Below are 72,089 nucleotides of genomic sequence, written 5' to 3' on the forward strand. Positions count from 1 at the left end.
TGATGTAAAGAAATCTTAGTGAGCATTGCCTTTTTGAACTTACTTACTTCATAATAGAAGCCAGGGGATGAATGTAAGTGTGTTATCAGTGTGTTTGTGTTGTGAATGTGTGTGTATATGTGTGTGGTTTATGTGTGGCTTGTGTGTGTGGTGTGAGTGGACGTGTTCCATGATGTGTGCGTATGTATTTGCTCTTATGTGCACATGTGGGACATGTGTGAATGTTGTCTGTGTGGTACATATATGTGTGCCTGTCATCTGTGTTTGTGTGTATATGTGTGTATTTGGTGCGTGTGTTTAGTGTATGTGGAATATGTGTGTGTATGTGCAATAGATTATGTGAGTTTTGTGTGTGGCGTGTATGTGTGAGAAGGATTATTTATAAATATGTTTTTATGGAAAGAAAAGTCCCTCCAAATTTTATGCCCTTCAATCCAAACTCCTCTTTGCTTAAGGGTTATCTTTCTGAGGCACAAAGCTGAGTTTAGCTTATCCCTGCTCAAGAGGAAAAAAGAAAGGAAAATGTCACTTCCCGGGGCCTAGAGAGGGCGGCGGGGGTGGCCCCCTGGGCCTGGCCGGCGCGCCCCTTCCCGTGCTCCCGGCCCTCTCGCCGGGTCCCCTGAGCAGTCTCTGGGTGGCGGGGCACGCCCTGGTGCGTGGGCCTGGCTCTGGGGGGGACTCTCCGGTCCTCTCCCCCACGGACGAGCTTTGACTGTGGACAGGACTTTGGTCTCTCTCAGCCTAGCTTTCTCATCTAGACACAGAGAATGAGAATAGTACTTACTCTCCTTGAAGAATGAGGGTGTCACTGTGAAGATGGAATGAGTTAACCTATAGAATGGACTCAGAACAGTGTTGGGCCAGCAAATGAGAGCCTTGGAAGACTTAGTTATCTGCCTCAATGCATCCTGGCCTCCCTATGTACACGCTTTTACCTTTGGAATAACTTTTCCTCTCCTACACATGTGTGATACCTTCCTGGACCCTCAAATGCCATCACTGAAGTCAAGTATAAAACTTTCACTAAGGAAGCATATAGGTCAATGGTTTAGTGCTTGCATTAGTGATCAGAAAGATCCGGAGCAGCATACCCAGCCTCTGTCTTTTATCAGCTCCTTTTTAAAGGATGGCTTTGTCATCAGTAAATCAGATGTTCTACTAGGTCCTCCCTTTTCAGAGAATCAGCAGCCTTACACGAGTCTACGTACGGGAACATTGTAGGGGAGCAGTCCCCTCCACTTTGGGTGCCGATGACAATTTTTCTTCTGGATGTGTACACTCAATTATCCTCCTTGTGTTATTCTTACCGAGTGCATGTCTAGATTGTGTCCATTGTTTTTCTTCCCTCCTTTGCCTCGCATAGTGCTATGTTCATGATACCTCCTCTGAAACCATTTGTGGAATAAGCCAATAATAAGAAAGAAAGAGGAATCAGAAAGTGAATCACGAGTTTCTAGGGTCAGCCTAAAAGCTATTACTGTAAGAATATATAACGATATTGATAAACATTCAAAGAGCTGCCTTTAAAAGTTTCATAGCTCAAAGAGACCCTGAAACCTTTGGAAGGCAAAAAAGACTTTTAAGAACCTACTTTAATTTATTTTCATCCCCATTTCTTTTGTTGTCATGTGGTGAAGAAGGCTGGTTCTCAGGGTCATAGCAAATTGATTTTGTGCTGTGCACTTAAAAGAACTGAAGTGGGTTCTTCGAGTTTCGTTCACTGTTACTGCTCCTAAGGATTCTCATCCTGATCATTGATTTAATTTTTTTCTTACAGTAATAGCATTTTGATCTACAACAAAAAAATATTTTAGCAAAAATATTAGCCCTGTGGATAATTGTTAAGGCACTTTTTTGGGTGTTGTAAATATACGTGTAGAAATACCATAACTCATATGATTTTCAAACATCATTTTTGTGGAGCGCAACAAATATGGTATGTTTCTAGTATTTATGTTTTTAAATGCCTTTGAAGATCTTTTTATAATTTGTTATGCAAATGTTCATGATCTGTAGTAGTTAAAATGTGGATGGTAAGACGGAATATGTGTAAAATGTTATATTTTATCATTTATTGTTTACCTTAAAGAGAGTGTTTTAAAGCTATTTCTTAATTTTTCTTATAGTAGTTGAAAAGGGCTTTCAGGCTGCCTGTTCTAATGGTTTACAGGAGAATCCAACAATTGCCTTTGTAAATATCAGAGCTAGTACATAAACTCTAGAGGGACCCAATCTTCAGCAGCCTGAGTTGGTCACTGGGAGATTGATTTTATGAATTGGTATTCAAAGTGTTTCTTGCCTTAATAAAATGTAGCCTGAATGGGGTTCTATAATCCACCATTTTCTCAGATTTTTCAGCTGTTTTTTTCAGATAATATTCTGCTGGGAGGCTATGTCCAACCATCTTACAAAACAGTAATAAATGGACCGTTTGCCCTTTGCTGTGGTTTTAGTCAGCACCTTGGAGAGTAGAGGTTAAACCTTAAAAAAGGAAGTGATGGAAAATAAAAAAGGAAATTTCATAAGGTGATAAAAAATTATTCCAATTATAAGTGGGTGATGTATAAAAATACTCCATTGATGAAATGGCTTTCCTCACTGTGTGGAAATTAAAGAATCCTTGGACCCAAACCCCTTTAATACCCCCAAACAAGACTTCTGCCACAGCAGGAAGTCAATTATCTCCATGGCAACCAAAACAAATAGTGAATATTGCCTTAGCAGACAAGGTGGATAAAAGGTGCATCTAAAATTAATTTATGTCTTGGGATCAGACACTTGAGATGAGAGAACTGGTCCATAAAGTACCCAAGAGGAGCTATTAAAAGAGAAACAAAATAAGTCCCTTGTTGAGTTCCCCAGAGAGCTGTGGTTGAGGCGTGTAAATCCTTTTTGCTTTGCCTTTATGGGGGAAAGTTGTCAATATGTCCCCATTTACATGGCTGCTTTGATGATGGCCTCTGTAAATCTCAGGCTTGCCAAAGAATGTTTATTAAGAAGTGCCTTCAAGAGTGATCTCTTAATCCATCCTCTAGTACAGCAGGGATATTTTTTATTATTATTATATACATCAATTCTGAGATGCAGAGATGCCCCTAAAGATTAAAGTTCAGAGGATTTTGAGTCTATAAAAATCTTGCAGTATAAAAACAGGAAGAAAGAAAAAAGCTCTCCCACAAATACATAGAATTCTCAGAAGCAACCATGGAGCTGTAAATTTTTCATTACGTGCAGAAATTAAAATCACTAATTAAAGCACTGTTTGGAAAATAACTCCAAATATTAAAAGGAGCTTTTCAAGGGGAAAAGTCTCTCTGATTTTCTGCACCTGGAGATGTGGCTTTTGAGGTCAGGGGGACTCAAGCGGGCATTTCTTAACCTGCAGGAAGACAGCGGGATTGGAAGGCTGGACAGGATGCTGACCCCAAGCCCTCCCTGTGAGGGCAGAATGTTCTCCCCAGCCTGGAACCCCACACAGTGCTTAGCTGCACTCAGTTTCCTCTTTGTAGTAGGTTTCCCCCACCCCTCATCATTTTCCTGAGATCACAGTTTCCTCTTACATGCAACTTTCAGTCAATCTGAGAGTCCAGCTGTTTCTTCTTCCGGAGATTTCTTGCCAAGTTCCCTTCCTTTCTATCTACCCTTGAGTGTGTGGTTACCAAGTTGCTTCAGTTGTGTTGAACTCTTTGTGACCCTATGGACTGTAGCCTGCCAGGGTCCTTGTCTACGGGATTCTCCAGCAAGAATACCAGAGTGGGTTGCCATGCCCTCCTCCAGGGGATCATCCCGTCCCAGGGATCCAACCCACATCTGCATTGGCAGGCAGGGTCTTTATCATTAGCACCACCTACGAAGCCCATCCCCCCTTATTACTGCACAGCTGGGTGACTTTCATAGTCCCCTGATGTACTCTGGCGTCTTCTTGCCCTCCTCAGCCCTGTCTTTGCTATACACTGGTGGTATTTTTTTTTTTCCAGAAGATCATTTTAATTTTCACTTCTCTCTAAAAAATGTAATGACTTCCTGTTGCCTGTAGCATAAAATACAAATTCTTCTATGTGGCATTAATGGTTTCCCACCACTAAATGTAACCTGCATTCTAAAATATCTTCCCACTAATTGCTTCCACAAGCCCATCCTTCTCCTCATTGTCGTTTACCATAAATGCCTATGCTTCTCTTTACTTGTACAATTCTTGTTACTAACTGGAATAGCCTCCCCCATGAGCACTTACTTCCTCCTCCCCAACAAAAAGAGCACCTCTCCTGCATCACTTAAGAGCCAGCTTCTGTTTCACGTCTCTGAACACTTGCTAGCCCTAACCCTCATGGTCTCACTTCCCTTAGACCTCTGTACCTGTGGTAGGCAGAATAGCCTACAAAGATATCTATCTTCTAATTCCTGGAATCAGTGTTGGGTTAAACTATGGGGCAATAAAAATTTGGCAAGTGTAATTAAAGTTGTTGTTGCTTAGTCACATAGTTATGTCTGACTCTACTGCAACCCCATGGACTGTAGCCTGCCAGGCTCCTCTGTCCATGGAATTCTCCAGGCAAGGATACTGGAGTGGGTTGCCATTTCCTTTTCCAAGGGATCTTCATGACCCAGAGGTTGAACTCGTGTCTTCTGCATTGACAGATGAATTCTTTACCACTGAACCACCAGGGAAGCCATAATTAGAGTTACAGACCTTTAAAATAAGGAAGGAATTCTGTATTACCTAGGTGGCCTCAATCTTATCACACGAACCTTCTCTGGCTGTAATCAGAGAGATGGGGCAGGAGAGAAGGCAGTAAGATGCAGCAGAAGGAAAAGGCAGAGGGTCTAAGTGTGATGAGGACTTCATGCACTGTGCTGCCTTTGAGATATAGGGTCCCACCAGGAAAGACTAGAGAGAAGCTCCTAGGAGTGGAGTGGCCCTCAGTTGACAGCCAGCAAGAGAATGAAAGTTCAATACTTCAAGTGCTAGAAACTGAATTCCTCCAAAATTCCAGGTGAAATAGGAAGCACATTCTTTCCAGATATTAATGAGTTCAGCCTTCCAAGTACTTCCAGTTTTCATTCTAATCCCAAAGAAAGGGAATGCCAAAGAATGTTCAAACTACCGCACAATTGCACTCATCTCACACATTAGCTCAAAATTCTCCATTCCAGGCTTCAACAGTACGTGAACCGTGAACTTTCAGATGTTCAAGCTGGATTTAGAAAAGGCAGAGGAACCAGAGATCAAATTGCCAACATCCACTGGATCATAGAAAAAGCAAGAGAGTTCCAGGAAAACATCTATTTCTGCTTTATTGACTGCACCTAAGCTTTTGACTGTGTGGATCACAATAAACAGTGGAAAACTCTTCAAGAGATGGGAATACCAGATCACCTTACCTGCCTTCTGGGAAATTTGTATGCAGGTCAAGAAGCAACAGCTAGAACCAGATATGGGTCAACAGACTGGTTCCAAATTGGGAAAGGAGTATGTCAAAGTTGTTTATTGTCACCCTGCTTATTTAACGTATATGCAGAGTACATCATGTGAAATGACAGGATGGGTGAAGCACAAGCTGGAATCAAGATTGCCAGGAGAAATATCAATAATCTCAGACATGCAGATGACACCACCCTTACAGCAGAAAGTGAGGAAGAACTGAAGAGCCTCTTGATGAAAGTGAAAGAGGAGAGTGAAGAAGTTGACTTAAAACTCAACATTCAAAAAATTAAGATCAGGGAATCCAGTCCCATCACTTCATGGCAAATAGATGGGGAAACAATGGAAACAGTGAGAGACTTTATTTTCTTGGGCCCCAAATCACTGCAGACAGTGACTACAGCCATGAAATTAAAATACACTTGCTCCTTGGAAGAAATGTTATAACCAACCTGGACAGAATATTAAAAAGCAGCGACATTACTTCACCAATGAAGGTCCATCTAGTTAAAGCTATGGTTTTTCCAGTAGAAATGTATTAGTGAGAATTGGACCATAAAGAAAGCTGAGTGCTGAAGAATTGATGCTTTTGAACTGTGGTGTTGGAGAAGACTCTTCAGAGTCCCTTGGACAGTAAGGGCTGATGCTGAAACTGAAACTCCAATACTTTGGCCACCTGATGCGAAGAACTGACTCATTTGAAAAGACCCTGATGCTGGGAAAGACTGAAGGTGGGAGGAGGAGGGGATGACAGAGGATGAGACGGTTGGGTGGCATCACTGACTCGATGGGCATGAGTTTGAGCAAGCTCAGGAAGTTAGTGATGGACAGGGAAGCCTGGCGTGCTGCAGTCCATAAAGTTGCAGAGTCGGACATGACTGAGTGACTGAACTGAACTTCCAAGTACTAACCAGGCCTGACTCACCTTAGCTTCTGAGATGAGATGATATTGGACACATTCAGGGTTATATGACTGTAGACAGCCTATATAATGGGAGAAAATATTTGCAAATGATGCCACCAGCAAGAGGTTAATCTCCAGAATATACAAAAGTTCATACAGTACAGTATCAAAAAAAAAAAAAAATCAACCCAATCAAAAAATGGGCAGAAGACCTAAATAGATATTTCTCCAAAGAAGACATACAGATGGCCATTAGGCACAAAAGGATGCTCAACATCTCTAATTATTAGAGAAATGTAAACCAAAACTACAAACAGCAAATGCTGACAGGGTGTGGAGAGCAGGGAACCCTCCTAGACTGTTGTTTGGAATGTGAATTGGTACAGCCCCTATGGAGAATGGTATGGAGCTTCCTTAACAAACTAAACATCAGTTTAGTTCAGTTAGTTCAGTTGCTGAGTCATGTCTGACTCTTTGTGACCCCATGAACTGCAGCATGCCTCCCTGTTCATCACCAACTCCCTGAGCTTGCTCAAACTCATGTCCATTGAGTCGGTGATGCCATCCAACCATCTCATCCTCTGTCGTCCCCTTCTCCTCCTGCCTTCAATCTTCCTGAGCATCAGGGCCTTTTCAAATGAGTCACTTCTTCACATCAGGTGGCCAAAGTATTGGAGTTTCAGCTACAGCATCAGCCCTTCCAATGAATATTCAGGTAGACTGGTTGGATCTCCTTGTGGTCAGAGGAACTCTCAAGAGTCTTCTCCAACACCACAGTTCAAAAGCATCAATTCTTCAGCACTCAGCTTTCTTTATACTCCAACTCTCACATCCATACATGACTACTGCAAAAACCATAGCCTTGACTAGATGGATCTTTGTTGGCAAAGTAATGTCTCTGCTTTTTAATATGCTGTCTAGGTTGGTCATAACTTTTTTTCCAAGGAGCAAGCGTCTTTTAACTTCATGGCTGCAATCACCATCTGCTGTGATTTTGGAGCCAAAAAGAGTAAAGTCTGCCAGTGTTTCCACTGTTTCTCCATTTATTTGCCATGAAGTAATGGGGACCAGATGCCATGAGCTTCATTTTCTGAATGTTGAGTTTTAAGCCAACTTTTTCACTCTCCTCTTTCACTTTCATCAAGAGGCTCTTTAGTTCTTCCTTGCTTTCTGCCATAAGGATGGTGTCATCTGCATATCTGAGGTTATTGATATTTCTCCCAGCAATCTTGATTCCAGCTTGTGCTTCTTCCAGCCCAGTGTTTCCCGTGATGTACTCTGCATATAGGTTAAATAAGCAGGGTGATAATATACAGCCTTAACATACTTCTTTCCCTATTTGGAACCAGTCTGTTGTTCCATGTCCAGTTCTAACTGTTGCTTCCTGACCAGCATACAGATTTCTCAAGAGGCAGGTCAGGTGGTCTGGTATTCCCATGTCTTTCAAAAGTTTCCACAATTTGTTGTGATGCACACAATCAAAGGCCTTGGCATAGTCAATAAAACAGAAATATATGTTTTTATGGCACTCTCTTGCTTTTTTGATGATCCAAGAGATGTTGGCAATGTGATCTCTTGTTCCTTTCCCTTTTCTAAATCTAGTTTGAACATCTGGAAGTTCACGGTTCATGTACTTCTGAAGCCTGGATCGCAGCTATCATATGATCCTGTTATCCTACTGTAAGTATACATCTAGAGAAAACCATAATTTGAAAAGATACATGCATCCCAGTGTTCACTGAAATGCTATTTACAATAGCCAAGACATGGAAGCACCCTAAATATCCATTGATGAATGGATAAAGAAGATGTGGTATACATACAACTGAATATTACTCAGCCATAAAAATGAATGAAATAGTGCAATTTGCAGTAACCTGAATGGACCCAGAGCTTATCATATATTAAGTGAAGTAAGCTGAACAGCCTAGAGGAGGAAATGGCAACCAACTCCAGTATTCTTGCTGGAAAATCCCATGGACAGAGAGCCTGGTGGGCTACAGTCCTTGGGGTCACAAAGAGTTAGACATGATTGAGCGACTAACACACACACACACACACACACACACACACGCACACACAAGCCAAACAGTGGAAGACAAATATCATATGATATCACTTATATGTGGAATCTTCAGAAAATGAATGAACTTACATACAAAACAGAAATAAACCCATAGACAAAACAAACTTCTGGCTACCTAAAAGGAAGGGAGGATAGATGCATTAGGGGTGTGGGATTAACACTTACACACTACTGTATATAAAATAGATAACCAGCTAGAACATATACTCATCACTTACATCTGAGCTGGACTTTTTCTCCTCCTGTTGTTCCACAGAGCATAATAGAATCAGTGCTGTGGGGGTTTCAAGAAGACTGCAGCTTTTACTTCTTTGCAGTGCTCGGCCACAGTGAAGAAGCCCAGGATGAAAGAGCAAGTGGAGAGAGGCCCAGCCATCTGTCACTTCAGACTTTCCTACTAGGCCTCAGGTCATCAGGGTACCCTATTCCAGTCAAGCCACCAGCCTGCTGCAGACACAGAGTCCAAGTGAGATTGGAAGAACTGTGTGGTCAGCCCCCCAAAATCCCGAAATATGATAAATTATTCTTAACATGCTCAGCTTCATTTTTTGTCTTGTTTTGTTTTGGTAGCAATACATAGCTGATGCTAAAGGTTATCTTACATTTCTTTCATATTCCGCCTTAGCCTCCTTACAACCTAGCCAGCTCACCCTGTCCATTATAAACACTCAAGTGTTTTTCAGTGGAATTAGTACCTGCTTTTTCCTTGATCTTTTTACAAATTCAATTTATTTAATTTTATGTTTACTAAATTAGATTTTTTAGTTGGCTCTCTTAGAAGCCTGATCACATATTTGCAAGCTAGTTTCATAATTTGGATAAAAATATCTTTGGGGCTTCCCAGGTGGCTGAGTGGTAAAGAATCTGCCTGCAAATGCAGGAGACACAGGTTTGATCCCTGGTCCAGGAAGATCCACTGGAGGAGGAAATAGTGACCCACTCCAGCATTCTTCCCTGGGAAAACCCATGGACAGAGGAACCTGGTGGGCTACAGTCCATGGGTTGCAAAGAGTTGGACACAACTTAGCGACTGAACAACAACAAACTTACTTTTAAGCTGTGTAGACAGGATAAGGCAAGTAAGAAAGGTACCCCTGACTCTCATAATTGGATAAATGTGGGACTTGTATGTCTTTGATTTGTGCTGATTTTGTGCAAGTCATATAGTTTCCTGGGCATTGATTAACTTGTCTAAGTTGGGAGGTCTGGATTAGAGGCACTGTATAGTCTTTTCCAAGCATTCTGTTTACAGACCTGGCTTAGACAGTTGTGGCCATAGAGGCAAGAACTGCTGAGTTCATTCCAAGTTTAAAGCAGTTGTCAAAGAGGAGAAACTGTTTTCTCTGAGGTAGAAGACAAGACCCAGTGGTCACTGCTTTCATGGTATGTTTTGTCATTTGTTGGGAAGGAAATTAATTTCTGATCCTTGTCCAGCTCCCTTGGTCTATATCATAAAATACATCATAGTTGGCAGGTGGCTGGCAGCCTCAGCAGGGAGAACATGGAATCATTTTAAGAATGAATGGGCCTCTTTAATTCAACAATCACGTGTTTTCAGAAGACCATCGGAACATGTTTACTATCAACAATTTCCTCACTGGAAATACTTTCAAATCAGTTAGCACAGTGATCCACGATTTAGCAAATTTTTTATTTTTTAAATTAATTTTTATTGGAGTATAGTTGTTTTACAATGTTGTCTTAGTTTTTGCTGTAGAGCAAAGATAATCAACAGACAAACCATATGTCAAGGCCTTTATAAAATGTGTAAATTCTGCATAAAAAATAATTAGATTTTTCATTTTTCAATAAATAAAAAGAAAATTACAGTTGAGATTATACTCCAAGTACATTTAGTTAGATCTAATTAGAGTAATGATCATCTATCAATGTGAAATTAGGAACTTTCTTTTAGATTAACAACTTTATTTTTCCAAGCAAAAATACTATGTGACTTGATGCAAACCAATATTATCTAAAGAAATCAATTTACTAAAAAAAAAAAAAGAAAAAAGAAAGAATGAATGGGTCTTTTACACCTTGCAGTGTGGCAGTTTCTTTCATATTTGTGTTACAATAAGTATATGTTGCTGCAATGCTTGAAGATGCTGAAGTTTGTTCTATGGTTGGTCAGTAAGAGGAAGTAAAAAACTAGCTTTCTTAATCTAAACTAATTTAAATGATGTCTTATTCTTTCAATTCAGTTCAGTCACTCAGTTGTGTCTGACTCTTTGCGACCTTGCGTCTTATTCCTTAGGGAGAAAATTTATGAGTACAAATTTCTTTGTTGTTGGTATATGGTTTCTGCTCTCTATAGTAAGTGCATGCTGTTGATCACAATAGAGTGAAATGACCTCTCCCTCTGGATGGAATATCTAAGGCCCACTAACGGGGGGCGGGGCAGTAGCTGCTGGGTCACAAGCTATTCTTTCCACTCTCAGGTCTGAGGATTATACGAGCTGATGCCTCTAACCTCCTGCTCTCTCTGATTTTCATTTCATAGGCAGGAACCTGAAGCTTCCTTGCCCTCCTGGCAGTTCCCACCTCCATCTCCTGACTCTAGACCAGAGACCAGCAGTTTGAGATCAAGCAAACTTTCCCTCTAAGTCTAGTCCACCTTCTTGGAATTTATGCTTTATTCCTGAACTGGTAAGTAAAGATAAGACATCTTTCAAAGTTTCATAGCAATAGAGGCAAGAATACAAATACAAATACAAATTTTCTGTATCTCTAGCCTGCTTCAGGCACATCTTCGTGTCTGACACTTTGCGACCCCAAAAATCGTAGCATACCAGGCCTCCCTGTCCATCACCAACTTCCAGAGTTCACTCAAACTCACGTCCATAGAGTCGGTGATGCCATCCAGCCATCTCATCCTCTGTCATCCCCTTCTCCTCCTGCCCCCAATCCCTCCCAGCATCAGAGTCTTTTCCAATGAGTCAACTCTTCGTATGAGGTGGCCTAAGTACTGGAGTTTCAGCTTTAGCCTCGTTCCTTCCAAAGAAATCCCAGGGCTCTTCTCCTTCAGAATGGACTGGTTGGATCTCCTTGCAGTCCAAGGAACTCTCAGGAGTCTTCTCCAACACCACAGTTCAAAAGCATCAATTCTTTGGTGCTCAGCCTTCTTCACAGTCCAACTCTCACATCCATACATGACCACAGGAAAAACCATAGCCTAGACTAGACGGAACTTTGCTGGCAAAGTAATGTCTCTACTTTTGAATATGCTATCTAGGTTGGTCATAACTTTTCTTCCAAGGAGTAAGCATCTTTTAATTTCATGGCTGCAGTCACCATCTGCAGTGATTTTGGAGCCCCAAAAAATAAAGTCTGAGACTGTTTACCCATCTATTTCCCATGAAGTGATGGGACCAGATGCCATGGTCTTCGTTTTCTGAATGTTGAACTTTAAGCCAACTTTTTCACTCTCCCATTTCACTTTCATCAAGAGGCTTTTTAGTTCCTCTTCACTTTCTGCCATAAGGGTGGTGTCACCTGCATATCTGAGGTTCTTGATATTTCTTTTGGCACTCTTGATTCCAGCTTGTGTTTCTTCCAGTCCAGCGTTTCTCATGATGTACTCTGCATAGAAGTTAAATAAGCAGGGTGACAATATACAGCCTTGACGTACTCCTTTTCTTATTTGGAACCAGTCTGTTGTTCCATGTCCAGTTCTAACTGTTGCTTCCTGACCCGCATACAGATTTCTCAAGAGGCAGGTCAGGTGGTCTGGTATTCCCATCTCTTTCAGAATTTTCCACAGTTTCTTGTGATCCACACAGGCAAAGGCTTTGGCATAGTCAATAAAGCAGAAATAGATGTTTTTCTGGAACTCTCTTGCTTTTTCCATGATCCAGCGGACGTTGGCAATTTGATCTCTTGTTCCTCTGCCTTTTCTAAAATCAGCTTGAACATCTAGAAGTTTACAGTTCATGTATTGCTGAAGCCTGGCTTGGAGAATTTTGAGCATTACTTTACTAGCATGTGAGATGAATGCAATTGTGCCATAGTTTGAGCATTCTTTGGCACTGCCTTTCTTTGGGATTGGAATGAAAATGACCTTTTCCAGTCCTGTGGCCACTGCTGAGTTTTCCAAATTTGCTGGCATATTGAGTGCATCACTTTCACAGCATCATCTTTCAGGATTTGAAATAGCTCCACTGGAATTCCATCACCTTCACTAGCTTTGTTTGTAGTGATGCTTTCTAAGGCCCACTTGACTTCACATTCCAGGATGTCTGCCTTTAGATGAGTGATCACACCATCGTGATTATCTTGGTCATGAAGATCTTTTTTGTACAGTTCCTCTGTGTATTCTTGCCACCTCTTCTTAATATCTTCTGCTTCTGTTAGGTCCATACTATTTCTGTCCTTTATCGACTCCATCTTTGCATGAAATGTTCCCTTGGTATCTCTAATTTTCTTGAAGAGATCTCTAGTCTTCCCCATTCTGTTGTTTTCCTCTATTTCTTTGCATTGATCGCTCAGGAAGGCTTTCTTATCTCTTCTTGCCATTCTTTGGAACTCTACATTCAGATGCTTATGTCTTTCCTTTTGTCCTTTGCTTTTTGCTTCTTTTCTTTTCAAAGCTATTTGTAAGGCCTCCCCAGACAGCCCTTTTGCTTTCCTGCATTTCTGTTCCATAGAGATGATCTTGATCCCTGTCTCCTGTAGAATGTCACGAACCTCTGTCCATAGTTCCTCAGGCACTCTATCTATCAGATCTAGTCCCTTAAATCTATTTGCAGCTTCCACTGTATAATCATAAAGGATTTGATTTAGGTCATACCTGAATGGTCCAGGGGTTTTCCCTACTTTCTCCAATTTAAGTCTGAATTTGGCAATAAGGAGCTCATGATTTGAGCCACAGTCAGCTCCTGGTCTTGTTTTTGTGGACTGTATAGAGTTTCTCCATCTTTGGCTGCAAAGAATATAATCAATCTGATTTCAGTGTTGACCATCTGGTGACGTCCATGTGTAGAGTCTTGTGTTGTTGGAAGAGGGTGTTTGCTATGACCAGTGCGTTCTCTTGTCAAAACTCTATTAGCCTTTGCCCTGCTTCATTCTATATTCCAAGGCCAAATTTGCCTGTTACTCCAGGTGTTTCTTGATTTCCTACTTTTGCATTCCAGTCCCCTATAATGAAAAGGACATCTTCTTTGGGTGTTACTTCTAAAAGGTCTTGTATGTCTTCATAGAACCATTCAACTTCAGCTTCTTCAGCATTACTGGTTGGGACATAGACTTGGATAACTGTGATATTGAATGCTTTGCCTTGGAAACGAACAGAGATCTTTCTGTCATTTTTGAGATTGCATCCAAGTACTGCATTTTGGACTCTTTTGTTGACCATGATGGCTACTCCATTTCATCTAAGTGATTCCTGCCCACAGTAGTAGATATAATGGTCATCTGAGTTAAATTCACCCATTCCAGTCCCTTTTAGTTTGCTGATTCCTAGAATGTCAACGTTCACTCTTGCAATTTCCTGTTTGACCACTTCCAATTTGCCTTGATTCATGGACCTGACATTCCAGGTTCCTATGCTATATTGCTCTTTACAGCATCAGACCTTTCTTCTATCACCAGTCACATCCACAACTAGGTATTGTTTTTGCTTTGGCTCTATCCCTTCATTCTTTCTGGAGTTATTTGTCCATTGATCTCCAGTAGCATATTCGGCTACTACCTACTGACCTGGGGAGTTCCTCTTTCAGTATCCTATCATTTTGCTTTTTCATACTGTTCATGGGGTTCTCAAGGCAAGAATACTGAAGTGGCTTGCCATTCCCTTCTCCAGTGGACCACATTCTGTCAGGCCTCTCCACCACGACCTGCCCATCTTGAGGGCACCACAGGACATGGCTTAGTTTCATTGAGTTAGACAATGCTGTGGCCCTAGTGTGATTAGATTGACTAGTTTTCTGTGATTATGGTTTCAGTGTGTCTTCCCTCTGATGCACTCTTGCAACACCTACCATCTGGGTTGGTTTCTCTTACCTTGAATGTGGGGTATCTCTTCACGGCTGCTCCAGCAAAGCACAGCTGCTGCTCCTTACCTTGGATGAGGGGTATCTCCTCACCACCGCCCCTCCTGACCTTGTACGTGGAGTCGCTCCTCCAGGCCCTCTTGCGCCCGCGCAGCCACCGCTCCTTGGACATGGGGTTGCTACTCTCGGCCCTGCCCCTGACCTTGGGCCTGCGGGAGCTCCTCTTGGCTGCTCCTGCACTGTTGCAGCCTGGCACTCTCAGCCACCGCCCCTGACCTTGGATACGGTGTAGCTCCTCTTGGCCGCTGCCCTTGGGCATGGGGTCCTCCCAGCTTCTGCCCCTGACCTCAGACGTGGGGTAGCACCTCTCGGCTGTTTCTGCGCCGTGGCAACCTGGCACTCTGGGCCGCTGCCCCTGACCTCGGACGTGGGGTAGCTCCTCTCGGCCATGCTTTTGCGCTGTCGCAGCTGCCCACTCTTGCGGTGCGCCGTCGCAGCCGCCCACGCGTGTGTTCATTTTCATTCAAGGAACCTGGAAACTTCTGGTTCTGTCATTACCGATCCTGTTACAAACAGTCATATGTCTCACACTCCAACGTTGTCTATAACTTAAGTTTGGTGTACCTTCCACAGCCTTCTTGCAAGCAATTACCAAATATTTTTAGGCTTAATAAAAGGCAACATTATAAAAATTAATGGTCACTAGGCCACCTGCAAAATGTTAATATAAATTAAAGATTAGTAATACTCAACATTTTTTTTGGATAACCCTCTCTTCTAAACCAGTATAAACTGAAGTATATTGAGAAGCTTGCCATATTCACTTAAACGTACAAACACTAGGTATAAAAATACATTTCAAAACTCTTGTAAGTACTTCTGCTTCAGGCATAATGGAGCTCAGGACCAGAATTACCTTTCCTTCTTAAGCAAGTAGAAAACTATTCAAAACATATAATAAATGCTTCTCACCCATCGGAAGATGAGAAATGGAGAGTGATTCCAGGAGAAGAAAAGCAGCTGAGGTGCTTTCTATAACTGCTCCAGGTCATGAACTGGAAAGGGTGTTCTGACTACATAACAGGGAGGGAAAACCAAAGGCCAGCCTGTGGGTCCCAGTGACTTGAGGATACAGCGTTCAGAATGTAGGAAGGATGGGATCAGGGCATGGACAAGGATGAGGAGAACAAGCCATTTGTCTCAGGCACAGAAGTTAAAAGGATGCTGGAAACTAAGTACTCAAGATAAAAAAAAAATTAATCCAATATTAAAAAAATTAAACAATATAGAAAGCTCATGATGAGCAAAATATCAAACTTAAAAAAGACAGAAACTGACTCTGAACATGCATGATTTGGCTGCCCTTGCCTTACTCTGATCCACCTCTGTCAGAATTTTTAATTTTGGTGAAGTCCAACGTGTCAATCATTACTTGTATTTGGTTTACTAAATCTTTGCCTATATCAAATTTACAAAGATTTTCTCATATATTTTCCTCTATGAATTTTATTGTTTTTACTTTTAAATTTAAGTATGAATTTTATCAAATTAATTTTATTTATGTTGTGAGTGAGGGGTCACAGAGAAGGCAATGGCACCCTACTCCAGTACTCTTACCTGGAAAATCCCATGGATGGAGGAGCCGGTGGGCTGCAGTCCATGAGGTCACTAGAGTTGGACACGACTGAGCGACTTCACTTTCAATTTTCACTTTCATGTATTGGAGAAGGAAATGGCAACCCACTCCAGTGTTCTTGCCTGGAGAATCCCAGGGACGGAGGAGCCTGGTAGACTGCCATCTATGGGGTCACACAGAGTCAGACGTGACTGAAGCGACTTAGCAGCCGCAGCAGCAGAGTTAGGGGTCAAGATTCTTTTTTTTTTTCCATACAAATATCTAGTGGTTTCAGCATCTCTTGATGAAGTGAATATGTTTCTCTGTTTGATGACATTTTGGCTTTTGTGAAAAATCAGTTGGCCACACATACGTATATAGGTTTTGGACTCTATTTTTTTTTCATGATATGTTTGTCTACCATTGTATCATTACCACATTGTCTTGACTATTGTGACTTTTAGTAAGTCTTAAAATGAGATGGTGTGATTATTCTAGTTTGTTCTTTGATTTTGACATTGTTTTCATTATTCTAGGTCCTTTTATTTGTATATCAATTTTAGAATGAGCTTACTAATGTCTACTACTATGACTTTTAAGTAAAATTGCTTGACTCTGTAATTCAAATTTGAGGAGAATGTGCACCATATCAAGCCTTCTAGTTTATGAACTTGAACTTGTAATACTGTATATTTCTCTCCAATTAGTCTGCTGGAATGGCTCTCCATAATGCTGTGCAGTTTTTAGTATAGAGATAGTGTGCTTTTCAAATTAAATTCATTCAATTAATTCAATTTTCCAATTTTTTTACTGGGGTATAGACATGTAATTGATTTTTATACGTTAAACTTTTGCTAGCTATTAGTAAATTCATTAATCAATTTCAAAAAATTTGTAGATTCCTTTGAAATTTTATGTAGAGAAACTCATATGGTTTGTAAATAGAGATAAATCTGTTTCTCCATTTCTCTTTTCAAATCATGCCCTTCCTCACTCCCTCCCTTGCATCCTTTCTTTCTTCTGTCTGTATCTATCATCTAGCTATCATTTTCCAATTGCAGTAATTAAGACCTCTTGAGGATCTGTACATTTTTCTTCAATATTTTCTCTCTGCTTTTCAGGTTGAATTATTGCTTTTTGTATATCTTCACTATCACTAATTCTTTCTCATGCCAGTTCTAAGATACTGTTAACTTCCATTTTCTCATTTAAGTCATTTTACTTGAAGTTGTACAATTTATATTTCTCTTCTGAGATTTCCTATCTACTTACTTATGGCTAATCATACTTTCTTTTACTTTTAAAACAACTTTTCTTTAGCTCTTTGAACATATTTACAGTTGCTGCTTTAAAGTCTTTGTTAAATCCAACACATGAGTAATCTGCGGGATGAATTTTTTTTGGCAGCCTTTTTTTTTTGTTTTCTTGCTGAATATGACTCATGCTTTCTTGTTTCTTTATGGATTTGGTTATTCAGTAGTCATCTTTGATAGCACATTGTAGAGATTCTGGAAAATGTTGATTTTATTTTAGTGGGCAATTCAGTTATTGGCTGGTCACCTTGCACTTTATAATCTTGGCCTTAGTAATCTGCTTTGTTAGGATAGATGTTTGGAAAGATATTTGGAGGGGTTTTCCAGCCTCTCACTTGATGGGACTCAATTTCTGCACTTTGTCTTCCAGGAGATCATGTCAGGGTTTGGTTTTAGGTTTTATTTGGGTAGGTATGGAAAAAGGCATAGGTCTTACTTCTAAAAGGCAGTGTTTTTTTGTCCTGGAGGATATCCAAAGTGCTAATGAAATTTTAAGAAGCACTGCTTGTCCACTATTATCTCTTTTCCAGGTTTGCAACTGCTTTCTGGAAGCCTTCTGTGATCTCAGTTTGACCGTGCACAACACAGCCTTTGGTCATGCAGTATATGAGGAATCTTTTGTCCAACATTTAAAGTTCCCTACTGTGTATATCTTCTGTTTCTGGGGTCCTAGCCCTATAGATTCCAGCTTTTCAACTCTGATCTCTGCCTTCTTAGCACAGATGGATTGCCACTTGGACTCCAGCTCACCACACTGCAGTCAAGAAGTTGTCCCAAGATTTCCCTGGTGTTCTGGTGTTAATACACCATGCTCCCAGTGCAGGGGGCACAGGTTTGATCCCTGGTTGGGGAACAAAGACCCCTGCATGCTTCTGGGTGAGGGCAAAATAAAATAAACAAAAACCCTAACTTGTCCCCAGTCAGACAGCTGGGTTATCATGAATGAGACTCACATTGTGAGTTCCTTTTTCAGGGGGCACAGCCTTGAACTGCTTGTGATCCAGTGCTGAAACCCAGATGCCTCTTATATCTGACCCATTACTACACTTGCTTATGATAGAAATGCTACTCTGGTACTAGTTATTGCAATACAGTCAGGATCATTTTAGTCTTTATATAATATCAATGACAATTCTTTATATTGGCTCTGATGGTAAAGAATCTGCCTGCAATAAAGGAGACCCGGGTTCAGTCCCTGGGTCAGGAAGATCCCCTGGAGAGGGGAATGGCAACCCACTCCAGTATCCTTGGCTGGAGAATCCCATGGACAGAGGAGCCTGGCGGGCCACAGTCTGTGGGGTTGCACAGAGTTGGACATGATTGGTGCTTGTACATTTCACACTGTAGTTTTGACCATAAAACCTTCTTGTGAATATGCAAAACACAAAAATATAACTGAAAGGAAATGAGTATTGTGCCTAAAACTTCAAATTCTTTTGAATTACTTCAAGTCAGAGTTGTCGGTGCTTGTAATTTTCCATACCGTTGTATGGTGCTCTGGGCTACTGAGATCACTCGTGATTCCTCAAATGACTGATCTATTGATTCTGTGATTCTCTTCAAGTTGCTGTCCCTTCTGAATTTTGATGTTGATACGTTTAAGGAGTGTAAATGTGCAGCAGCATCGTATGTAATGACTGCCACCTGGTCTGCAGTAATTATGAGATGTCATGGGCAGTAAGAGAGCATCCAGATCTTCAAGATATTAAAATGTGGGTAAGTGTGCAGATTAGAATCAGTGGCATACAGTATCTGACTCAAACTATATGCATCTTAGTTGTGAGAAAATTATAGACTAACTTAAAAAATAAAAACGTTTTTATTATATTACAGGGACTGTATTTAGCATGATTCTAGAATTAATCATCAGTCTTTACTCTTGTAATTAACACTGGATATATAATGTAATCCACTAGTAATTTTTATTAATATAACTTAACAGAGAATTAAAGTTAATTTTGTTTTTTTTCTTTCAAAGCTAATTTTGAATATCAATGTGGGAAAAAAAATGTAGAGACAAAAGAATGATATCTACATACAAGGATTTATCAGTTTCCTGTGTTAGGGCCAAGGGCAGGCTGCCCCAACACATACCTCAATGGCATAGAGATTTAGAATTAAAGTTACTCTAGAAGAAGTTGGTAAAAAAAGATATACAGAAAACACTCTTACCCCCCACATTTCCCCTGAAAGCAGGAAATAAATCTTCCATGTGAAAGTGTCCTTCCTATACCAGGGGGATAGAGAGATTTCTTATCAACAAAGTTAGGGAATTCAAGGCTAAGAAAGCTATATAAACAGGCTTTATTACTTCTTCATTAGTCTGCTTCCCCAAGCACAATCCTCTTTCATGAATACTTTTTTTCTTTGTATAAAAATAATATACAAACAGCCTACTTTGGTCACTTCAGGGGTCCTATTTCAATGAGAGCTCTGTGTCTATGAATTAAATTAGTCTTTTTCTCTTGTTAATCTGTCTTGGTCAATTAATTATTAGACCAGTCAAAAGAACTCAAAAGACCTTGACCCTAAATGAAAGGTGGGTAAATAAATATGCTTTAGATTAAAAATAAACAATTTAGTGTGTATTTCTTAACACGTCACTGCTTACATTTTGATACATTTGTCTTTGTAATGCTAAATAAGAGGGCTTCCATTCTGCTATTATTATGTCTGTTTGACAAAGGAAGAAGTTGAAATAAAACCCAAGAAAGATTAATGAAGGGAAAAACTATGATTACACAGTCACCAAGTGGTGGATGTGGGATGCCCATCAGCAGTACAGTTTCAGAGACCCCCACCCTCAAGTTTAACAGGCTCCCACTGATTCCCCATGTGTGCTTAGAAAAAGCATTTAGCTTCTCCAGATTCGAATATTTTATCTGTTAAATAAAGGGAATTATATCAGATATCTTAGTTCCATTGACTCTAATAATTAACTTCTATGACATAATTCTCTACCACTTAAGCATGGCTCTGCTACTTAAGTTCTTCATGAATACTTTTACCAGACAGAAACAAGTGAGGAAAAATACTTTCAATATTTATTTGATTTTTTACAATACCATAGTGGTAACAGGGCTTCCCATGTGGTGATAGTGGTAAAGAACCTGCCTGTCAATGAAGGTAGACGTAAGAGATGAGGGTTCAGTTGCTGGGTTGGGAAGATCCCCTAGAAAAGGGCACAGCAGCCCACTCCAGTATTCTTGCCTGGAGAATCCCATGGACAGAAGAGCCTGTGGGCCGTTTTGCAAAGTGTCAGACACGACTAAAGTGACTTAGCACACACACACACATAGAGATAACAGTATGGCTAAACTGAGACAATTCCCCAGGTCAGTAGGTGCCCAATATGCTACTGGAGATCAGTGGAGAAATAACTCCAGAAAGAACGAAGGGATGGAGCCAAAGCAAAAACAATACCCAGCTGTGGATGTGACTGGTGATAGAAGCAAGGTCCGATGCTGTAAAGAGCAATATTGCAGAGGAACCTGGAATGTCAGGTCCATGAATCAAGGCAAATTGGAAGTGGTCAAACAGGAGATGGCAAGAGTGAACGTTGACATTCTAGGAATCAGCAAACTAAAAAGGAATGGAATGGGTGAATTTAATTCAGATGACCATTATATCTACTACTGTGGGCAGGAATCCCTCAGAAGAAATGGAGTAGCCATCATGGTCAACAAAAGAGTCTGAAATGCAGTACTTGGATACAATCTCAAAAATGACAGAATGATCTCTGTCTCCAAGGACATCTGACTGTGACTCAGATCATAAACTCCTTATTGCCAAATTCAGACTTAAGTTGAAGAAAGTAGGGAAAACCACTAGACCATTCAGGTATGGCCTAAATAAAATCCCTTATGATTATACAGTGGAAGTGAGAAATAGATTTAAGGGATTAGATCTGATAGATAGAGTGCCTGATGAAATATGGATGCAGGTTCGTGACACTGTACAGGAGACAGGGATCAAGACCATTCCCACGGAAAAGAAATGCAAAAAGGCAAAATGGCTGTCTGAAGAGGCCTTACAAATAGCTATGAAAAGAAGACAGGCGAAAAGCAAAGGAGAAAAGGAAAGATATAAGCATCTGAATGCAGGGTTCCAAAGAATAGCAAGGAGAGAGAAGAAAGCCTTCCTCAACAATCAATGCAAAGAAATAGAGGAAAACAACAGAATGGGAAAGACTAGAGATCTCTTCAAGAAACTTAGAGATACCAAGGGAACATTTCATGCAAAGATGGGCTCGATAAAGGACAGAAATAGTATGGACCTAACAGAAGCAGAAAATATTAAGAAGCAGTGGCAAGAATACCCAGAAGAACTGTACAAAAAAGATCTTCATGACCCAGATACTCAAGATGGTGTGATCACTAACCTATAGCCAGACATCTTGGAATGTGAAGTCAAGTCGGCCTTAGAAAGCATCCCTATGAACAAAGCTAGTGGAGGTGATGGAATTCCAGTGGAGCTATTTCAAATCCCAAAAGATGATGCTGTGAAAGTGCTGCACTCAATATGCCAGCAAATTTGGAAAACTCAGCAGTGGCCACAAGACTGGAAAAGGTCAGTTTTCATTCCAATCCCAAAGAAAGGCAATGCCAAAGAATGCTCAAACTACCGCACAATTGCACTCATCTCACATGCTAGTAAAGTAATGCTCAAAATTCTGCAAACCAGGCTTCAGCAGAACCATGAACTTCCACATGTTGAAACTGGTTTTAGAAAAGGCAGAGGAACCATAGATCAAATTGCCAATATCTGCTGGATCATGGAAAAAGCAAGAGAGTTCCAGAAAAACATCTATTTCTGCTTTATTGACTATGCCAAAGCCTTTGACTGTGTGGATCACAATAAACTGTGGAAAATTCTGAGAGAGATGGGAATACCAGATCACCTGACCTGCCTGTTGAGAAACCTATATGCAGGTCAGGAAGCAACAGTTAGAACTGGACATGGAATAACAGACTGGTTCCAAATAAGAAAAGGAGTACATAAAGGCTGTATATTGTCATTCTGCTTATTTAACTTGTATGCAGAGTACATCATGAGAAATGCTGGACTGGAAGAAACACAAGCTGGAATCAAGATTGCCAGAAGAAATATCAAGAACCTCAGATATGCAGATGACATCACCTTTATGGCAGAAAGTGAAGAAGAACTAAAAAGCCTCTTGATGAATGTGAAAGTGGACAGCGAAAAAGTTGGCTTAAAGCTCAACATTCAGAAAACGAAGATCATGGCATCTGGTCCCATCACTTCCTGGCAAACAGATGGGGAAACAATAGAAACAGTGTCAGACTTTATTTTCTTGGGCTCCAAAATCACTGCAGATGGTGATTGCAGCCATGAAATTAAAAGATGCTTGCTCCTTGGAAGAAAAGTTATGACCAACCTAGATAGCATATTCAAAAGCAGAGACATTACTTTGCTGACTAAGGTCCATCTAGTCAAGGCTATGATTTTTCCAGAGCCATGTATGGATGTGAGAGTTGGACTGTGAAGAAAGCTGAGTGCCAAAGAATTGATGCTTTTGAACTGTGGTGTTAGAGAAGACTCTTGAGAGTCCCTTGGACTGCAAGGAGATCCAACCAGTCCATTCTAAAGGAGATCAGCCCCAGGTGTTCTTTGGATTGAATGATGCTAAAGCTGAAGCTCCAGTACTTTGGCCACCTCATGTGAAGATCTGACTCATTGGAAAAGACTCTGATGCTGGGAGGGATTGGGGGCAGGAGTAAAAAGGGATGACAGAGGATGAGATGGCTGGATGGCATCACAGACTCAATGGACGTGAGTCTGAGTGAACTCTGGAAGTTGGTGATGGACAGGGAGGCCTGGCGTGCTGCGATTCACGAGGTCGCAAAGAGTGGGACCCGACTGAGTGACTGAACTGAACTGAACAGAAACTGAGACAGCCCAACTAAGAGTTGCTGAGGTCTTCTTTGATGATTTTATGCCTATCCAAAATTTCGAATTCCTTTTATATGGCTCAAACATCAAGATAGTTGACATTTCCCTCGTCAAATATTCTAAAATTTTGTTGCTGTTTTTCAGTCACCAAGTCATGTCCAATTCTTTAAGATCCCATGGCATCATGCCAGGCCTCCCTGTCCTCCACTATCTCCTAGAGTTTGCTCAAATTCATGTCCATTGAGTCAGTGATGCTATCTAACCATCTCATCCTCTGTTGCCCCCTTCTCCTTTTGCCTTCATTCTTTCCAAGCATCAGGGTCTTTCCCAAAGAGTCTGCTCTTTGCATCAGATGCCAAAGTATTGGAGCTTCAGCATCAGTCCTTCCAATAAGTATTAAGGGTTGATTTATCTTAGGATTTTCTAGTTTGATCTCCTTGCACTCCAAAGAATTCTCAAGAGTCTTCTCCAGTACCACAATTTGAAAGTATCAGTTCTTCAGTGCTCAGCTTTCTTTATGGTCCAACTCTCACATCCATACGTGACTACTGGAAAAATCTTAGCTTTGACTAGACAGACCTTTGTTTGCAAAGTGATGCCTCTGCTTTTTAATATGCTGTCTGCTGCTGCTGCTGCTAAGTTGCTTCAGTCATGTCTGACTCCATGCAGCCCCATAGATGGCAGCCCAGCAGACTCCTCCATCCTTGGGATTCTCCAGGCAAGAACACTGGAGTGGGTTGCCATTTACTTCTCCGATGCATGCATGAATGCATGCATGCATGCTAAGTCGCCTCAGTTGTGTCCGACTCTGTGAAACCCTATGGACAGCAGCCCACCAGGCTCCTCCATCCACAGGATTCTCCAGGCAAGAATACTGGAGTGGGCTGCCATTTCTTTCTCCATATGCTGTCTAGGTTTGTCATAGTTTTCCTTCTAGGGAGCAAGCATGTTTTAGTTTCATGGCTGCAGTCATCATCCACAGTGATTTTGTAACCCAAGAAAACAAAGTCTGTCATTGTTTCCATTGTTTCTCCATCTATTTGCCATGAAGTGATGGGACCAGATGCCATTATCTTTCTGTTTTGAATGTTGAGTTTTAAGCCAGCTTTTTCACTCTCCTCTTTCACCCTCATCAAGAGGCTCTTTAGTTCCTCTTCACTTTCTGCCATTAGAGTGGTATCATCTGCATGTCTGAATTAATATTAAAAAAAGAACTAACAATGAAAAAAGAACTAACACCAAAACCGATGTCCTTTTCATCATAGGGGATTGGAATGTAAAAGTGGGACATCCTAAAACTAACACCAATCAAATTTTTGATACCTGAATTTAAATATCCTTTTTGAATAATGGTCACACTCTGTTTCTTTTGCAACCTCATAATTCTTTCCTACCCTTGAGTAATGAACAGCCTTTGGTGAACATCTAACAGCACCATCTAATAGCACCTCACTGTTCTGGAATCCTCTAACAATTTCTCTGGGTTGGTCAATATATATTAAGCATTCTGTTTCAAAACTTTAATCATAACTAAAAAATCTACCATTATTTGATAAGCTTTTAAAAATATTTGACATTATTAGTGTCTACTGGGCAGTATATCAAAGATGGATTTTTCCTTAAAACTGTGCATGTTTGGAATCCTGTGTCATTATACGTAGAGCTGAACTAAAAATGTGTATAAAATAAATAATGTTGATGAGGATAGAGTGCTATTAAGAATGTATATAATACTATGTAATAAAACAGATATACCCAGGAAAGTATAATTTTCAATATATGAAAATAATTCTATTTTCACATTATTTATTATTTGATTTAGATCAGAGAATTTTATAATTAATTCCTAATCAATTCTTGGCAAAGATTGCTGCTTTTACTTCCAAAAGATAAAGTGCATAGCAAGAATAAGCTATTTCAGAATTTTTCCATGTTTTTGCACTCTATTTCCTTAGCCCTGCATTTATCTCTCAGTTTTCACGTACAATAATCTAAATGAAATTTTTGAGATGAATATTAGTTTTTCACAACATACAACATCTGGTCCCAATAGGGTTATAGTCAACAGGATACAAAGTACTCATGGAAACATTCATGTTGAGAAAGAACCTTCTGGGACAACCGAAAGATGGATCTTCTGTTTGCTAGGGCAATGCCTTTCACTGGAGGCTGAAGGAGTGTCAGGATTGGAAGACAACACAGATTAGTGGTGATAAAAAGATGAATCTTAGACCCAGTCTGAGATCAGCCCCCCCATAGAACTTTTGTTTATTTCTAAAATCGATTGTTCAGATACGGCATTCCTTATGTGGAAAAATGTAGTGAATGAAGAGACAGAGGGAGAAGGGTGACTGTTCTCAGATAAACTGGAAACATTTATTAAACCTTGTTTTATCTTAAACATTTCACTAGGAGAGTGTGTGTAACATTGGCTTAATATCAAGATAGGGAATGAGGAAACTAAACAAGTGTGTCTCAGAATGTATTTCTTTAAACAGACTCTTTTTCTTTCTTTACTCAAAGTCTTTTTTATTTATTTAAATAAATAAAGTAAAAAAGTAAAGTCATTTATTTAAAGTCTTTTTTAAAAATTGACTTTGTTTTGATCCATATAACAACTTCAGATTTGAGAAACAGAGGTAGCCACACAGGGTAAGTTATTAGCAAAGGGAATAGAAATAATTAGGTATACCTTCTTGCCCTTTCATATTTATCAAGCTCATTTCATTCTATTTTAAAGCACTTCTGTGTCAGATGTATATTGGTAATTATTTCCAATGTAAAACCTAGGCGAGGGTGAGCCGTTATGCTTTGATCTCAGGATGTTTTCTTACTGTTCTGAGGCAGACACTGTAGGAACACTCGCTGCACCTCTTTCCCCAGAATCCCTCGCTCTCCAGCTGGGACCATGAACTGCACCTAAGGGTCTTGTACGTTCCTGCCTACCTCTTAGGTATACACTGTTCTAACAGTGTGACTGGCTCAATTTCCTCATTACAGAAAGAAAAAAGTGTCTTTACTCTTTGAGGTGTGATAGCCTCTGGAAGTATTTTTGAATAAACATCATTTTCACTAAGATGAGTTTCCTCCCTGTATCTCTTTGTTATTCTAGGCGATTGTTCTCCCAGAGGCTTGGTTCTGAGGCGCTTCTGTGCCAATTGTGCTAACAAAACCAGCCTGTGTAGGTGGCCCTACCAGGAATGGTACTGCTTTCTAAGATCCCCTAACCTAGGCATCCCCTGGAGAAGGGCATGGCAACCCACTCGAGGATTCTTGCCTGGAGAATCCCGTGGACAGAGGAGTCTGGTGGGCTACAGTCCATGGGGTCCCAAAGAATTGGACAGGACTGAGTAACTAACACATTCACTTCACTTTTTTCCCAACCTAGGCAGCACTGAGACGGTCTTCACTTTGAACATCTGCAGGCATTCAGGGAAGAAACCTCCTTCCCTCTGCCTTCAGCCTTTCCCGTGTCTCGGTCTTGAATGAAAACAATCTGACTGTTCTGAGAGGCACCTCCTGAGCTCTTCTCTTGCTGCCTCAAACCAAAAGGCCTTTTTGAAGCTGAGGTTGTCTTTAACCAGAAACCTCAAAAGTGAGTTCTACAAAGAACATGTGTACGTGTGCATGCGTGTTAGGAAATAGTAGAATAATGCTTTTTTGCAAAGTTTTTATAATCAACTGTTAATTAGAGAGTTTCAGAGTTTACCTAGGCCCTAGGTGAAGAACAGGGACAAAAGCAAGCCCCTAGTAGTTGAAATCTTCTGGGACCTAACTTATAGAGTTTTATCAGGAGATTCTATCCTTTAATTATAAGAACAATTTTTGAACATGGGGTAAATCTTGGGAGGTGCCACTTAGTTCATTGTAGAAGGAATTTTAAAAATGGCACCCCAGTGACTTGACAGATTTTCATGCCATTTCAAAAGGGCCAAGTTTATATTCAGACACAGGAAAACTCTGGAGTGTTACCTGCATATACCTTAATCAGCCGCCTCCTCGCAAAGAGCCCACAGTGGCTGGCGCACTGTGGAACAGGGGCTTCCTAAGGTGTGGCCAGTGCCTCCTTACTGAGCTCCCAGGAGCAGTGACCTCCATTTGCCTCAAAGCCATGAAGCTTCTGCTGTGTCTTTCATAAGGGCTTCACCTCCACTTCTTGATTTCACTGCCAGGCCCTTCATCTCAGTGGGCAGGGTCCATGCCAGGGCCCATGCAACTTCAAGAGGGAAAAGAAAGAACTCTCAGCTCCGTCAGAGTGTCAGGAGTCAGAGATCTTAACACCAGGCCGAAGGCCTCAAATCTGGTCTGATCATGTCAAGTCAAGAGGGAATGGGTCAGCACCGCGACACCCTCATCTACCAAGTCACTGTGATTTAAAAAAAACAAAAACAAACAAAACCAAAAAACCTTTTAGAGAACATATTGGAGTAACATGGAACACAAAAATGTCAAGTTTAAGGAGGAGGTGTAGAGAGGGTAACTGTTGTATTTTCAGAATTGTTGGTATTAGCTTCAGTAACTTAAAAGTTGTGAGTTCTAATCCCATTTTCAAAGCTTTTTTATTCCTTACAATTTTTTTTTTTTCCTGCATGTATGGTACCATCCTCCTTAAGTCATTATGGTGAGAAATAATTCAAATGTGTTTAAAGTTATTTTTTTTTCCTTTGGGACAAAAACATTGCTATTTAAATGTGAAATAAAAGTTTCTGGTTTCAAAATTTATTTTTCGCCATCTGAGGTGTTGAACCAGTTGGAGACTAAAACTATCAACCCACTAAAGATCCAACAGAATCACGTTCACTTTTAAGCCTGGGTTGAAAGCAGTGTTTCCAGCACAAACGCTCAACAGACATTCAGTGGAACTACTCTCCCTTCAAATTCTTAACACCTGGCGAGTGACCAAACATTTTTTTAAACAGTAACTGAAAAAAAAAAAAAATCAATTAAAGCAGATATTTTAAACCCTTACATTGTCTGTCACAGCAGACCTTTAGATTGGCAGATTTCCAGAGAGAATGAGCGACTCTTTTGCACAGGATGGAATACATTCTGACTCAAAGAGTTCAGCCCACAGTCTAACTGATGCCTTGTACAATCTGCATACATTCTTTCTATAACTCCTGTTGCCAAATTACAAGTAATAAATGTGTTTTAGAGATCTGACTTTCTTCCCCTGATCCCAGTAAAAAAGTACATTCTTTACAGAGTTATTTTCATGCTCATGATTTTTCTGCCCTTCCAAGTATGGTGTGTTTTGGTTATAAGACAAGCTTCATCCGAAATCTTACAGCTAAGAGCTTGGTGATGAAATCTCTCAGGGAAACTGCTTTTGGCTGGAGCACTGTCATGGCGCTTTTGGGATCTAAGTGTTGGTGGTCCATGCTCATTTAACGGTTATCTCTGGCCGCTTCCTGCAGATGCCAATAGACTCTGTCCTCTGTCCCTGGATGTGACCAAAAAAAAAATTGTCTCCAGGACCCTCCAAATGTCTCCTGGGGGGTAAAATCACTCCCAACTCCACTCCCCTGAAAACCAATGGATTAAAGGGCTGCTTCACAACATCTTGCTGTTGGTACTTGAAATTTCAATTTCATCTGAGTTAACACATTAGTAACAGTGTATTGCATTTATAATTTGCAAAGTGCTTTCACATAGAAGTACTATATTTAACTCTCCCAAAAGCCCTAAGACACATTTGTTGACAGTCTTCTTTCAAAGGAGTAGAGACTGGCTCAGGGAGGGTAGGTGACACACTCTTACAGTGACAGGTGTCAGCATGCTTAAGGTGGAGTTTCTGGGACACTCCCCATGGTCTTCAGCTCTCACATGCCAGTGGTTGAGTCTGTCTGTTATGACCATGTGCTGGGCTGCCTTACTTATTTCTTTCATGTTAGGGATGGAAGGAAGCCTAGAGATTTTCTGGTCCATCTCTATTTTAGAGAGGAGAAAACTGGGATGCAGAGGACACAAGTGACCTGCCCAGAGAGCAAATGTGGCAAAATCAGGACTAAACCCGAGACTCCAAGTTTCCTAACTGACCCTCTCCAATATTCTTGCCTGGAGAATCCCCATGGACAGAGGAGCCTGGCGGGCTACCATCCACAGGGTCTCCAAGAGTCGGGCACAACTGAGTGACTAAACACAGCACAGCAGAATCAACATTCCATGAATGAATGATAAAACAGGATACAAATAAATACGTGTGTTTGTATGTGTGTGTGTGTGTGTGTGTGTGTGTCTGTGTGTACTGAAGAGGGTAGAGCTCCCACCTGTGTTCTCCAGTGTCTGAAATGGTGATGACCGCCTCTCTCAGTTTTATCAGGTCGAGTATTTCTGCCTTGGAATGAACGTCAGAAGAGAAAGAGGTGGTGGGTGAAGGGAGGGAAGACTAATTATTGTGCTTAAGAAGACAGGCTTTCCACAAACCCCATTCCACACCCCAACCCCCTACCCTCTCTCCTTACCGTAGATGAGAAATTGTCAAATTCTGTAAATTCAGTGTGCGTGGGGAGGGTGGGGGTTGTCTGCCTGGCCTGGGTTGTCTGGAAATCAGAATGCTCTATGCTAATACACTCGTGTCCTGCACACTGATCCTTTGTTTCCATGCCCCCGAAGACTTTGCTTATGCAAATTAAACCACTGGGGCACTTGAACATGTAAATCACATCATCTCCCTCACATGGGATGAATTGACAGGATCTGAAACTCCTTGACTGTTGGGAGGTGATGAATGGTACTTATTTAGCTTGCATCTTTGCTCTGGGAGCATCTCCCAATTCTGCTTTCCTCCATGGTGCTGCCCTGCCTGCTGAGCACCTGTGATTGTGAACACCGCTCAAAGGAATCAGAGGCTTCCAACAGCAGAAATCTTGACACTTTTTGAGGAAGAAGGGCTTCCCAGGTGGCACTCGTGATAAAGAACCCGCCTGCCAATGTAGGAGACATAAGAGATGCAGGTTCAACCCCTGAGTCAGGAAGATCCCCTGGAGGAGGGCACAGCAACCCACTCCATGTTCTTACCTAGAGAATCCCTGAACAGGGGAGCCTGGCGGGCTACAGTCCCTAGGTTCACAAAGAATCAGACACCACTGAAGTAACTTAGCAAGCACCCACACATTGAGGAAGAAAGAAAGGCACTCTTCAGAGACTGTGCCGAGTTTGGTGTCTCCTTTGAGGGCTGGTTTTTCTCTGATTAGTGAATGAACATTGAGTCTTCCTGGAAAAGGCTGTTTGCAGTCTGTTTCACAGGTAAAAGAGCCAAGGAGAGTTAAGGGACATTTTGCACGCCCAGCCCATAGGGAGGGAGTCGCAGGCAGAGGCTGCTGCCTTCCCCAGCGGCCTCTGCAGCCCGCATCCTGTCTCAGGCCAGCTCCCTTCGCAGGGGACCGGGAGAGTGCTAGAGACGAGGGAGCAGGGACCAGACCATGCTGGTAATGACAGCTGAGCTGCTTGGAAAAGATGTGCTTGTCCCAGTGATCAAGTGTGATTCCATGACAGTGAGCGAGCTCCTGAGTCAGCCTTCCTTGTCTTGGAATGTGTGTTACTGCGTTTATTTGTTGGGGAGAAATTGACGAGAATAATACTTTGGCCCTCCAGCCCAAATCTGAGCAACTCTGGCTTTTAATGTGCTGGTTGGTTTCCCTCTGTGTGTTTGAAGGGTTTGACAATTGCAGCATTCTCATTTCAGCCACTACCTGGGTGGCATTCTCCACCCAGGCAATGTTCCAAGACTTCTTTTGAACTGAGTAGCTGGAACTCAATATACATTTTCCCATAGAAACAAGGGCTGTAAGGCTTCTTGGATGGTGGACAAAAATTGATTGGACCAGAATGTAGCTGAAATCCTGTGCATTTTGCAGTTAAAAGCTAGCAAGAGAAATTAGAAGCATTAGAAGTTTGCTTTTGTAAAAAACATTACATAATATATTTAAACCTATCTAAGCACTTAGATAGAGGTTTCCCTGGTGGATCAGATGGTAAAGTGTCTGCCTTCAATGTGGGAGACCCAGGTTTGATCCCTGGGTGGGGAAGATCCCCTGGAGAAAGAAATGGCAACCCACTCCAGTACTCTTGCCTGGAAAATTCCATGGACAGAGGAGCCTTGTAGGCTACAGTCCATGGGGTCACAAAGAGTCGGACACAATTGTGCGACTTTACTTCACTAAGCACTGCAGAAATTAAAACCACAAGCCTCTTGGCCTAAGGTGTCTGTCTTAGTCTGCTACTTTGAAGAAGTCGAAACAAGACACCCTTGGGGCATTTCCCTAATGTACCACTGGAGTTTAGCAGGGAGGAAGAATGAACAAGGGATGCCCATCGAAATGCAGAGGGGAGAAAACGTGACTTCATCACCCTAAGCCAGACCCCCTCCACCCCTTGCTGCCCTTCAGATTGTCAGGTGAGAGTGTAGTGAATGCCGTGGGTCCCAACACATGTGCCCCTTCCAGCTGAAGGCACCAGGGCCCCAGATTCTGGGGGTGCTGCTGCTGAAGGCTCACAGCTGAGTACCTCCCCAGGAATCACCTTTGTCTGCTGGAGCTACCTTGCCCGAGATCACGACCTCTTCCTGGAGCACTCCTGCTCTAAGAACATGCCAATTTAGAAATCCAAAGCCCTGGCCCCCTTGCCTCAATTGGGACAACTCTGAGGGACCATGCTAACTTCAGTGGTCTCTGTAGGATGGAGACCTGTGTGACCATCTCCCAATGTGTCGCCTTCCTCTCCCATACATCCTTTCCCATCACTTCCATCCTTAACTCCTGTGGATGCATCAGTCCTAACCACATCTTCCCTGAGTGCGAATCTTGTCTCAGGGTGTGTTTCCAGAGAGCTTGACACAAGACAGACAAGCAGACAAGGATGAGTGAAAATGAAAAGGTGGCCAGTAGGGACTCTGTCTTTGACTGGTGGTGGCAAGGCTGGTAGCTGCTCCAAAAGAAAGAGCCTCATCAGGATTCCAGCAGAGAGAACCCTGCACTGAGATGAGAGCCATTTACTCAGGGAGGGAAGGCAGGTAACATCATTTCTATGTGAAATGGACCCAGTGACTTGGCCAGAGCGATCTTCACACAGAATGCTGAAGAATTCAGGAGAGCTGTACTCACCAATCTTTCTCTAGCATTTCATCAAGGTTGAATGACAGCTGTTTCTAAAGCAATTTGGACATCTCCTTGCTTTCTCAAGAAGACTCTTGTTGAGGTGTAAGCCTGGTATTTCTGAATAGCATGTTCAAAGATTATTGATCATGGAAACACCTTTCCTCCAAATGACTTCTTACTGCCAGTCTGGTCAGTAGTGGTGCCAGGAGGGGCTAGGGATTTGCTCACTTTGTTGACTTGATGATTGGGTTGTGATTTTCCTCATCTCATAGCTCTGATTCTTAGTTTTATCATATTGAACTTCTTCCTGTGGACCAGATACATATTAAAAAAATGGGCAATATGAAAAAATATTTTTAAGATTTCTGAGAGCTAGGCATCTTTCACAAATGCTGAGACTAAGGTATATCTAGCAGGCAGTGGACTTCAGCATTTGTGAGTTCACAGTGCTGTGGAAGGACTCTGGAGGAGGACCAAGGACCCCAAGATGAGAGTGTACCTGTCTCCTGTGCTAAAGAACAGGTGGCCAGGGTCCATCAACACTTGTTTTCAAAGCCTGTTTTCCTGAAGACCAAATATGGTACGATATTATTAGGGGAGTTCAAAAAACAATTTGAAGGCCAATAAAGGAGAATTTGACCTGACATGCCTGGCAGACCCCAGAACAAAACATTATTTTATACTCTGATGTTTTAGCTATTGTTTTCCAGAAGGATGAGAAATGTAAAATGGTAATGGTCACACTTATCCAAGGATCAGCAGCTTACAGAAGAAGCAACAATACATAGAATTGTTCTTGAGGCCAGAGTGGATGGTTAAAACCTAACTTTTACAAATCCAATACTGTTTGGCTGGTCTGATAATGCAAGGGCTGAACTTTAGGTGGCAACCTGACTAACTGTAAGGCTGAATTTTAGGGCAGAGTTTTAACATGAATCTCTTTAGAGAAAGACCCTCTTACCATGTTGATAAAAGGTCATTAAAAAAACCTTTTGATTTGGAACCATGGGTACATTGCAATGGTAAGATGAGCATCATGATATCCTCAGAAAAGGCCTAAATCCTTCATTTATTAAACTAATGTCACTGAAGGTCAACCATGTGGTACTGAGCAAATGTTTGAAAAACTGCAAAAGTGAAATTTCCTTCCAGATTGCAAATTGTTTTACATAGAACAAAAGATTCCAGTTATTGTTAATTTTTATGATATTAGGAATACTAGAGCATTTTTGTGATCTGTGGGTAGAATCCAACTTCTTACAAACATTTATAAAAGACCTGTGTGATTGCGTCCTGCTAATCCTTTCACAACTGCACCCCTCCCACTTAGGATGGACTGTGAATGTGTCTTGCTCCCTGCAGGTGCTTCTCTGTTTGCCTGGGAAACATTCCCACACAACACTGTCCCCCAGCCCCTCTACCATCTCTCCTTTTGACTTGCTAACTCATACTCATTCTGGGGATCTAATATTAAATTTCACTTTCTCTTAGGAGGGCTTTATGAACCCTTCGGTGCTCCTATAATGCTCTGTGATTTCCCCATTGAATTATTCTGCTAGAGCTGACATCACAAAATACCACAAGCTAGGTGGCTAAAAATCAGAAAATTTCTGGAGGCTGGAAGTCCCAGACAAGGCTGGCAGGATTGGTTTCTGGTGGGATCTCTCTTCCTGGCTTAGTAGATAGTCCCTTTCAAGATTATGAGCTCTCTCCACTCATGTGTCTTTCCCTAAGGACACTAATCCCATCAGACGAAGGCCCCACCCATATGTGTGTGTGCTCAGTCATATCTGACTCTTTGGTGACCCCATGGGCTGTAGCCTGCTAGGCTGCTTTGTCTGTGGAATTCTCCAGGCAAGAATACTGGAGTGGGTTGCTATTTCTTTCTCCAGGGGATCTTCTTGACCCAGGGATGGAACACTTGTCTCCTTTGTCTCCTGCATTGGCAGGCAGATTCTTTATTACTGTGCCACTTGGGTTATAATAATGACCTCATTTTACCTTAATTAACTTAATTACATTCATAAAAACTATGTCTCTAAATGTAGTCATGTTGGGGGTTGGGGCTTTACCTGAATTTCAGAGAGACACAAACAGTCAGTCCATTGTTGTTGTTCAGTCACTCAGTCGACTTGTTGTGACCCCATGGACTGTGCACACCAGGTCTCCTACCCACCACCATCTCCTGGAGCTTGTTCAAACTCATGTCCATTTAGTCAGTGATTCCATCCAACTGAGGTAGAAATTGCTAAGCAGTCAGTAAAGAAGGGCAGTAATTAACTTCTGTTCCATATACCTGAGGGAAAACAATTGGTGACTGCAGCCATGAAATTAAAAGACGCTTACTCCTTGGAAGAAAAGTTATGACCAACCTAGATAGCATATTGAAAAGCAGAGACATTACTTTCCCGACTAAGGTCCATCTAGTCAAGGCTATGGTTTTTTCAGTAGTCATGTATGGACGTGAGAGTTGGACTGTGAAGAAGGCTGAGTGCCAAAGAATTGATGCTTTTGAACTGTGGTGTTGGAGAAGAGTCTTGAGAGTCCCTTGGACTGCAAGGAGATCCAATCAGTCCATTCTGAAGAAGATAGCTCTGCGATTTCTTTGGAAGGAATGATGCTAAAGCTGAAACTCCAGTACTTTGGCCACCTCATGAGAAGAGTTGACTCATTGGAAAAGACTCTGATGCTGGGAGGGATTGGGGGCAGGAGGAGAAGCAGATGACAGAAGATTAGATGGCTGGATGGCATCACTGACTCAATGGACGTGAGTCTGAGTGAACCCCGGGAGTTGGTGATGGACAGAGAGGCCTGGCGTGCTGTGATTCATGGGGTTGCAAAGAGTCGGACACAACTGAGCGACTGAACTGAACTGAATCTTAAGCCCATGCAATTGATCCATTGTAAAACAGCCAGGGGACAGGAAAAAGCATGGCAGCTTATTTCAAGGATCAAAAGGATCCATAAGTGAAAGTGAAAGTGAAGTTGCTCAGTAGTGTCTGACTCTTTGCGACTCGTGGACTGTAGCCCACCAAGCTTCTCCGTACATGGGATTCTCCAGGCAAGAATACTGGAGTGGGTTGCCATTCCTTCTCCAGGGGATCTTCCTTACCCAGTGATTGAACCCAGGTCTCCCATATTGCAGGCAGATGCTTTAACCGTTGCACCACCAGGGAAGCCCTTAAATACAAGGATACCGTCTCTCAGAAAACCTCATATAGAGACACAGAACTTCAGATCCAAGTACTAACATCAAAGATTTCAAGGGAGGAAAGGAAGCCAGGTTGAAAGAAGAAGGGGGAGGAGGAGGGAGAGGGGGTGAAAGGCTGGCCTTACAGATGTCTCCTGCCACCTACAGATACCCAGGCATTATGGGACTTTTCCCTGGGCCTCCAGAGAAGGGAAGACTGGAACTCAGCCCTACCAGAAATCAGACCAGACCAGAACCAGAATTCGAGTTCTCTGCCAATAGGAGGTGATCAGTCTCCAAACCTCAGCTCAGGCTGAAGGCCCTTCAACCAGATTCCTGCCTCTGGGACTGGGGGACTAGAAAAAGAGGGAAGGATAGGAAGGGTTAAGGAGAGGAAAGAGAGAGGGAAGGGGTGAGAGGTCAATAAAGTCTCTTGTTCCTTACCAGTCGGGGCACTCTGGCCAGTTGTCCGCGTTAGGAGGAGACCAGGGACAAAAGGGTCCCAGGATCCATAAAGATGTTGTTAAAACATTTTGACCTTTAAAGTGATTGGTTAAAAATAATGTACTTTGGGGCGGTCCTAAGATGATGGAGGAATAGGATGGGGAGACCACTTTCTCCCCCACAAATTCATTGAAAGAACATTTGAACACTGAGCAATCCACAAAGCAACTACTGAATGCTTGCAGAGGACATTAGGCACCCAGAAAGGTAGCCCATTGTCTTTGAAAGGAGATGGAGAAGTTGTGAGGCTACTGTAAGAATAAGACTGAAAACCAGAGGCAGGAGGCTTAAGTCCAAAACCTGAGAACACCAGAGAACTCCTGACTCCAGGGAACATTCATTGATAAGACCTCATCAAAAGCCTCCATACCTACATTGAGATCAAGCACCACCCAAGGGGTGACAAGTTCCAGAGCAAGACATACCATGCAAATTCTCCAGCAACACAGGAACATAGCCCTGAGCTGCAATATACAGGCTGCTTAAAGTCACACCAAACCCACTGACATCTCAAAACTCACTACTGGACATTTCATTGCACTCCAGAGAGAAGAAATCCAGCTCCACCCACCAGAACACTGACACAAACTTCCCTAACCAGGAAACCTTGACAAGCCACCCATCCAACCCTACCCACAGGGAGGAACCTCCACAATAAAGAGGAATCACAAACTGCCAGAATATGGAAAGGCCACCCCAGACACAGCAATATAAACAAAATGAAAAGGCAGAGAAATACTCAGCAGGTAAAGGAACAGGATAAATGCCCACCAAACCAAACAAAAGAGGAAGAGATAGGGAATCTACCTGATAAAAAATTCTGAATAATGATAGTGAAAATGATCCCAAATCTTGAAATAAAAATGGAGTTACAGATAAATAGCCTGGAGACAAGGATTGACAAGATGCAAGAAATGTTTAACAAGGACCTAGAAGAAATAAAAGGAGTCAGTATTCAATGAATAATGCAATAAATAGATCAAAAACACTCTGGAGGGAACCAACAGTAGAATAACGGAGGCAGAAGATAGGATAAGTGGGGTAGAAGATAGAATGGTAGAAATAAATGAAGCAGAGAGGAAAAAAGAAGAAAGAATTAAAAGAAATGGGGACAACCTCAGAGACCTCTGGGACAAGGTTACATGTCCCAACATTTGAATCATAGGAGTCCCAGAAGAAGAAGACAAAAAGAAAGGTCATGAGAAAATACTTGAGGAGCTAATACTTGAAAACTTCCCTAAAATGGGGAAGGAAATAGTCACCCAAGTCCAAGAAACCCAGAGAGTTCCAAATAGGATAAACTCAAGGCAAAACACCCCAACATACATATTAAGCAAATTAACAAAGATCAACACAAAGAATAACTATTAAAAGCAGCAAGGGAAAAACAACAAATAACACAAAAGGGGATTTCCATAAGGACAACAGCTATCTTTCAATAGAAACTCTTCAGGCCAAAAGGGAATGGCAGTACATACTTAAAGTGATGAAAGAGAAAAACCTACAGCTCAGATTACTGTACCCAGCAAGGATCTCATTCAAATATGAAGGAGAAATCAAGAGCTTCACAGACAAGCAAAAGCTAAGAGAATTCAGCGCTACCAAACCAGCTCTCCAATAAATGCTAAAGGATCTTCTCTAGACAGGAAACACGGAAAGGTGTATGAACTCGAACCAAAAACAACAAAGTAAATGGCAATGGGGTCATACTTATCAATAATTGCCTTAAATGTAAATGGGTTGAAAGCCCCAATCAAAAGACAAAGACTGGCTGAATGGATACAAAAACAAGACCCTTATAGATGTTGTCTACAAGAGACCCACCTCAAAACAAGGGACACATACAGACTGTAAGTGAAGGGCTGGAAAAAGATATTCCAGGAAGATAGAGACCAAAAGAAAGCAGGAGTAGCAATACTCATATCAAATAAAATAGACTTTAAAATAAAGGCTGAGAAAAGAGACAAAGAAGGACACTACATAATGATCAAAGGATCAATCCAAGAAGAAGATATAATAATTATAAATATATATGCACCCAACATAGGAGCACTGCAAATGCTAACAAGTATGAAAGAGGAAATTAACAATAACACAATAATAATGGGAAACTTTAATACCCCACTCACACCTATGGACAGATCAACTAAACAGAAAATTAACAAGGAAACACAAACTTTAAATGATACAATAGACCAGTTAGACCTAATTGATATCTATAGGATATTTCACCCCAAAACAATGAATTTCACCTTTTTCTCAAGTGCACATGGAACCTTCTCCAGGATAGATCACATCCTGGGCCGTAAATCTAGCCTTGGTAAATTCAAAAAAACTGAAATCATTCCAAGCATCTTTTCTGACCGCAATACAGTAAGATTAGATGTCAATTATAGGAGGAAATCTATTAAAAATTCCAACATATGGAGGCCAAAAAACACGCTTCTGAATAACCAATGAATCACAGAAGAAATTAAAAAAAAATGCATAGAAATGAATGAAAATGAAAACAAAACAACCCCAAACCTATGGGACACTGTATAAGCAGTGCTAAGGGGAAGGTTCATTGCAATACAGGCATACCTCAAGAAACAAGAAAAAAGTCAGATAAATAACCTAACTCTACACTTAAAGCAACTAGAAAAGGGAGAAATGAAGAAGCCCAGGGTTAGTAGAAGGAAAAAAATCTTAAAAATTAGGGCAGAAATAAATACAAAAGAAACAAAAGAGACCATAGCAAAAATCAACAAAGCTAAAAGCTGTTTTTTGAGAAGATAAATAAAACTGACAAACCATTAGCCAGACTCATCAAGAAACAAAGGGAGAAAAATCAAATCAAAAAAATTAGAAATGAAAATGGAGAAATCACAACAGACCACACAGAAATACAAAGAATCATAAGAGACTACTATTAGCAACTATATGCCAATAAAATGGACAACTTGGAAGAAGTGGACAAATCCTTAGAAAAGTACAACTTTCCAAAACTCAACCAGGAAGAAATAGAAAATCTTAACAGACCTATCCCAAGCATGGAAATTGAAACTGTAATCAGAAATCTTCCAGCAAACAAATGCCCAGGACCAGATGGCTCCATAGCTGAATTCTACCAAAAATTTAGAGAAGAGCTAACACCTATCCTACTCAAACTCTTTCAGAAAATTGCAGAGGAGATAAACTTCCCTGGGACTTCTTTGGAAGGAATGATGCTAAAGCTGAAACTCCAGTACTTTGGCCACCTCATGCGAAGAGTTGACTCATTGGAAAAGACTCTGATGCTGGAAGGGATTGGGGGCAGGAGGAGAAGCGGATGACAGAGGATGAGATGGCTGGATGGCATCACTGACTTGATGGACGTGAGTCTGACTGAACTCTGGGAGTTGGTGATGGACATGGAGGCCTGACGTGCTGTGATTCATGGAGTCACAAAGAGTTGGACACGACTGAATGACTGAACTGAAGTGAAACTTCCAAACTCATTCTATGAGGCCACCATCACCCTAATACCAAAACTTGACAAAGATGCCACCAAAAAGAAAACTATAGGCCAATATCAGTGATGAACATAGATGCAAAAATCCTTAACAAAATTCTAGCAAACAGAATCCAACAACATATTAAAAAGATCATACATCATGACCAAGTGGGCTTTATCCCAGGGATGCAAAGATTCTTCAATATCTGCAAATCAATCAATGTAATACACCACATTAACAAATTGAACGATAAAAAACATATGATTATTTCAATAGATGCAGAGAAAGCCTTTGACAAAATTCAACATCCATTTATGATAAAAAAAAAAAAAACCCTCCAGGAAGCAGGAATAGAAGGAACATACCTCAACATAATAAAAGCTATATATGAAAAACCCACAGCAAATATTACCTTCAATGGTGAAAAATTGAAAGCATTTCCCCTAAAGTCAGGAACAAGACAAGGGTGCCCACTCTCACCGCTACTATTCAACATAGTTTTGGAAGTTTTGGCCACAGCAATCAGAGCAGAAAAAGAAATAAAAGGAATCCAGATTGGAAAAGAAGTAAGACTCTCACTGTTTGCAGATGACGTGATCCTCTACATAGAAAACCCTGAAGACTCCACCAGAAAATTACTAGAGCTAATCAATGAATATAGTAAAGTTGCAGGATATAAAATTAACACAGAGAAATCCCTTGCATTTCTATATGCTAACAATGAGAAAACAGAACGAGAAATTAAGGAAACAATTCCATTCACCATTGCAACGAAAAGAATAAAAACTTAGGAATATATCTACCTAAAGAAACAAAAGACCTATATATAGAAGTCCATAAAACACTGGTGAAAGAAATCAAAGATGACACAAATAGATGGAGAAATAGACTGTGTTCATGGATCAGAAGAATCAATATAGTGAAAATAAGTATAGTATCCAAAGCAATCTATAGATTCAATGCAATCCCTATCAAGCTACCAACGGTATTTTTCACAGAGCTAGAACAAATAATTTCACAATTTGTATGGAAATACAAAAAACCTCAAATAGCCAAAGCAATCTTGAGAAAGAAGAATTGAACTGGAGGAACCAACCTGCCTGACTTCAGGCTCTACTACAAAGCTATGGTCATCGAGACAGTATGATCCTGGCACAAAGACAGAAATATAGATCAATGGAACAAAATAGAGAGCCCAGAGGTAAACCTATGCACCTAAGGACACCTTATCTTTGACAAAAGAGGCAAGAATATACAATGGAGTAAAGACAATCTCTTTAACAAGTGGTGCTGGGAAAACTGCTCAACCACTTGTAAAAGAATGAAACTAGAACACTTTCTAACACCATACACAAAAATAAACTCAAAATGGATTAAAGATCTAAATGTAAGACCAGAAACTATAAAAGTTGTAGAGGAGAACATAGGCAAAACACTCTCCGACATAAATCACAGCAGGATCCTCTATGACCCACCTCCCAGAGTACTGGAAATAAAAGCAAAAATAAACAAATGGGACCTAATTAAACTTAAAAGCTTTTGCACAATGAAGGTAACTATAAGCAAGGTGAAAAGACAGCCTTCAGAATGGGAGAAAATAATAGCAAACAAAACAACTGACAAAGAATTAATCTCAAAAAGATACAAGCACTCCTGCAGCTCAATTCTAGAAAAATAAATGACCCAATCAAAAAATGGGCCAAAGAACTAAACAGACATTTCTCTGAAGAAGACATACAGATGGCTAACAAACACATGAAAAAGATGCTCAACATCATTCATTATCAGAGAAATGCAAATCAAAACCACAATGAGGTACCATTTCATGCCAGTCAGAATGCTGTCCAGCATTTATTACTTGTAGACTTTTTGTCTACAAGTCTACAAGTAATAAATGCTGGACAGGGTGTGGAGAAAAGGGAACCCTCTTATACTATTGGTGGGAATGCAAACTAGCACAGCCACTATGGAGAACAGTGTGGAGATTCCTTAAAAAACTGGAAATAGAACTGCCATATGACCCCGCAATCCCACTGCTGGGCATACACACTGAGGAAAACAGAATTGAAAGAGACACGTGTACCCCAATGTTCATCGCAGCACTGTTTATAATAGCCAGGACATGGAAGCAACCTAGATGTCCATCAGCAGACGAATGGATAAGAAAGATTTGGTGCATATACACAATGGGATATTACTCAGCCACTAAAAAGAATACATTTGAATCAGTTCTAATGAGGTGGATGAAACTGAAGCCTATTATACGGAGTGAAGTAAGCCAGAAAGAAAAACACCAATACAGTATACTAACACATATATATGGAATTTAGAAAGATGGTAACCATAACCCTTTATGCGAGACAGCAAAAGAGACACAGATGTATAGAACAGTCTTTTGGACTCTGTGGGAGAGGGCTAGGGTGCGATGATTTGTGAGAATGGCATTGGAACATGTATGTTATCATATGTGAAATGAATCACCAGTCCAGGTTCAATGCATGAGACAGGGTGCTTGGGGCTGGTGCACTAGGATGACCCAGAAGAATGGGATGGGGTGGGATGTCGGGCGGAGGTGCAGGGGGTTTCAGGATGGGGAACACATGTACACTTGTGGCAGATCCATGTCAATATATGGCAAAACCACTACAATATTGTAAAGTAATTTGCCTCCAATTAAAATAAATAAATTTATATTTAAAAAAAAGTACAAGTAAAATTCAGCAAAAAAACAAAAACAAAAACAATGTACTTTAAGGACAAGAGGCAAACAAAAATGTACAGGTTACTACTGGTAAAGATATAAAACTACTGTAATGCCTACCTTTTTGGGGACTCTTTTCCCTCTCTCAGTGTCTATGCTGAGGGCTTTGTACTCTCCTTCTCTTTAATAAATCCTCTTCACTTGCTGATGTAAGTGTTTGAGTATTCATGAAGTTCATCCTTTGGCTCAGCTAACAAAAACTTGGATTCTAGTTTTACAATTATCTTGTCCTCTGTTGTCCCCTTCTCCTCCTGCCTTCTATCTTTCTCAGCATCAGAGTCTTTTCCAGTGAGTCAGCTCTTCTCATCAGGTGGCCAAAGTATTGGAGTTTCAGCTTCAGCATCAGTTCTTCCAAAGAATATGCAGTGTTGATTTCCTTTAGTATGGATTGGTTCAATCTCCTTGCAGGCCAAGGGACTCTCAAGAGTCTTCTCCAATACCACAGATTTAGTCCATAATGCCCACTATATTTCTTGTCCAGAGCACCTCCTATGGTGCAGTTCATGAAATGTCCTTCAGGGCAAAATGTAAGTGTCCAAGGAGACACACTACAATGTGAGTGTTGCCCTCCCAATATTGCACCTTCATACTGTATTGCGATTAATAGTTCACTTGTCTTTATCCTTCACTAGAATGAAAGCTTCATGAGGGCAAGATCATGCTTATCTTATTTACTACTGTCTCAATACTGATCACAGTGCTTCATAGATAGAAACTCAGTGAATATATTGAGTAAATGACCTTGACAACAAAACACAACCAGATCAGATCTGTTTGTAATGTTTGTTCTAGTCATTTGAAGACAGTTTATTTACTTGGATCCCAGTTTCTGGTGCAAAGCCTCTAGTCATGTCCTCTGTCCTATAGCTTTTCTCAAATGGATGTCTTTATCAATTCCACATTTTTGAGAATGAACGTTAACTATTTTCCTTCAGACATGTGTGTACAATGTAACAGTTGTGAGTTAAATTTTATTTGGAGGCAAAATGAGGGCTGCCGCCCAGGAGATATCACCTTAGATAGGTCTGAGCTGCTGCTGCTGCTAAGTCGCTTCAGTTATGTCCAACTCTGTGCAACCCCATAGACAGCAGCCCACCAGGCTCTGCTGTCCCTGGGATTCTCCAGACAAGAACACTGGAGTGGGTTGCTGTTTCTTCCTCCAATGCATGAAAGTGAAAAGTGAACGTGAAGTCGCTCAGCTGTGTCCGACTCTTTGCGACCCCATGGACTTCACCCTACCAGGCTCCTCCATCCATGGGGTTTTCCAGGCAAGAGTACTGTAGTGGGGTGCCATTACCTTCTCCAAGATAGGTCTGAGAGACTTCTCCAAAGAAGTAGTAGAGGAAGGTCAATATATAAGATTTTGGTGAAGGGGAAGTTCAATGCCATCAATTGAAGGGGAAGGGGAATGCAGTGTCTCCTTTACAAAGTGTTTTCTGCTAGTCATGAACAGCTGATGTCACATGAAGAGATTTAGTGATTTTCTAGATATGAAAAGATGCAAGGATAGGGATTATGAAATCAGTTCTTAAAACTATCTCACTATCTTAAGACCTGTCCCACCAGTTTCCCTGGAGCACAGAGTGCCTCACTCTCCATCCTGACTCCTCTCAGGTGGTGCTGAAGGTCAGCCGCTGCAGCAGCACAGCGTTCAGTTCCCACAGAGGAAGATGGCAAGTGCCCTTGTTGTTTTTCAGTCACTGGCAACTGCTCTTGGCAAGTTCCACTTTGTAGCTGACTCATGTGTTTTCTTCAATGTCATCTTCTTGCACCAGCCTACTTTTTCCATCTGTGACTCACAGGTTCTTAGTTACCTTGCTTCTTAATCTTGGCCTCTCCAGATAGAGACTCACAAAAGTGATACAGAGGCAGTTCGAAAACTGTTGATAGAACCTGAGAGAGTTCTAACACTGCAGGACAGCATCTCCTAAAGCATTCTCAGGAGATTTCCAGGCCTGCTTCTCTGTTGGGTTGAGGAATGGTTGGGATTTGACTGGGGAACAGGGAACAAGGTGGGCAGTATAGTGCACTGGAAAGAGCACTCAGCAAACCAGGAGATATGTGAATAATTACTATATACAAAGCACAGAGCTAGGCATTGTGGAGCTGTTAATACAACAAAGCAGAAACCAAGATTCTTGTAGATGATATCCATTTGGAGATATACATTCATGAAAATATAATCTTCAGTACAAGGCAGAATGTGGGAAAGACTGAAAGAGCATCCAAAGAAAGAATTAGGAGTTAAAAGAGAAAAATAACCCTGGACAGGGGTATTCCAGGGAAGAGTCATGTAGGAGGTAGGCTACAACTTTTCTTAAATGGATGGCTTGAGATAGACTGACTTCCAGATGTCTTTCCAATTCATCCTTTCCATTCAAGACCAAATTGTTGAGTCACTGGTCATTATTGCTTAAATGTTCTTTCTTTAAATTGTACAGCTAAGAATTCTAATTAAAAAATTCAGACAGAATATAATAGCAAAATGTGAAATGACACATAAGCATATAAATACTGAAGGTTTTAATAATTAAAACAAGATTATATTATACTATTTTGCAACTTGATTTTACCTTGAAAAATATTACTTGATGATTTTTTAAATTAATTAATTTTATTGTTGGCTGCACTAGGTCTTCATTGCTGAGTGCAGCCCTTCTCTAGTTGTGGTGAGTGGTAGCTACTCTTCTTGACCATGTTCAGGCTTGTCACTGAGGCGGCTTCTCTTGTTGCAAAGCAGAGTCTCTAGAGTACTCTGGATTTGGTAGTTGTGGTGCATGGGCTTAGTTGCCCCAAGGCACGTGGAGTCTTCCCAGACTGGGGATCAAACCCATGCCCCCTGCATTGCAGATGAATTCTTAACCACTAGACCACCAGGGAAGTACAAATAATTTTTTTTGTATAACAAGATATACAGCTCATTCTTTGTCATTCCTTTTTGCATGTAATTTGATGAAAGGCTATTCTATTGACTTCTGGCCTCTTCCTGTACATTCTTTTCCCAGTTGCTATCAGTAATATTTTAATGAAATGTATATACAATTATGTTACTTCTTGTTTTGAGTCTTTCACTAGCACTTGTGTTAGTTAAAATCTTTTGATGGAAAGAAACAGATGGCAAAACTCCAACTGGTTTAAGAAATAAATAGAATTTTATTGGTTCTATGTATTGATTCATTACTGAAGATCCCAAGGTAGGGGTGCTTCAGACAAGTCTCGACTTGCAGGTTCAGTATAGTCATCAGGAGCCTGGATTCTTTCTCTCACTCCAATCTGTGTGCCATATGTCAGTTTTATTCCAAGTCTGTCTTCCCTCCTGGCCACAGTGTATACTTTACAGATGCCTCAGCATTATCAATAACACTTTTGGACTTCATTCTGTTTGGAAAATCTCTAGAACTATCTCCAAATGGAGACCAGGGGCTGATGGGAAATGAAGAAGCTATGCTAATGAAGCAGTCACACATTTACACTACAGTATTTTGTTGTTTTGAAGTACAGATTACCATTGACCCTTGAGGACTCCCCTGGTGGCTCAGCTGGTGAAGAATCTGCCTGCCATGCAAGAGACCTGGGTTTGATCCCTGGGTCGGAAAGATCCTCTGGAGAAGGGCATGGCAATCCTCTCCAGTATTTTTGCCTGGAGAGATCCATGGACAGAGGAGCCTGGAGGGCTACAGTCCATGGGGTCACAAAGAGCTGGACCCAACTCAGCAACTAACACTTTCTTGAGTAACATGGTTTGAGCTGTGTGAGTTCACTTACATATGTTTTTTTTTTTTTCTCAGTTATAAATAGTACACTACTGTATAATCCTCAGTTCTACACGATCCTCAGGAAAGCACTAAAATAGTTATTGAATGAGTTAGTACATAAATAGGTATCATTTAAAAAATATATATTTATTTGGTTGAGTGAGTTCTCAGTTGTGGTATACACAGGCTTAGTTGCTCCAGGACATGTGGGATCTCAGTTCCCTGACAAGGGATTGAACCCATGGCCCTTGCATAGAAATGCAGATTCTTAACCACTGGACCACCAGGGAAGTCCCAAATAGTGATCATTTGTGAGTGTAAGGTAAAAAAATGGATTTAACCGTCATAAAAATTTACCTACCCATTTTAAGTAGGTATTATTTCCCTTACTTTGCAGCTGAGGAAACTGAAGCTCAGAGAAGCTGGATCATTTCCTTTGGGTCACACAGCTAGACAGTGGCAGAATCGGGTGCTTCTCTCTTCCGCTTGCTCTCTCTCTCAAGTCGGAGTTGTTCAGTAGTGATAAATGGTAGACATAAAGTTTCAGCATCGAGCATGATGTCTTGCTGCATTGCTTTAACTGCCTAATGGAAAGATGAACTGTTCAATCTGCCTCACGAGTTTCCAGGATTAAGAGATTATGTCTGTGACTGTGCTCTCAAACACAGAGGTATGTAACACTATGTAAATATAAGATATTATTTTATAATATGCTCTGTATTAATAGCTTCAGCTTCATAATTAGCTTAGGATGAATGCTTTAAGGAAGTTTAATATTTTTACGGATGTGAAATGGAGTCTTGAAATGCATTTACGGAGCAGGGCTATAGCTCCAAAGGGAAGGGAGGCAGCCTAATTTTATGGCCAGTGTACAGGGCCAAGACCAGGGAGCTTTGCAAGGCATCTTCGTTTTACTCTTAGTTCTCACTAGCCGAATTTGAATTCCAGTGGTGAAAGTACACAGTTCCTCAGCTGCATAGAGACTGCCTCTGTAAAAGGAAAAAACAAATCTATAAATGTCTCCCTTGTCAGCTAATGTAACACAATAGTAATTCTAAAATGGTTTTCTTTAGGTGCTTTTGTGGGATTTATTCCTCCTGGGATAGATCGGGATATGAGCAACATGATCGGGATATGAGCAACATTTTGTTTCAATAGAGACCTTCTGGAGCTTTTAACCAGTTACAAAGTGTGTCTCTCTAAGCCTGGACACAGTCCTGCAATAAAAATGACACAGGCTTTTAAGTCTTGAAAGAAAGGAAAAGAGAAGACCAGTGGCAGATTGTCCTTTCATCATCTTGTGGGGCAAATATTATATATCTGGGAAAAAGATTTTTTTAAAGTATGTAATTTAGGAGTGTCTAAAGGTGTTTTGTTAAGTCAACTGTGTACCAGGAATTTAAAAGGAAAGGCCTATATACCTTTAAATGCTCTGCAGATACGGTGAGTTTAATCTATTGCAAATTATACTTCCCACTCCTTGATCTGGGGAAAAGGCTTTCTGTCTTGCTTTCAGTATTTAAAATCTGAAATAATATAGACCCAGCTACCTAGGGGTCTGCTTCTTGGCCTGGTGCTTTGTCAGCCCAATTGAGATGGGCAGGCTGGAAAGCAGCAAGTTCCCCAGTATAACTCATGGGAGCGAGAGGCAGTGTTTTCTGCACTTTTTTCCAGAGGCTGGCTGGAGCTATACTTGCCTTGAGTTTCCGCCAAGGCACATCACTAAATAAGAGGGAGGTAAAATAAGGATAAGGTTTAACTGCTTCTTTCCAGGGAAGCTTGGAGACAGTCTTACTTCCTTTTTTAAAGTTGGAGGCAATTTTATTTGTTTGGGCAAATCTTATGGGAAATGAATAAGTATCAAATGACATGCTTCAGTAGGCTGAAAATAGATCCCAGTACACGATTTCTTTTTTATTTATCAGCCATATGTATTTATTCCAGGTTTCCTTTTCACAGCCTCCTAGATTGGGAGAATCAGAGATAGTAATAGCTGGCAGGCACAGATCTTTTTTAGTTTGTTTGTTTGGGAGATTACCTCCAAAATTTTTATTTTGAAAAATTTCAAACCCACAGAATAGTTGAAAGCATAATGTGACCATTTTGCAGATTTGCTTTCCCTCTCTCTCTTTTTTTGGCCTAAAGTTGAAAAGTTAGGTTCATGCAGAATCATGAGAGTTCATCTGTAACTAGTTTAACATATATTTTCTTAGAACAAAAACACCCTATCAAGGTCATATCCAAGAAATTTAGCATCAATATGATGGTATATTGTAACATACAGTCCATAGGCAAATTTCCCCCAACTGTCCCAATAATGTCCTTTATGGCTATTTTTTGTTGTTGAATTCAAAGTCCAAAAAAGGATCACATATTATATTTCATTATCTTGTCTCTTTGGTCCCCGTTCACTTAGTACAGTTCCCCTTGCCTAATTTGTTAATTGTGATATCAATATTTTTTGAAGATTCCAAGACGGATGACCTATAGAAAGTCCAACAATTTGGATGTACCTGATAAAGCCCCACCAACAATATTGTGCATGTGTGTATGTATATACACACATATATATGTATGTATATATGTGTGCATACTCAGTCAAATTAAACATGTCTGACTTTTTGTGATCCCATGGACTGTAGCCCACCAGGCTTCTCCATGGGATTTCCCAGGCAAGAATACTAGAGTGGATTGCCATTTCATATATATATATACACATACACATATAGTCAGACAATAAATTTCAAGACTTACTGCTTTTCTGTATGGTTATGTTATCAAGTTGATGTACAGTTAGGCTCATTTGTTTCAGCTAATATTTAATTTTAGAACTTGCTTTTTGTAAATCTTTTTTAACTTAAATTTAATTTTGAATATGTAAAACATTTACTTGACAGAAAAGTTCTGACAAAAGACAGAACTGTATCAAAAAATCTACTCAGAGAAGTCTTTATTTCTATTTCTATCTTTTCCCCAATTTCTACTTACCATTTCTCAGTAGTTTTTTTCATTAATTTCTGGTTTATTCTTCCTACATTTCACTTTGCAAAAGTAAGCAAATAAATTATATATGAATATATATATGTATATACGAATTTGTTGTTGTGCAGTTGATAGGTCATGTCTAACTCTTTGCAATCCCACGAACTGTGGCATGCCAGGCTTTCTTGTCCTTCACCATATCCCAGAATTTTCTCAAACTCAAGTCCATTGAGTCAGTGATGCCATCCAACCAGCTCATCCTCTGTTATCCCCTTTTCCTCCTGCCTTCAATCTTTCCCAGCATCAAAGTCATTTCCAATGAGTCAGCTCTTCACATCAGGTGGCCAAAGTATTGGAGCTTTAGCATCAGTTCTTCCGGTGAATATTCAGGGTTGATTTATTTTAGGATTGACTGGTTTGATCTCTCTGTTGTCCAAGGGACTCTCCAATTTTTTCCAGCACCACAGTTTGAAAATGTCAGTTTTTCAGCACTCAGCCTTTTTTATGGTAAAACTCTCACATCTGCACATTACTACTGAAAAAACAAACAAACAAACATAGATTGACTATATGGACCTTTGTCTGCAAAGTGATGTCTTTGATTTTTAATACGCTGCCTAGGTCTGTCATAGCTTTTAGTCCAAAGAGCAAACGTCTTTTAATTTCATATATATGCATAGATATGGGCTTCCCTGGTAGCTCAGCTGGTAAAGAATCTGCCTACAATGCAGGAAACCCCAGTGCCATTCCTGGTTGGGAAGATCCTCTGGAGAAGGGATAGACTACCCACTCCAGTTTTCTTGGGCTTCTCTGGTGGCTTAGCTGGTAAAGAATATGCCTGCAATTTGGGAGACCTGTGTTTGATCCCTGAGTTGGGAAGATGTCCTGGAGGAGGGCATGGCAATCCATTCCAGTATGCTTGCCTGGAGATTCCCATGGACAGAGAAACCTCATGGGCTATTGTCCATAGGGTTGCAAAGAGTTGGACATGACTGAGTGACTAGGCACACAGCGCACATAGCACATATGCGTAAGTATATACCACTGTCTCTATATATGTGTGTATGCTGTACTATGCTGTTTTAGTTGCTCAGTTGTGTCTGACTCTTTGTGACCCCATGGACTGTAGCCAGCCAGACTCCTCTGACCATGGGGATGCTCCAGGCAAGAATACTGGAGTGGGTTGCCATGCCCTCCTCTAGGGAATCTTCCCAACCCAGGGATCAAACCAACGTCTTCCACATTGAAGGCAGATTCTTTACCATATGAGCCACCAGGGAAACCCATATGTGTGTATAGATACATATATTTCTGGTTTTCTGTCTTATGATAAAGGTTTTATATATATAATATCCTTTTCCTCTGCTTTTTTCATTTAATATATCATAGAAATCTCTCCATATTAGTTCATAGATGTACTTCTCATTCTGTTCACAACTGCATTGTGTCTGTTGTGTTAGTCAGCCTTCTCTGGTGGCACATTTAAATTTTTTCAACACTTTGCTATCAAAGCCTTGACAAGTAACCTAGTGCTTATGTGTACCCTACTTGTAGAGCTGTACTTATAGGTGTAATTGTGGACTAAAAGATAAAATACACATGAGGTTTTGTTACATATTGCAAATTCCTCTCCATAGGGTTGTATCATTCTGCACCTCTGTAGTGTGTGAGCATGTGTGACATGGATATTAACACTTGCTTTATCTTATGGAATCCTAACAACAATATTTTCAGGAAGATTATTTTATTCCCCTCATTTTATGCTTAGGAGTAAGGCTCAGAGATCATCACAAATGTCTCCAGGTTCACATGGCTATCAAGTGGCACAGCCAGGATTTGAACCTAGACTCAAGCAACTGACCACTTCACTCTATGCTTTGCCTGCATTAAGCGGTATGAATCATGTTTTGGTATCCTGATAAAATTCAGGAAAAACCATTTATTTCTAGAAATGAAGTTCCTGAAAATATCAAGGAAAACTAGAGAGTCAAGGGAGTTTACCATCTCAAGGGATGTTGGAAAAGTAAGAGAACAGTCCTCATGCTCAGCCTGTTTCTTAAGGAGGTGAGTGTTCAGTTCCTAGGTTGAAGCCAAAAATTCTGATCTAGTGAGTGTAGCTTAAAGAAAAGAAGCTTTAGAAAGGCCTTTTTGAGGAATCAAGGCAAGAGGGTATAGGGAGCCGCGTGTAGTTCTGAGACAGAAGGTGTTGGTGGGAGGAAGACAAGCATTAAGGCCACAGATAAACGTTTCAAAAGTTTAGGCAGGTTCTCCCAGCAGAGAGTGGGAGAACAAACCAGGAATCTGGAAAGAATCCAAGGACCAGACTTGAATGGTCAGGAAGTTTGAAAAGGTGCAGGCTAATGATAATAGTGAGGTTAACTGGGGACTCAGCCTACAGAAGGCAGCAGCAAGGAAATCCCTGATGTCAGATGCAGATAACGTCATGACCCAAGGCGATGGAGCCAAGAGCAGCTAGGATTTTAGAGACAGCCTCTCCAAGGACGTAACACTTGAGGTAAGAGGTGACAAAAGAGAAGGAACTGGCCATGCAAAGACTTGGAGGAACAACCTTATTGGCAGTGAAAGTGTGTCACTCCATCGTGTCCAACTCTTTGTGACTCCATGGACTATACAGTCCGTGGAATTCTCCAGGCCAGAACACTGGAGTGTGTAGCCTTTCCCATCTCCATGAGTTATTCCCAACTCATGGATCGAACCCAGGTCTTCTGCTTTGCAGGGAGATTCTTAACCAGCTGAGCCACAAGGGAAGCCCAAGAATACTGGAGTGGGTAGCCTATCCCTTCTCCAGCAGCTCTTCCTGACCCAAGAATTGAACTGGGGTCTCCTGCATGGCAGGCAGATTCTTTACCAACTGAGCTATCAGGGAAGGAAAGCTATCAGGGAAGCTATAGTCCCCTTTATTGGTAGAGGGAATAGCATGTAAAATGAAGACTGTTATGGCTGGGATATATTATTGATGAACAAGGGAGTAGTAATTGATGAGTAATTGACAGATCAGGCAGGGCCTTGATGATCAGGGTAAAAGAATTTGTATTTTATCTTAATTATATCTTGGTATTCTTGGGGGAGGCATGTTCCAAAGGACTTCTGGAAGGAGTGGCATTTTAGTCATCTGAGAATGTATTTAAATTCAGTTATACAATATATGATATGTTCCAAGGAAATATAAATAGAAGTAATTATTATTGATTGTCAAGAATGTATTTATTTTTTAAGTAAGAGTAATTTTTCTTTAAGCAGCATGTAAAATGAAGCTGAACCTGAAGTTTGGCCAGCAGTGTGGGCTAAAGGACATTTACAAAAATAAATATATTGCTACTTACATTTACTACCTCCAGATAAGTCATACAGGAGCATATTCTTCATATTCAAGTATGAATAAACTGCATTTCAGTAATACATGTGTAGTAAACATATTTTATTTCACAGAAAGAAGTAGAAATTTTAAACTATCTTGTGTGTGGCACATGTGAAGCTCACAATGTGGGCCACTGATTTAAATAGGCAGTACCGCCCACCTCCACCCTGCTCATCAGATCTTCATTTTTTGGTGAAATCAGGTTAACAGAAGCTTTCCTTTGATTATAACCCTCATTTTGTACTCAGTATTTTTATAGATTCCAGAAATCAGAGGAGTTTGTAATATTAAGTAAGAAATCAAGCTAAGAATATAAATCCTTGAGAAATAAAGAGAGTGAAAAAATTGAAATATGCCATATCCTAATCATGAAACAGCTAAAATAGAGTAAATGGCAAGACTGTAACTGAGAAGAAACATTGAAATGAAATGAATGATGACTAATATATTTAAAGTCATGACAGACACATCAAAAATAAGGATAATTTAGTAACAAGTCAACTTCTAAGGAAAAACCCAAATATAATATTTAACATTAAAGCAAAATCATAATTAGCTAAGTAAAAATTCAGTAGGAGCACTAAAAATGTGTGAATATGTTTTACATGTCCTTCCTTAGGCTGATTTCTAAGACATGTCAATTGTTCAGGTACCTTTAAATATCTAGGCGTTTGATATCATGTAGATCAAAGATGCAGATAGTTGACTGAATTTTTTAGTTTTAGCTGGCTACTTAGCATCATATAGATATAGCTTGAACAACATCTTTAGACTTATGAATTAGGCACAGATAATATTTCTTGTAGGTAACATATAATGTAATAAAACCTAAAGAGTGACCATTCATCAGTTCAAGATTGTAGCTGATTATGTAAGATGACCATCATATATATATTTAATAAGCATTTTTTAAAAAGTCATTTTGTACTAATTTATCTGATGGATATGTTTAGCTAATGCAAATGCCCACTGAAATAGGCAAAGTATTCGAGTTCTTTTAATGTAGGTAAAGAACTTCATTTACTGTACACAAATGGCCTTCTCTAAAGGGGCATAACAACCTTCCCAATGTCAGGGAAAGAAGATTTCCTGGACCATCAATACTCTTGAAGATGTGCTTTGGCCCCTAAGAGCATGTGACTGAGATCAGAAGAACTTCAGGCTCTTCCAAGAGGCTTGCTCCATTTCTGGAGGGATTCCCTCTTGGACTTTATCACATTCTATGGAGACTTTCAGAGAAGGCAATGGCAAGCCACTCCAGTACTCTTGCCTAGAAAATCCCATGGATGGAGGAGCCTGGTAGGCTGCAGTCCCATGGGGTCGCTACCAGTTGGACACGACTGAGCGACTTCACTTTTCACTTTCACCCATTGGAGAAGGAAATGGCAACCCACTCCAGTGTTCTTGCCTGGAGAATCCCAGGGATGGGGGAACCTGGTGGGCTGCCATCTATGGGGTCGCACAGAGTCGGACATGACTGTAGCGACTTAGCAATAGCAGTAGCATGGAGACTTTATCACATTCTGTGGAAGGACTGGTGTTGAAGTTGAAATTCTAATACTTTGACCACCTGATGCAAAGAGCTGACTCATTTGAACAGACCCTGATATTGGGGAAGATTGAAGGCAGGAGGAGAAGGGGATGACAGAGGATGAGATAGTTGGGAGGCATCACCAACTCAATGGACATGAGTCTGAGTAGGATCTGGGAGTTGGTGATGGACAAAGAGGACTGGCTTGCTGCAGTCCATGGGTTCGCAAAGAGTCGGACAAGGCTGAGTGACTGAACTGAACCGAACTGTGGAGACTTGGTATCCTGTCTGCCCTCTCAACCATACACCACATTCCAGAGTGTTGGCTTTGAGACTGGCTGAACCTGTGCACACTTCCTGGGCACCCTATTCCCCCAGTGGGAATACCTATAGACTGACTAGTTCTTTCTTTTAAAAATGATCAGACCTACAATATGGAAATGTCAGTTCAAGACTAGAAATTGTAGTCACCCTAATTTGTTGAAGCATTCTAATGATACCCAGGGTCTAATTTAGGAGTTTATTCTTGATCTGGAAGGCAATAGGGAGTCATCATACCTGTTTGAGGAAGGGAGTGCCAAGATGAAAATGATGTTTGGGGAAAATACTGGTGACATCTTTGTTTTGTTTTTGTTTTTTATTATTATTATTTTAATTTTATTTTTACTTTATTTTACTATACAGTACTGTATTTGTTTTGCCATACATTGACATGAATCCACCACGGGTGTACATGAGTTCCCAAACGTGAACTACCCTCCCACCTCCCACCCCATATCATCTCTCTGGATCATCCCCATGCACCAGCCCCAAGCATCCTATATCCTGCATCAAACATAGACTGGCGATTCGTTTCTTCAGTTCAGTTCAGTTCAGTTCAGTCGCTCAGTCGTGTCCGACTCTTTGCGACCCCATGAATCGCAGCACGCCAGGCCTCCCTGTCCATCACCATCTCCCAGAGTTCACTCAGACTCATGTCCATCGAGTCAGTGATGCCATCCAGCCATCTCATCCTCTGTCGTCCCCTTCTCCTCCCGCCCCCAATCTCTCCCAGCATGAATCTTTTCCAATGAGTCAACTCTTCGCATGAGGTGGCCAAAGTACTGGAGCTTCAGCTTTAGCATCATTCCTTCCAAAGAAATCTCAGGGCTGATCTCCTTCAGAATGGACTGGTTGGAGCTCCTTGCAGTCCAAGGGACTCTCAAGAGTCTTCTCCAACACCACAGTTCAAACACATCAATTCTTCAGCACTCAGCTTTCTTCACAGTCCAACTCTCACATCTATACATGACCACAGGAAAAACCATAGCCTTGACTAGATGGACATTAGTCAGCAAAGTAATGTCTCTGCTTTTGAATATACTGTTGGTCATAACTTTTCTTTCAAGGAGTAAGCATCTTTTAATTTCATGGCTGCAATCACCATCTGCAGTGATTTTGGAGCCCCCAAAAATAAAGTCTGACACTGTTTCCACTGTTTCCCCATCTATTTCCCATGAAGTGATGGGACCAGATGCCATGATCTTCGTTTTCTGAATGTTGAGCTTTAAGCCAACTTTTTCACTTTCCTCTTTCACTTTCATCAAGAGGCTTTTTAGTTCCTCTTCACTTTCTGCCATAAGGGTGGTGTCATCTGCATATCTGAGGTTATTGATATTTCTCCTGGCAATCTTGATTCCAGCTTGTGCTTCTTCCAGTCCAGCGTTTCTCATGATGTCCTCTGCATAGAAGTTAAACATGATAGTATACATGTTTCAATGCCATTCTCCCAAATCATCCCACCCTCTCCCTCTCCCTCAGAGTCCAAAAGTCCGCTCTACACATCTGTGTCTCTTTTGCTGTCTCGCATACAGGGTCATCATTACCATCTTTCTAGATTCCATATATATGTGTTAGTATACTGTATTGGTGTTTTTATTTCTGGCTTACTTCACTCTGTATAATCAGCTCCAGTTTCATCACCTCATTAGAACTGATTCAAATGTATTCTTTTTAATGGCTGAGTAATACTCCATTGTGTATATGTACCACAGCTTTCTCATCCGTTCATCTGCTGATGGACATCTAGGTTGTTTCCATGTCCTGGCTATTATAAACTGCTGCGATGAACATTGGGGTACATGTGTCTCTCTCTATTCTGGATTCTTTGGTGTGTATGCCTGGCAGTGGGATTGCTGGGTCATAAGGCAGTTCTATTTGCAATTTTTAAAGGAATCTCCACACTGTTCTCCATAGTGGCTGTACGAGTTTGCATTCCCACCAACAGTGCAAGAGGGTTCCCATTTCTCCACACCCTCTCCAGCATTTATTGCTTGCAGACTTTTGAATCGCAGCCATTCTGACTGGTGTGAAGTGGTACCTCATTGTGGTTTTGATTTGCATTTCTTTGATAATGAGTGATGTTGAGCATCTTTTCATGTGTTTGTTAGCCATCCATATGTCTTCTTTGGAGAAATGTCTATTTAGTTCTTTGGCTCATTTTTTGATTGGGTCATTTATTTTTTCTGGAATTGAGCTGCATATGTTGCTTGTATATTTTTGAGATTAGTTGTTTGTCAGTTGCTTCATTTGCTATTATTTTCTCCCATTCAGAAGACTGTCTTTTCACCTTGCTTATATTTTCCTTTGTTGTGCAGAAGCTTTTAATTTTAATTAGATCCCATTTGTTTATTTTTGCTTTTATTTCCAGTATTCTGGGAGGCGGATCATAGAGGATCCTGCTGTGATTTATGTCGGAGAGTGTTTTGCCTATGTTCTCCTCTACAACTTTTATAGTTTCTGGTCTTACGTTTATATCTTTAATCCATCTTGAGTTTATTTTTGTGTGTGGTGTTAGAAAGTGATCTAGTTTCATTCCTTTACAAGTGGTTGACCAGTTTTCCCAGCACCACTTGTTAAAGAGATTGTCTTTACTCCATCGTATATTCTTGCCTCCTTTGTCAAAGATAATGTGTCCATAGGCGTGTGGATTTATCTCTGGGCTTTCTATTTTGTTCCATTGATCTATATTTCTGTCTTTGTGCCAGTACCATACTGTCTTGATGGCTGTGGCTTTGTAGTAGAGCCTGAAGTCAGGCAAGTTGATTCCTCCAGTTCCATTCTTCTTTCTCAAGATTGCTTTGGCTATTCGAGGTTTTTTGTATTTCCATACTAATCTTGAAATTATTTGTTCTAGTTCTGTGAAAAATACTGCTGGTAGCTTGATAGGGATTGCATTGAATCTGTAGATTGCTTTAGGCAGTATACTCATTTTCACTATATTGATTCTTCCGATCCATGAACATGGTATATTTCTCCATCTATTAGTGTCCTCTTTGATTTCTTTCATCAGTGTTTTATAGTTTTCTGTATATAGGTCTTTAGTTTCTTTAGGTAGATATATTCCTAAGTATTTTATTCTTTTTGTTGCAATGGTGAATGGAATTGTTTCCTTAATTTCTTTTTCTACTTTCTCATTATTAGTGTATAAGAATGCAAGAGATTTCTGTGTGTTGATTTTATATCCTGCAACTTTACTATATTCATTGATTAGCTCTAGTAATTTTCTGGTGGAGTTTCAGGGTTTTCTGTGTAGAGGATCATGTCATCTGCAAACAGTGAGAGTTTTACTTCTTCTTTTCCAATCTGGATCCCTTTTATTTCTTTTTCTGCTCTGATTGCTGTGGCCAAAACTTCCAGAACTATGTTGAATTGTAGCGGTGAAAGTGGGCACCCTTGTCTTGTTCCTGACTTTAGGGGAAATGCTTTCAATTTTTCACCATTGAGGATAATGTTTGCTGTGGGTTTGTCATATATAGCTTTTATTATGTTGAGGTATGTTCCTTCTATTCCTGCTTTCTGGAGAGTTTGTATCATAAATGGATGTTGAATTTTGTCAAAGGCCTTCTCTGCATCTATTGAGATAATCATATGGCTTTTATTTTTCAATTTGTTAATGTGGTGAATTACATTGATTGATTTGCGGATATTGAAGAATCCTTGCATCCCTGGGATAAAGCCCACTTGGTCATGGTGTATGATCTTTTTAATGTGTTGTTGGATTCTGATTGCTAGAATTTTGTTGAGGATTTTTGCATCTATGTTCATCAGTGATATTGGCCTGTAGTTTTCTTTTTTTGTAGCATCTTTGTCAGGTTTTGGTATTAGGGTGATGGTGGCCTCATAGAATGAGTTTGGAAGTTTACCTTCCTCTGCAATTTTCTGGAAGAGTTTGGGTAGGATAGGTGTTAGCTCTTCTCAGAATTTTTGGTAGAATTCAGCTGTGAAGCCGTCTGGACCTGGGCTTTTGTTTGCTGGAAGATTTCTGATTACAGTTTCAATTTCCGTGCTTGTGATGGGTCTGTTAAGATTTTCTATTTCTTCCTGGTTCAGTTTTGGAAAGTTGTACTTTTCTAAGAATTTGTCCATTTCTTCCACAATGTCCATTTTATTGGCATAAAATTGCTGATAGTAGTCTCTTATGATCCTTTGTATTTCTGTGTTGTCTGTTGTGATCTCTCCATTTTCATTTCTAATTTTATTGATTTGATTTTTCTCTCTTTCTTTCTTGACGAGTCTGGCTAATGATTTGTCAATTTTATTTATCCTTTCAAAGAACCAGCTTTTGGCTTTGTTGATTTTTGCTATGGTCTCTATTGTTTCTTTTGCATTTATTTCTGCCCTAATTTTTAAGATTTGTTTCCTTCTGCTAACTCTGGGCTTCTCCATTTCTTCCTTTTCTAGTTGCTTTAGGTGTAGAGTTAGGTTATTTATTTGATTTTTTTCTCGTTTCTTGAGGTATGCCTGTATTGCTATGAACTTTCCTCTTAGCACTGCTTTTATAGTGTCCCACAGGTTTTGGGTTGTTGTGTTTTCATTTTCATTTGTTTCTATGCATATTTTGATTTCTTTTTTGATTTCGTCTGTGATTTGTTGGTTATTCAGAAGGGTGTTTTTCGGCCTCCGTATGTTGGAGTTTTTAATAGTTTTTCTCCTGTAATTGAGATCTAATCTTAATGCATTATGGTCAGAAAAGATGCTTGGAATGATTTTGATTTTTTTGAATTTATCAAGGTTAGATTTATGGCCCAGGATGTGGTCTATCCTGGAGAAGGTTCCATGAGCACTTGAGAAAAAGGTGAAATTCATTGTTTTGGGGTGAAATATCCTATAGATATCAATTAAGTCTAACTGGCCTATTGTATCATTTAAAGTTTGCGTTTCTTTGTTAATTTTCTGTTTAGTTGATCTGTCCATAGGTGTGAGTGGGGTATTAAAGTCTCCCACTATTATTGTGTTATTGTTAATTTCCCCTTTCATACTTGTTAGCATTTGTCTTACATATTGCAGTTCTCCTATGTTGGGTGCATATATATTTATAATTGTTATATCTTCTTCTTGGATTGATCCTTTGATCATTATAGTGGCCTTCTTTGTCTCTTTTCACAGCCTTTGTTTTAAAGTCTATTTTATCGGATATGAATATTGCCACTCCTGCTTTCTTTTGGTCTCTATTTGCGTGATATATCTTTTTCCAGCCCTTCACTTTCAGTCTGTATGTGTCCCTTGTTTTCAGGTAGGTCTCTTGTAGGCAGCATATATAGGGACCTTGTTTTTGTATCCATTCAGCCAGGCTTTGCCTTTTGGTTGGGGCATTCAACCCATTTATGTTTAAGGTAATTATTGATAAGTATGATCCCGTTGCCATTTACTTTATTGTTTTGGGTTCGGGTTTATACACCATTTTGTGTTTCCTGTCTAGAGAATATCCTTTAGCATTTGTTGGAGAGCTGGTTTGGTGGTGCTGAAATTGCTCAGCTTTTGCTTGTCTGTAAAGCTTTTGATTTCTCCTTCATATTTGAATGAGATCCTTGCTGGGTACAGTAATCTGGGCTGTTGGTTATTTTCTTTCATCACTTTAAGTACGTCTTGCCATTCCCTCCTGGCCTGAAGAGTTTCTATTGAAAGATCAGCTGTTATCCTTATGGGAATCCCCTTATGTGTTATTTGTTGTTTTTCCCTTGCTGCTTTTAATATTTGTTCTTTGTGTTTGATCTTTGTTAATTTGATTAATATGTGTCTTGGAGTGTTTCACCTTGGGTTTATCCTAGTTGGAACTCTCTGGGTTTCTTGGACTTGGGTGATTATTTCCTTCCCCATTTTAGGGAAGTTTTCAACTATTATCTCCTCAAGGATTTTCTCATGGTCTTTCTTTTTGTCTTCTTCTTCTGACTCCTATAATTCGAATGTTGGAGCGTTTCATATTGTCCTGGAGGTCTCTGAGATTGTCCTCATTTCTTTTAATTTGTTTTTCTTTTTTCCTCTCTGATTCATTTATTTCTACCATTCTATCTTCTATTTCACTAATCCTATCTTCTGCCTCCGTTATTCTACTATTTGTTGCCTCCAGAGTGTTTCTGATCCCATTTATTGCATTATTCATTATATATTGACTCTTTTTTAAATTTCTTCTAAGTCCTTGTTAAACCTTTCTTGCATCTTCTCAATCCTTGTCTCCAGGCTATTTATCTGTGATTCCATTTTGATTTCAAGATTTGGATCATTTTCACTATCAATATTCGGATTCTTTCTCAGGTAGATTCCCTATCTCTTCCTCTTTTGTTTGGTTTAGTGGGCATTTCTCCTGTTCCTTTACCTGCTGAGTATTCCTCTGTCTCTTCATCTTGGTTATATTGCTGCGTTTGGGGTGGCCTTTCTATATTCTGGGAATTTGTGGAGTTCTCTTTATTATGGAGTTTCCTCACTGTGGGTGGGGTTGTATCAGTGGCTTGTCAAGGTTTCTTGGTTAGGGAGGCTTGTGTTGGAGTTCTGGTGGGTGGAGCTGGATTTCTTATCTCTGGAGTGCAATGGAGTGACAAGTAATGGGTTATGAGACATCAATGGTTTGGAGTAACTTTGAGCTGCCTGTATATTGAAGCTCAGGGGTGTGTTCCTGTGTTGCTGGAGAATTTGCGTGGTTTGTCTTGCTTTGGAACTTGTTGGCCCTTGGGTAGTGGTTAGTTTCAGTGTAGGTATGGAGGCATTTGATGAGCTCCTATTGATTAATGTTCCCTGGATTCAGGAGTTCTCTGATGTTCTCAGGATTTGGACTTAAGCCTCCTGCTTCTGGTTTTCAGTTTTATTTTTACAGTAGCCTCAAGACTTCTTCATCTATACAGCACCGATAAAACATCTAGGTTAAAGATGAAAAGTTTCTCCACATTGAGGGACACCCAGAGAGGTTCACTGAGTTACATGGAGAAGAGAAGAGGGAGGGGGTAGTTAGAGTTGACTGGATTGAGATGAGGTGGGATCAAAAGAGGAGAGAGCAAGCTAGCCAGTAATCACTTCCTTATGTGTGCTCCACAGTCTGGACGACTCAGAGGTGTTCAGGGAGTTATCCAGGGAAGAGGAGAGGGAGGAAGTAGACAGAGGTGGCCAGGAGGATAAAAGAGGGAATATAAAGGAGAGAGACAGATCCAGCCAGTAACCAGCTCCTTAGGTGTTCTCCATCGTCTGGAACACACAGAGATTCCCAGAGTTGTATAGAGAAGAGAAGGGGGAGGGAAGAGCCAGAGGCCACTTGGTGGAGAAAAAGGAGAGTCCAAAGGAGGAGAGAGTGGTCAAGGTAGTAATCTCACTCTCAGGTAAAATTGGGTAGTGAAGTTTGGGTTTTTTAAATGTACAAAATTGACAACAAAAACTAAAAAGCAAAGATTAAAAATCTAGAGTAGAGGTTGGATTTTCAAAATACAATATTAAAGAAAAGAAGAAGGAAAAAAAAAGCCACAAGAATTATTAAAACAACAACAACAACAACCACACATAGACTATATATGGCATTTGCTTTAAAAAATAAGGTCTTTTTTTTTGAAAAGTAATAGTAGGTTATGGAAATAAAAATTAAAGGAGAAATAGAGGACTTAACAAATTAAAAATGTTAGAAAAGAAGAAGAAAAAACAACCACACAACAACATCAACAAAAAACAAAAAAGAATGAAAAAAAAGAAAAAAAAAGAATGATCGTAAAAATAGTAAAGATATATCTGGCCATTTCTCTGGTGTTGTGGGCAGTGTGGGGTCACTTCAAAGGTGGTTCCCTCTGTTTAACTTCTTCTGTTTGCTGGTCTCTTCAGTGTCTGATTTCCGTCCTGACACAGTGGGGGCGGTGGTGGACACTTTTTTTTTAGGCTCACTTGTTCAGTCGCACTGTGGGGAGGGAGGGATGCTGCAAACAAATAACACTGGCATGTGCTCGCAGTGTCTCAGCCCCGCTGGGCCTGCCCCTGCTCACTGTGCACAAACCGCTCAGGCTGTACATTGCTATGCTGGGAACCGTCTGAGGCTGGCCCTAGGCTGCATGCACCGCCCCAGTCTAAGCCGCTCAGGTTCGGCGCTCAGGTAGCCTTCAGAGGTGCAGGTTCGGTTGGGACTGCGTTTTATGCCCTTCCCAGGTCTGAGTAGCTCAGGTGTTTGGCAAGCGTAATCTCTGCGACTTATTACCTTTCCCGTCTCTGCTGCTCAGTTTTCTGGGTGTACCCCTGGCGCCCCTTGTGAGGCAGATGGTGACTGTCCAGAACCCCCAGAAGTCTTAGCAAAGAAGCCTGCTTGCAGTTTGGTAGGTAAAGTCTCTCTGGGGCTACGATTGCCCCCTTCCAGCCCTTACAGCTCTGGCTGCCTGTCCCCGGTGGGGGATGGTCTGCAGCCGGCTATTTCCGTTCCATCCTTTGTTCTGTGCGCGGTCCTGGTGGTGTCTTATGTTGGAGCTTTTCGCATGGTAGCTATCCCACAGTCTGGTTTGCTAGCCCAAGTTAGTTTGTTCTGGTTACGTGTGGGGCGATCCTGCCTGATTCTTACAAAGCACTGCAGCCCACGCCTCCCGTGCCTCCCTGCCCTGCCCCCACTTGCTAGTGGTGGATGCAGGCACCTGCGCTGCTTTTCCGCTGGGGGAGTTACTGCTGGGCTTGTAATCTGTTGGTTTTAATTATTTATTTATTTTTCCTTCGTGTTATGTTGCCCTCTGTGCTTCCAAGCCTCGCCACAGACTCGGCAGGGAGAGTGTTTCCTGGTGTTTGGAAACCTCTCTTCTTAAGATTCCCTTCCCAGGATGGGATTCCCTTCCTGGGACGGAGCTCCCGCCCCACCCTAAAGAGTTTAGTGATCTTTTCTTGATCATTCATGCTTTGGTATGAGACAGTGAAAACTGACAAAACCTACGTTTTGTTGGTAGAGCTTCTAGACTAGAGTCTTTTAGTGGTTAACTGATATTTTGGGGTGAAATCAGCTGGTGAAGAATCTGCCTGCAATGTGGGAGACCTGGGTTTGGTCCAGGGTTGGGAAGATCTTCTGGAGAAGGGAAAGGCTACCCACTCCATCATTCTGGCCATGGAGTTGCAAAGAGTTGGACACAACTGAGAGACTTTCACTTGTTTCACTTTTTCTAAGTATTGGTAACTATAGATATTTTCTCTGTCTTCCAAAGTAGAAAAATTTTCAAATTTATAGAAAAAATTTTAAGAATAGTGAATATATATAATTTTTTCTCTATCATTTATGAGTAAGTTGTCTACATGATACTTCTGCATGTATTTCCTATATATAAGGATGTTTCCTTATAAAATCAAATCATAGCCACTAACATCAGAAAATTAACATTGCTAGCACTTAACTTTCAGACCCCATTTAAGTTTTCCCATAATGTCCATTGTGGAAAGAATCTAGGCTAGACTACTATGTTGATTTTGTATCTCTTAGTCTCCTTCAGTTTAGGAAAGTTCTTCAGTTCTTCCTCAACTTTTATGACCTTAACATTTGTGAATGTCAGATATTTTGTGGAATGTTCTTCTATTTTGTGTTTACTGATATTTCCTTCTGATTATTTTTGTGTTATGTGTCTTCAGCAGGAATATCACAGCAGTAAACTTCCTATGGAACCTATCACAGAGTGGTGCATAATTTTGACTTGTTCTGTTATTAGTGATATTAAATTTGAACACTTGAGTTAGGTAGTGTTTGCCAGGATTCTCCACAGTAATGTTACTTCTTTCCTTTTATAATTAAGAAGTGTTTTGTGTGGGAGATGCTTCAAGATTTTGTAAATATCCTGTTTTTCATCAAATTTAATTCATTAGTTGAGATCAGCATGAACTCACAGATTTGTATTTTCTTCAATGGTTATAATTTGTTGTGATATTATTTTCTATTGATGCTCAAAATGCCCTGGACTTGACTAGTAAGAGCTAAGATGACCACTGTATACTTCTGATGCAGCCCCATCATTCCTGGAGGACTTCTTTTTCTCCAGCCACAAGATCATTGAGAAGCCAGGATGATCTTTAGTAGTTCCTTTTAGTAGAAAATATTTAGAAACTCTGATCTCTGTGGTATGCATGCAGTACTCAGGTTCCAACATGCACTCCAGTTCACCTCCCTGACTGCTCAGCTCTCCTCGTCCTGCCTAGTTCTCATACCCCTGAGCTGCCTTTACATTTCCCCAGAAGTATAAAGCTACATATCTGGTTTGGCCCTAGCTACTAATTTGAGGTCACTCATCTCACATGCTAGTAAAGTAATGCTCAAAATTCTCCAAGCCAGGCTTCAACAATATGTTAACCATGAAATCCCTGATGTTCAAGCTGGTTTTAGAAAAGTCAAAGGAACCAGAGATCAAATTGCCAACATCTGCTGGATCATGGAAAAAGCAAGAGAGTTCCAGAAAAACATCTATTTTTGCTTTATTGACTATGCCAAAGCCTTTGACTGTGTGGATCACAAGAAACTGTGGAAAATTCTGAAAGAGTTGGGAATACCAGACCACCTAACCTGCCTCTTGAGAAATCTGCATGCAGGTCAGGAAGCAACAGTAGGAACTGGACATGGAACAACAGACTGGTTCCAAATAGGGAAAGGAGTATGTCAAGGCTGTATATTGTCACCCTGCTTATTTAACTTATATGCAGAGGACATCATGAGAAACACTGGACTGGAAGAAGCACAAGCTGGAATCAAGATTGCCGGGAGAAATATCAATAACCTCAGATATGCAGATGACACCACCCTTATGGCAGAAAGTGAAGAGGAACTAAAAAGCCTCTTGACGAAAGTGAAAGAGGAGAGTGAAAAAGTTGGCTGAAAGCTCAACATGCAGAAAACGAAGATCATGGCATCTGGTCCCATCACTTCATAGGAAATAGATGGGGAAACAGTGGAAACAGTGTCAGACTTTATTTTTGGGGGGACTCCAAAATCACTGCAGATGGTGATTGCAGCCATGAAGTTAAAAGATGCTTACTCCTTGGAAGAAAAGTTATGACCAACCTAGATAGCATATTCAAAAGCAGAGACATTACTTTGCCGACTAAGGTCCGTCTAGTCAAGGCTATGGTTTTTCCTGTGGTCATGTATGGATGTGAATGTTGGACTGTGAAGAAGGCTGAGTGCCAAAGAATTGATGCTTTTGAACTGTGGTGTTGGAAAAGACTCTTGAGAGTCCCTTGGACTGCAAGGAGATCCAACCAGTCCATTCTGAAGGAGATCAGCCCTGGGATTTCTTTGGAAGGAATGATGCTAAAGCTGAAACTCCAATACTTTGGCCACCTCATGAGAATAGTTGACTCATTGGAAAAGACTCTGATGCTGGGAGGGATTGGGGGCAGGAGGAGAAGGGGAAGACCGAGCATGAGATGGCTGGGTGGCATCACTGACTCGATGGACGTGAGTCTGAGTGAACTCCGGGAGATGGTGATGGGCAGGGAGGCCTGGCATGCTACGATTCATGGGGTCGCAAAGAGTCGGACATGACTGAGCGACTGAACTGAACTGAACTGAACTAATTTGAGGTCAGTTTTTCAAGAAAGGAAGAGAAGAGGGAGAATTAAGATCCATATTCTAATTGACTCTCTCAGAAAAATGGAGCAACTTCTACAAGTTGGAGCAAGAAGGCAGAGCCACGTGATTGAGCCCCACTATAGTGTCAAGAATGCACACATACATGTGAGTAATATAAGTACATGCAAGTAGTGTACAGCCTCTAAACCAAGTCAGTTATAATACTTTGCTAGGTCCTCAACCAAGAAGCAGGGCTTCCCTTGTAGCTCAGTCGGTAAAGAATCAGCCTGTAATGCAGTGGACCTGGGTTTGATTCCTGGGTCAGGAAGATCCACTGAAGAAGGAAATGGCAGCCCACTCCAATATTCTTGCCTGGAGAATCCCATGGACATAGTAGCCTGGTGGGCTACAGTCCATTGTGTTGCAAGAGTCAGACACAACTTAGTCCGACTAAGACTAAGTGACTAAACCACCAAGCAAAAGACAACGTAGTATTTCCACACTCATTGAATGAAAACATGACTATAATGGTTTTATCCAGTGCTCTTCTTGGGTTCCTAGGAGCTGACTTAGAGACAAGGATTTGTGTGTAAATGATGTGTTTGGGAGGTCATCCCAGGAAATACTGGGTTAGTAGAGAAGGAGATGAAGACAATTAAAGCTGTCTTCTGAGCAGTTTCATCCATCTCTGAGGATGCCTGGAGCTCAGTTCCTTAAGGGAAGTCTGGAGGTCAGTGTGAACATATTTCATTTATTCTAACTGACGGCCAAGGAAAAAGTGACATTAACTTATTACTTCCTTGGTTGTCATTGATTGAAAATTCTGAGCGACATTAACTCTCCAGAGTGGCCAACCCGACATCAACTCTCCAGTGTGATCACAGACTGATGGAAACTCCTTGAGCAGAGAGTTCTAGGTGTTTGCATGCAGTAAGTGACTTTAAGACACACAAGAGGATATCAACAGGGCACTGACCACATTTGCTGTAAATGCTGTGTCTTTTCAAAGCTCTGTACTCAAAAGTGCTCATACTACATTAGGGAGATTTTCAAGGGTGTGTTAGGTTATGCTGTAATTTGTGTTACACCCCAGTGAGACTCCAGTGAACCAGAAAAGCCTAATAATATATAATACACATATATAATGTATGTAATAATACAATAATAAAAGCTTATAATATCTCATATTTTGAGTTCTTACTATAGTATGTACTATATATTTTATAATATTTTATAAATGTATTTATGCAGTTATTGATAGTTATATATTATATATAACTTTATATAATATTTTATACAGTTATAATATTTTATACAGTTAAATTTCAAAGGGACTCCTTAAGATCAGTGTTGTTAAGTATTTACATTTGATGTGTAAGGAAACTAAGACTTTGAGAAGGTTAGTAACTTGCTCAAGATGGCACTGCTGGCAAGTGGTTCTGTCAGATTATAAATGGAGGCAGGGAGGCTCCAGAACTACCAGCTCCTCTGTTTGCTAAAGCAAAGCCATTGGAGCTTCCCCAAAAGCAATAGAAAGATCTCTGAGGAAGAATCACTAAAATGCTCCCACAATCAATCATCTAGTGAAGAAACATCGATCAAATGATGAGGAAAGCTGGGATTTAGACAGGAGGTCTATAAATGTAAGTAATCAGCCTTAGGTTCTAATTGGAACCCTGGTGTAAAATTTTATCCTGCAGAAACCTACTGAGTTCAAAGCATCAGTCACATCTCTGGAACTCACTTCCAGCTTCTAGGAACTACTAACGAGGGAATCTCAAACAATGCAACCGGGATCTAGAGGCTGGAAACAGGCCGTTTGCTGTTCCAGGACTCTGACCTGAGAGTTGATATGTGTAAGTCATACTCTTGAGGTCTTTCACTCACTTTTCAGTTAAAAGAAAGTTATTATGCTTGTTCCTTTTGATTCAGATTCTGACAGGTAGAAATTCTTTTGTTTTTAAATTTTGAAAAATTGAAGTATAGTTGTTTTATACTGTTAATTTCTGCTGCACAGCAAAGAGATTCAGTTATGCATGAATATGGAGACACACACACACACACATATTCATTCTTCTTAATAATCTTTTTGTTATGCTATTTCCAGTATCATGGAATATTGAACATATCCTTGAGCTATACAGTAGGATCTTGTTTATCCATTCCATATATAAAAGCTAACATCTGCTAACCTCAACCTCCCAGTCCATCTTTCTCCCAACCTTCTGCCAGCTGGCAACTGCAAGTTTGTTATCTATGTCTGTGAGTCTGTTTCTGTTTTGTTGATAGGTTCTTTTTTGTCAGACTTTAGATTCCACATATATAGGTATTTGCCTCTTCAAAATAGAAATTCTTAATGCAACAAAACTCTTATTTTCAATGTAGAGAACTACTTCTTGTCTTCAAAAAATCTAGGAAAAAGATACTGAGTATTGGTTGTAAAGTCAATCTAAGTTTAATTCTGCATGAAAGTGATTGAAAACCATGTTAAGATGCTACAGGAAATGTCCACTGCATTTTAAAATGTCTTTAAGAAGGTAAAAAACTGTCCTTGGGACATAGGTACAGTATGGTTGAATGGTTGAATACGTATTTGGTTGAAACCAGGCCACTTACTTCCTATTTTAACTAGGAAGATTTTGTTTCAGCTTTAGTGTATTTTTAAATATGGTCTTGAAAACTGCAGTTGTTCATAGGCATTATTTATGTTTGAGCTGATGACCTCCTTAAGTGGGTGCCTTCGGAAAGCAAGTAGGCTATGAATCTAATTAACATGGATATGAATTGAAGAGTTTTAAGGGTTTATTAGTTCAAATGTATAGAAATCATGCAACAATAGGAACTAGAGAGAAATTACCCAGGGGTAAAAATGTAGCAGGGAGGACAATACTGTCTGAATTAAAAACTCTTTCTACCAGTCACACCACTTTTCACAAGACTTTTCAAACTTTGAAGATGCCAAGCAATTATCTAAGTTTTCAGGTCGTGGACTGAACTGGTGAACTGTCATTTAGCTTTGGGCATTGCTAGGGCCCGAATGGATGAGGAAGACATGTTTCGATTGTACTCAAGACCAGTCATATGTTTTGTACAAAAAAAAAATGGTCTTTTTTTTTTTTCTTTCTCATGAGAATACATTTTGGAAGAGCAGATCTTGACTTTACTGAGTCTTATACTCTAGTGATCTAAGTGAGTAAATGCTAAAGCTCCCTTACTTCCCTCCATACACTCTGAGTAATTGTCTTAACTTCTTTTTTAGCCCTATACAAGGAAACTTTCAAATACTAACCACTAAAATCCCAATAAAGTAAAGAGATAATAAAAACAAATGAAAATGCTTCCACCTGGAATCTCTTAGATTTCAGGGTGAATAAATTGGCACATACTTGGTGGAGCTCTGGGGCCAAAACCTGAGCTTATTCTGTTCTGTTTTCATTCCTTCCTTTCCCCACCCTTGTCAGTTTACTACCCTCTGCTGATTTTCTGGGGACTCAAGTCTTCCTGATGGCCATTTGTCACCTCCTCAGCTTCCGTGGCTGTTGACTATGGATACCCCAAAAGCATCAAGGTGAAGAAAAAAAAAATCAGGAAAGAACTATTAGCTGAATGTTGTCTTCCAGAATTTCAACTAAATTTGGAAACAGAAGCCAAGTGGCAAAGTAAAGATTTTCTTCCCATGGATCTTCTAATTGCCCCCCAGAGGCAGCCCTTGGGATCACTGAGGATGTTAAGCATTCAAGGTGTGTTGACTGCAGGCTGATAGTCATCAGGCAGATGGCAGGGAATCTGCTGGAAGGCTGAATTTTCTCTGATGCGGAGGAGGGCTGACTGCACAGTAGTTAAGTGGGGGTAGCTGTCAAGGAAAGATGCTTTCCCTCCCCTATAGGGACAATTGAACCACACACTTCCCAGTTCCCAGTTGCCCTGGGCGTTTTTCTCTGTTACAGCATTTCACTCCTGAAATGAATGACACTTAGCAGGGAAACTGTCTTTGGTAAGTATTTTACAACAGTGCAGGAGTTAACAGTTTCTTTTTTCATTAAAAGTGAGTTTTGGTGGCTTCGTGACTGGCAGCCTGGAAACTTCTTACTTCCTTTTGATGCAGTGATCTCATAAAGGGTCTCCTTTTCCCAGACATCTGCCAAAGGGAAGGTTATGCTTCTTTCTTCTCTTCCTTCTGCCTTTGTTCCCTGCTTCTCTTCCCTCCCAAGTGTCATAAGAGGGATTTTTGCAACAGTGATAGATACTAGATAATACCATAAACACAACCAACAAATGATTTATTTACTAAGATATGTCTGTGTGTGTAAGATAGAGAGAAAGTTTCAAAAAGAGCTTGGGTGACATGTGAGGTAAAAATTATAGCTCATTGAAAAACATAACATAAAGGAGAGGAGAAGAAAAAGAATAGTAGTCAGTTTACAACATCAGTGAACATACTAATTGTCATTTTAAAAAATGTAGATCTGCTGCTCTTACTATTCCACTCATAGAGAAGTCTCTCAGTTGTGTCCGACTCTTTGCAACCCCATGGACTGCAGCCTACCAGGCTCCTCCATCCATGGGATTTCCCAGGCAAGAGTACTGGAGTGGGGTGCCATTTCCTTCTCCAGGGGATGTTTCCAACCCAGGGATAGAACCTGGGTCTCCTACATTGCAGACAGAAGTTTTACCATCTGAGCCACCAGGGAAGCCTCATAGTTAATTAAATTAAATATTGTCAAGGTAATTCTGTTGCAAGCCCCAAGGTAATTCTGTTGCAAGGAGGATAATACAGTGTTCCAAATTCAGAATGAGTCCTCCTTAAGAACCGACACTATATCACTCTTATGGCTGCCCAGAGCTTACCTTGGGACTTGGCACAAAGAAAGCACTAGATGAAGATTTGTTAACTGGTGTTGAATAAAAGTTAGTAGATTGCTACATCATGAACTCTGCAAAAGTATTTGTGAGAATTAGGGTAATGATTATATGTAAGTGGAAGCTGATCTATATGATGTTCTTCTGACCTACGCTTCATTAGCACAATCACTCTTCTGCTGGATGATGCACCTGAGACGTTACCAGTACGTAAAGGATCGTCTGAAGCATCCAAGAAAAATTTGATTATATTCTGCATAATTTGAGCATTTTTAATCTTGAGGATATTTTACTGTACTTTAATTCTTTGAAAACTGGCAATCTAGTAAGGATCCAGAGGATAAATTGCTAGAATCAGAATCTTTAATTAACCAAAGCGCCGAATATGCATCCGTCAAAAAACTATTTTGAGGTGGACAGAGTGGGGTTGGAAGGCTGATTTCGCAGTTGCTAGATCTGTGATCTTGCGGAGGTCCTTGACTCTATCTCAACTTTGGATTCCTCATCTCTATAAAAAGAGAAGAGTAGCATTTCCTCCCTCCAGGGCTGTAGGGAGGATGGAAGGAGGTAACGACTGTGCTCAGCACAGTGACAGGTACTCGATAACTACTTCAGTAAGTAGTAGGAGTAGGCGTCCGTAGCCGCCCTGGTGTCTGTACCGGGTTCCACATTGGCTGTGCCCTGTGATTATTTTGTAGAAGATATACTCAGAGAGAGGAAAGCCTGGGTGTGTACCAGTAGGCTTTCTGTGTTTCTGCTCTAAGGTTTGAAACTTCATACTAAGGAGGAAAGTGATAGGTAGGGGAAAGCTTTCCCAGTGTTTGGCAGCATATTATTAGTATCAGGGGTGGAATTAGTCTGGATGTATATTTTTCCAAATATAATGTTACTTTCGAAGGTGGATCTATACACATCCCTGTGTTTTCCCTCCAGTCCCACAAGCAGTTTGAGATCAGTTCCCTGAAAATGCTATCTGCTCTTTGTAGTCAGAAATGAAAAGAAACTGAGTTTTCAGTCTCACTCAGAGATTTGCATTTGAATAATAGGTGTCAGGTTTATATTGGTACCCATTTCTTCGAAGTGTGAAGTTAAATGCCTGTGGCTTCACTCAGTATTGGAAGCAAGGTATTAATATCATAATTATCTTTTTCCTGAATGAGATGATACTGAGAAGCAGCTTTAGGAAAGCTTATTGAATAAGATGTTGAAAATGAAGAAAAGATGAGTTGACTGCCTTTTCTTTCTCTCTCTTTGTGGGCCTTAAGTTGGAAAGAGGAAGAAGAATCCACATGTTGTTGCTTGAAAGCTTAGGCTACTTTGCTCAGATGCCTAGATGCTTCTCTGTGAGCTAGATAAAGGCTGAAAGTCGGAGGGGCTCTGTCTTCTGACGACAGTTGGCATCATAGGGCTGGGCCACTGGAAAAGTCACTGCAGAATTTCTAAAGCATTGCAGATTCTCCCCATCCCCCAGGCTTCTCCACCTACGATTTCAGGGGTCTGTAAG

Source organism: Oryx dammah, unplaced genomic scaffold, assembly GCF_014754425.2.
Source record: "Oryx dammah isolate SB20612 unplaced genomic scaffold, SCBI_Odam_1.1 HiC_scaffold_24, whole genome shotgun sequence".
NCBI lineage: Eukaryota > Metazoa > Chordata > Mammalia > Artiodactyla > Bovidae > Oryx > Oryx dammah.